Consider the following 72,089-nt stretch of genomic DNA (forward strand, 5'->3'; position numbering starts at 1 on the left):
TCACTTTTTTGATTTTATTGGTTCTCATATTAATTAGCAAACTAGTAAATACCTATTAGATTGTAGATTAGTTTTTGAGTATGTTTTCTTTTGTGTTAAGCATTGTATTTTGTGCTTTTCTCGTTTATAAGTCATAGTATTTTCTTTGTTTTAAATTCGTAAGTAAATTTTATTTTTTGTGTCTTTAGTCGATCAAACAAGAATCCATTCCGACCGCCAAGTAGAATTGACGTCCTATTGACTATCGGAGTATAGAAACTTTCAATATTCGCTGCTCCAATTGTGAGAATAACAAAAGTGGGTGTATACGAGTGTTGGTGTTTATTACTAATCTTGTTTGTTCATTGTGTAGGTACAAAGGTGATATAAGGAGAACATGTCTTCGATAACTAGGGATTAATATGACTACAACATAGGAGATTATGATTGTAGTGAGGGGTTTTATGGCTACAAAGTTGAGAAAGATTGTGGAGGTTATGAAAATAGCCATGATCAAAACTTGGATAGATTTGAGAGTTATGGTTTTGAGGGGAAAAATGAGGTGAATAAAGTGCCTAGTGCTTATGGTGAATTTAGAGATGATGTAGGACCTCGTGATGGATCTTATGATGACGTTGGGACATATGAGAAGTCTTACACTTTTTAATTTGAACCTAGATTTGGTATTAGGTATAACCCTTTCGTTCGCAAAGCTTATGAGAGCCATGATGACAGTAAACGTGAGAAATATGAAGATTTATATTCTCTACCTTGTAGTACTTCTTATCAAGGTTGATATAGTATGAATGGTTTTACTAGCTCTAGTGGAGGTTGCCTAACGAGAAGAAGAGGGTATGCATCTCCAAAATTGAGGGGTACTCGTGTGCTTTACAATATTGATCCAAGATGGAGAGTACACTCCGGAAAGGTGACCATTTATGGGATACCAAGCTGCCTCATAGTGTTAAATGATAGGTACTATAGTAACTACATCGTTCCATCCATGGTTGACTACTTAGGGTTGTTTCGTGAGCCTTTACTTGTTCCATACTTCTTGGATAGGTTTAAGGTTACTGAGAGAGTCAAGGTTGTCTTTTTCCAATTTGAATATCATGAGGAGGTGTGGTGCGATATTATTCCATTGACATACGGTCATGTATGCTTAGGTTCTGATTGGTTTGCACAACATAGAGTTTCAAATATGCAAAATTAGCCAAATGTTGTAAGAGATCGATGGGGAAATCACCTCGTGACATACAAGTTGCCTGAGCCGTAAAGAGAAGTCAATACTTACTCCAATCCTAATGCTTATGAGAGACAAAATATTTAGAGGAGTAAAGCTGTGCAAGGTGGTAATCCTAGAGTGGAAAAAGAAGAGGTTGTGTGGAGCGAAGTGAGGGGATTGCCACTAAACCAAGTTAACATTTTCTTCCTTTTATTTCTAAGGACATTTATGTAGGTACCGACATGGCAAGTGAAGGAGAGCAATGCTGAAGTGAAGTTTCTGCCCAAGATTGTGGAGGTCCTTCGCAACACGGCAAAGGAGAGTCGACTCAAGAACTTCAAGGTAAAATAGCTAACTTTTACACTTTTGTGCATGTGAATGATAATTGTGTGGCTAGTAGCCCATTGAGTGTGAGTAGTAGCTTACTTAATTGTGAGTTTAATGATTCTTTGACTTTTGTTGATGATGTACATGTTGTAAGTGTGGATACACTAGTTGATCCTATTGATGACCAAATTGACTCTTTTTGTAAGATCAATTTATGTCCACCTAGTGTTAAGCCTATATGTTGAATGGAAGTACATCGTCTTGTGTAATTGGTGTTGATAAACCTATTTGTGAAAATTGTCCACCACTTAAATATGTGTGTGATGTGATTAATCAAACTCAAGTGAGTGAAGTATTTGAAAAAGTTGGTCAACAAAAGGGAAGTGAACCCGAGAGCTATTCTTGGGACAATCTTGTGCTTGAAACAACTTTGAAACTTGATATTGATCTCTTAGAGAGTGAGGAACTTTCTGGTTCCAAATTGCCCGTGGGTTGGATCATGCACTCTTTAGGTATAATGTCTTGTTTGAAAATGATATAAACACTCCTAATGAGCCTAGTAGTGAAAAAGATGGTATAGCTTACCTTGGAGGCTATAGCCTATATGTTTACCCACTATGGTGTGACAACATTCCTCTTAAAGATAAAAATCTCTTCTTGGAAGATAAGAGTACTCTTAAGGAATGTGTAGTCTTGGAAGTTACTCCTTGTACTTTGTGTGACTTTATTGTTGAGAGTGCTCATGGTGGTGATTAGAAAACTAGCAGTGAGTAACACATAAGTGAACCTTAGTAGAAGTTGACATGAGTGATACTTTTCTCTACTCTCTATTTTCTTTTGATGATATGTATTTTATTATAGATAGTATGTTATTTAGTTTGGGTGTACACCACGGAAAAGAGGAGTGTTATCTAGACCCGTGTCTATGGCCACTCTTCCCGTTTGACCCCGGTTTCAAATATGGAATTGGTGATGTTGGTGCACCCAACTTATTTCTTGGTCTACATGACAAACAAGTGTTACTCTTGGTGAATCCCATAACCAAATCCTTCGTACATCTTTCATTGAGTTTTAAATATTTCATCCAAGGGATCCTTGGTTATATTACAAATATGTGCAACCTTGGCATGTTGAGATGATTTGTTATGCTAACCCTAACCCTCATGCCATGAGGAGTTTTTATTTGTTTGTGCTTTATTTGGTTTTGCAAGGTTTGGATTCGAGGTCGAATCCTTTTCAAGAAAGGGAGGATGATAGGGGATAAACGACCATCTTATCTTTTGATGACATCTTTAGAGGCCAACATATAGATGCTCAAGACTTGGTCATATCGAGGATACGAGAACATGCTCGGAGGATCCATTTTATCTTTTCTCATTAGTTGTTTAATGATGAAAATATGAGACCTTAAAAATCCTCTCTTTTGAGAGTAGACCACCTTAGTGTAGTTCTTAGTTAGGGATTGGACTAGCCATTGTAGCTTAGGGCTTGGAAAATCTAATATTGTTCTTTTCTTGGAAACGGTGGATCTTGAGGTGAGTTGATTCCCTTGGTGGTCACCGTAAGAACTTGGTGCTTGTTAACATATTTTGTAGAGGTTTTAGAGTTTAATCTACTCTTTAGTTGCTATATTATGTGTTCTCTTTGTGTCAAGTTACCTATTTTCTTTTTCATTTAAGTTTGTGTTTGTTGTTTCCATTTAGTGTCTTGTCGTTTGAACTATTTTATGAAGATTGTGGACTGTTTTGTGCTCATTTATATACCATTTGGTATCATGAACTGCCGTAAAGGCCCCAAAAATGTTGTTCACTGGATATCCACGACGGACAACTCGGAAGACTATCAGTAACCTTACGGATCGCCAACCTGACCATCACAAGACCCTGACAAATCAGCACTTGCTGGTTAAGGCTGACGGTTAGCCCGATGAACCATCGCATTATCGATGAACCATCACAATGACCGTCAACCCATATTTTTGATTGTTTTTAATCTGTTTGATCTATAAGCTAATTCCTTCCTTTTTTCAGGCATTACAACACACAAACTCCAATTGACTAGAGCTAGTGGATGTACACGAGGAAGAGTCAAACCATCCAGGAGTGAGTAGGCACCAGCCTTCAACACTCTGTAGAGAGACAAGACAATCGCTACACTCTTCCAGTGTGAAGAGGAGAGTAAAAGCAGCATTATCAGTATGAGTTCAAGCCCTAACGAGAAAGGGGCCAACACAACTAACCCTAACCTTGTTGAGGTGGGAACTGGTCCTGTCGAGTGATACTAATGAGGCAAAGATTATTAAGAGCAAGGACCCTCAAATAAGGGAAGAAATTAAGTGAAAACTCAAGGGATCAAAGGATAAATTCCTTGACGTTTTGGAGTCAACAGCAAGCAGGGCAACCTAAAGGCAATTCGCCAAAGAATTCCAGATTGTACCAACTGAGCTACATGAGTATCCTGAACTGGAGCATCATTTTACTGAGTACTAGTTGGCCTGGATGAGCAAGCCACCTAGTTTATATCAACCGAATCTGGTAAGAGAATTCTTTGCCAATTATTTAGTACTGATAGAGAAGGATTGTCCCAAGGAGAAGAAGCTGTCAGACTTGCTAAATAGGGAGTCAATCCCAGTCCGAGGAGTTAACATCGATATCTCATCCTGAACAATCGACAGGATGCTGTTTAGGCCTGAATATGAAGCTCCAACTACTATACCTGATCTTGAGTTTAGGCTAACATCTATATCTACTCAAAGACCTTGGTTGGCTGGGCTGCTTACTGATGAGGGTAACCTCTCCTGGGCAACCAACCCACATGAGCGCATTGCTAAGTTTTCCCTTAGCTTCTGAGCTAAGTTCTAGTGGGATATTGTTTGTCTGAGGTTGATGATGACAGGTGAGGATGTAAATTTGGATAGTCACAGGGCTGTACTGATGGCTAGTTCAATTGTAGGGCTGAAGATTGATTTTGGCCAAATAATTATAGAAGAAATGTTCATGAGGGCTCATAAGGTGGCAAGTCGGAGCTGTGCAGGCAGGCAAATGTACACTTGATCCAAGGTATTGATAATGAGATCTGGGCAATACATAGATAAGATATTGAGAAGTCTAAGGATGAATCAAAGTTCAAAATGCGGGTCACTAAGCCTCCGGCTTATCAGACGCAGTTTGTACCAACCCCAAATTCTTTAAAAATTCCTTTAGGTATGTCGTTGCCCATCACTACTTATGTGCCACCTGATTATGTGCCACTAAGTATATCTGTAGGGACAGGGTCAGTGCCACCAATAGGTGGGGCAGCCTATGCAGAATACAGGTTGGCACAGGAGAACTTCACCAAGTTGGTAAAGTTGCAGAAGAAATTTCAGAAACAATTGGACAAATGGGCTTCATAGTTCAAACCTTTTGTTGATTAGATTGTAGCAGAAACAATCCATCCATTCTAAAACATTCAGCTGAGGATGGGTCACATGGAAGAACGTATTAACAAGAGGTTGGATGAAATGTCCATTACCGAACTAGCTAAGTTCATGGTGGAGTTAAGCAGGCACAAGCCGACATAGCAGAATTAAAGAACAGGTAGCCTCAGCAGCCCATTTTTAACTCGGCCGTAGTAATGAGTGATGAAGATGAAGGAATCATTGATTTGATAGGAAACCTATTGAAATATAAGGGAAAAAAGTTGATGAGAGTCCGAAAAGAAAAACTACTAAGAGAAGGAAGAGAGAACCAATGACGCTGGAAGAAAGAGAGATGTATGACATGAAGAAAGCTACAAAAAGGTCAAGAAGAGATGAAGAGAGAAGAAGTGAGAAAGTAGAAGATGAAGCTGCTAGTGTATCTACTAGTTTCGCCCCAGCTAGAGGGGCAGGTTCAAACCCAGTTCGAGATGTGATCCCTCCAATTCTGGAGGATGAGGTTCTGAGTACCCCCACCACCATGGGGGTCAACATTACAACAGGTAAGGAAACTGGATCCTCACCATATTTCACAGATGCCTCAGATGAATAAGAGGTCTTATAAGTATTTCCCCTCCTCTGTACTTAAATTTTATGCATTTGAGGACAAAATATGTATTTTTTGTAGGTGGGGGTGTACTGTACCACAGGGGTTTTTGTTGCCGATATTCTTTCCTCTCGTGTGCTATTTAGGAGAACCAACATGTTTAGGATTGCATTTTCTTTTCTTAGGTTCTGATGTAAATATCTATTTGTTAATGCTTATTTATAAAGGGTCTTTTATTTTTATCATCTTGTTGTATATATGGATAATGGATGATGCTGACATAAAGCTATGGACATGTATGTATGATTATTTACTCTAGTCATTTAGCATATGTGAGCAACCTTTAGTGATTCTGTTATTGGCATTAACATATAAGATGTGCATGATCATGTGACAAAAATTCTAAAAGCAGTAGAATGAGTTTGACTCAGTTGCTTGTGTATGCGAGTATTTGTGTAGTTCTTGCATAGTGTAATACCTAGAACTTACCTTGTTCATTGATTTTGTTTTGTGGTTGAGGGAATAAGATGTAATAGCAGGCCTCCTTATATTTTCAGTCCACTTAGCCAATGTAATTAACCCCACCAAAAAGATTTTTCCATTTTTGAACCCTTCTTTGAGCTTGTAGTAATTTTTCTTCATCACCAATAACTCTAATTAACTCTCTTTAGGTTGTTAACACCTAACTCTAGCCCTGGTTCAATATTGGACATTGTGTACCTAAACTTAGGTAAAATACCTAAGACTAATGTCAAAATGCTAGCTGTCTAATAGAAAGTTGATTTAGAACTTAGTTTAAAGCATCTGGCCCTGGTCTATTCAAGACATTATGCACCTTGACTAACTGCGTCAGTATAAGATAGGTAAGTGAGCTAGTAATGGCCATGGTGGGTAGAATTCAAGGGTAAAAGAGAGTTAAAACCCAGTGTTGAGTCACTTTTCCCTAAATCCTTCCTTAGTTGGCCTGAAACCTTATTACAAGCCTAGAAAAGACCTGCTTAATCTTGGAAAATCAACTACAAAGGGGGCGTTAGATGATAAGAGAAAGCCTATGGGTATGTGAACTATGCTCGTAACTTTTTTGTTGAGTGTGAGAGTTTAGATTGTGTCCACAAAATATAATGAGTGGTGGACTTCATTGCTGTGAGGGAAACTTGAGTTTCACTTAGTTTTGCTAGTCTCTCTAGGATATGATGCCCATGATTGTGTGTGTGCTGATATTGAATAAATACCAATTGTAGATCCTAGTGTGTTGAAACCATATGAGTAAATTGACAAGTGAATGGTTATGTTAAGTCTAGTTCATTATGTGATTGTCTATCATAGTATTATCCATGTATGGAATTTGGTGCTGAGTTTCTTAAGGATAAACAATTGCCTTAAGTTGAGGGAGTTGATGTTTTGGCTTTTGACGAAACATTTTGCATCTTTTTCTTAGGATAATTGTACATATTTAAGCAACTAATGTTGTATTTAATATTGGATTTGAGTTTTTTTAGGGTAAGGAGTTAGCTGAAGGAAAAATCTAGAAAAATAGTAGAAAAAGGTCACTGACGATCCAATTGGTGGATCGTCAGATATGCGACGGACCTCTGGAGTGACCGTTAGAGCTAAATAGAATGCTCCAAGTGAATAACTCATGTGACGGTTAAGTGGCGGACCATCAATCTTTCAACGGACTGCTAACTTAGCCGTCAGGCTTAACCAAAACTCAGGCTTCTAGAAGATCCAATGACGGACCACGCAACAGACCGTTAGTCCAGCAATGGTCCACCAGCATGACTGTCAGCCCTAAATAGAACCTGATATTCCTAGACCATCAGTGACAGCCCATGCGATGGATAACTAGTCTTCTGACGGGCCACCGTCCTGATCGTCAACTTAGACGTGATTTTTTTGATTTTGAATTTTAAATCCTCTGTACCTGGGAACATATAAATACCCAGTTTTAGGTTTTATTTCATATCTTTTATCATATTTTTCTAATTGTGAATATCATTGTAAGTAGTATTCTCTGAGAAATAGCTTGAATTGTGGATCTAAGCATATTATTCATATTTTCTTTTGAAGATTCAAGAACAAATCTTAGATTTCTTGTAAGTTTTTTTGAAACAATTTATGAGAAATACAATGACTCTTTCTTGTTCTTCTATGGAAATGTGTGGCTAAGCTCCCATAACTAGGGTTATGGGAGCCTTGATGTGAAAAACTGATTGGGGTTGTGAAAATATTTGATTTCCATGATTAACTAAAGTTGTATAAACCCTTCTTCATAATCATGGCCTTTCTCGGTTACAAACTTTAAGGGTGAGCCCAAGAACATCGCTTGTTCGAATAGAAAAATGCTTGTTGGGAAAAAAGTAGTTTACGTGGAATCTAGAGGCTTTAACCTTTGGGTTAAGGGTTAATGCCTTAACGGGATTAACCCACATAAGATAAAAGTTGGATAAGTTAATGTATTCTTTAAGTTTGAGAGAATTGAAGAATAATCTACTCATTTAGGTTGAAAAAATGGGCAAGTCGTAGGATTCAATAACTCCTGCAATTTTAGTAATTAATTGGAAATTCAAAATAATTCACAACCCTAGCTGCTTGAACATCTTGATAACCATAACTCTAGTTTGTCTATTCCCATTGAATTACTATTTGAAATAAGAATCACTGTTTGGAACAATCTCTATCACAAACAAAGAGATAATACTTACAAACTTAAACTCCCTTTTTATTGGAACCTTCAATCAAAAATCTAGTAACAACCATAATACTTATTAAAAATAGTAATCCCTATGGGATTTGACCCTAACCTAGTTGGGTTATATATTTGACAACAACCGCTTACTCTCTTGTAAGAGAGGTGTAATTTGGGCATATCAATGCTCTTGCCACTTGCTAGGATTTTGAGGCATCCTCGATGTTGTTACTAGTATGCTTAAACACTTTTCTCGTAATGTATACTATCTACTTAATCTCGAGTATTCTCTCTCTTATGTGACCCTTTATATGGCAATTTATTTAGGTTTTGATCCTAAGTATATTTTGGATTCTTTTTCTGTGTCTACCCTGATGGGTGACTCCATTATGGCTAGAAGGGTCTATAGGGGTTATGTGATGTCGGTCGATGGTAGAAAGACCTTGGTGGATCTGATACAGTTATACATTTTAAAATTTGACGTGATTTTGGGGATGGATTGGTTGCATTCGTGCTATGTGTCTCTTGATTGTCACACCCAAAGGGTCAGTTTCTATTTCCCAAATGAGTCGATAATCGTATGGGAATGTAGTTCCCTGGTTCTTAAGGAAAGGTTCATCTCATATCTTAGAGCCCAAAAATTAGTTTCCAAATGGTGCCTCTATCACTTAGTGCATGTTCAGGATTCTAGAGCCGAAGGTCCTTCTTTGCAGACTGTCCCTGTGGTCTATGAATTTCTTAAGTTGTTCCCTGATGATCTTCCGGTATACCTCTCGATAGGAAAATTGATTTTGGGATTGATCTTTTTTTGAACAATCGTCCTACTTTTATCCCCTCTTACAATGGCTCAGGACGAGTTGAAGGAACTCAAGAAGCACTTGAAAGATCTTCTTGACAAGGGTTTTATCTGCCCTAGTGTATTTTTATGGGGTGCTCCTGTGCTCTTCGTGTGTAAAAAGGATTGTTCCCTTCAAATGTATATTGATTACCACCAATTGAATAAAGTAATCGTGAAGAATAAGTATCCACCTTCAAGGATTGATGATCTCTTTGATCAGATTTAAGGTACTAAGTTTTTTTCCCAAATTGATCTTTGGTCTGGGTACCATCACTTGAAGATTAGGGAGGTGGATATCCCTAAGATTGCCTTTTGAACACAGTATGTTCATTTTTGAGTTTTTGGTGATGTCCTTTTGTTTGACTAATGCCTTAACTGCATTTAAGGATCTTATGAATCGGGTTTTTTAATTAGTTCTTGGACTTGTTTATCATTGACTTTTTTGATGATATTTTGGTGTATTCTAAGAGTGAGACGGATCATGCCGATCATCTTCGCCTTGTGTTACAGACCTTAAAGGATCAACATTTGTATGCAAAGATTTCTAAGTGTGAGTTTTAGTTGAATGCTTAGACTTATTTGGGTTTTGTTTTTTCTAGTAAAGGGATCACGGAGGATCCACAAAAGGTTACGGTGGTTAAGAAGTGACCTACACCCATGACTCCACCCAATGTTTGGAGCTTCTTAGATTTAGCCGGCTACTATAGAAGTTTGTAGAGATTTTCGCTTCTATTATAACCCCATTGACTAAGTGACTCAGAAGAAGGTGAAATTCTTGTGAGGGTAGTTTCAAGAAGCTAATGATAAGTTGACTTCGACTCTGGTCTTGACTCTACCTGAGGGCTCTGATGGTTTGTTGTCTATTTTGATACATCCCGAATAGTTCTAGGTTGTGTGTTGATGTAGTATGGCAAGGTGGTTTCTTATTCTTCTAGGATGTTGAAAGTTCATGAGAAGAATTATCCTACCTATGACTTGAAATTTTTAGCTGTGTTATTTGCAATAAAGATTTGGCGGCATTATTTGTATGGAGTCCATGTTGATATTTATTTTGATCATAAGAGCCTACAATATGTGTTCACATAGAAGGAGTTAAATCTTAGGCAAAGGAGATGGCTTGAGTTTGTAAAGGACTATGACATTAGCGTCCACTATTATCTAGGTAAAGTTAACGTGGTTGCTAATGCTCTTAGCAAGTTGTCCATGGGAAGCCTGTCTCATGTGGATGAGGAGAAGCAGGATTTGGTGAAGGATATTCACCATTTGGATAATCTTGGAGTTCATCTTTTAGATTCTAAGGATATGGTGTGGTTGTTCAAGAGGTGGCAAAGTCATACTTGGTGTTGAAGTGAAGGAGAAACAAATGTTGGATCCTATTCTAATGCAAATTAAGAATGATGTAGGTGAGCAGAAGGTGATGATTTTTGAGATTGGTGGTGATGGTATCTTGAGGTACCGAGGTAGATTATGTGTTCCTGATGTTGATAGGTTGTGAGGTAGAGTTTTTGTCAAAGCTCATGAGTATCGTTAGACTGTTCATCCTGGTTCGATGAAAATGTATCATGATCTCAAAGAGATTTACTGGTGGAATAATATTATAACATCTTGTATTTTGCTTGATATAGCCTTTTGATATATATAATGTATGAGAATTGTTATGCAAGTATTAATGGTATAAATAGAATTATAGATACTGCCCGTACAGTTTAATGTGATGCGACTAAGTTAACGTTAAGATAACTATTTAAACTTGGAATCGTAAGCTAGTATTTGAATCTAAAGTTTAAAGTGACCAAGTGTATATAAGTTGAAGGTTAGATTAAAGGGATTAGGAGCTGAAAATGGAGCAAAATATTGAGGTGCTTGCTTAACTTATTTAAGCTAGTAGGTGAGTCACCTACTTAAGTTGTTTGGACCAAATTAATGGACCCATGACTATGGATCAGATTTGGGTCTATGCTAATATACTCATTTGGGCCAAATTAAACAAAAGAGAAAGAAAATGGATAAGTGCCCCAACACACCAATTTGCCAAGGCCCAAATATAATTGAGCCCAACAAGAAATTAAGCAAGTAGGTGCATCACCTACTTTGAAGTTTCAGCAGCTTGGACCCTTAAGTAGGTGCACCCTTAAGTAGGTGCATCACCTGCTTGGACCAATTTGACCAATTTTATGGTCCAAAATACAGATAAGGAGGTGGACAAGATAGGGCCTTTAAAAGGCCAAGTTGCTAGTCATTTTACTTCACTTTTAAGTCACAAAAAAGGAGTATATTTCAACAAATCTCTCTAAGAACAACAACCCTATTTTTCCTTCTAGGGTTTTTGAAGAAACCCTCACCTTTACAGCCCAAGGTAAGTGAAAAACACTTAAGGTTTTGTTTAATTATCTCATGGAAGATTAGGAAAACAAGTTATAAGTGTTTGACTATAAGTATATGGTTGATTATAGAATAAGATATTTGTTCACGTTTCCTTGTTATTGAGGAACTTTTTTTTTTCTTTGGTTAAAGTGTGAAGGAAAGTTCAAGCTCTTGAAGAGTTCAATTAAAAGAATAAGTTGCTGAATTGAGGTAAGGTGACTGCTCCATTTTGTTTTTCTTATATATGAATTTGAGAGGGGATTATGGATGTCTTGTTATTGAGAACTCAAGAGATGATAAGTTCAATAATTGATTGCTACAATAAAAGGGATTTGGGACTGTCTTGTGGACTGTTTTGTATGTATAAGTTATGGGCTGCCAGGTTGAAGTTGGATAAAGGTGTGATGAGTTTGTAATAAATTATAGAAGAAAGATGTGGTGATATATCTCCAAACTAATGTTTGCTGCCCAATCTATTTTGCATATTGTTTGGAATGTGTAATGAAGTCGAGGTGGTTTTGGTGAACCTTATAAGAACCTATATGGTATGTGGGTGTAATTGGAGGAAAAAAGGGGTTAAAATAACACCCTTGTTTGATAGATTAATAGTTGCTGCCCGATTACTGTTTTGGGTGAAATTAAGTACCTCAAATGTGTTGATGGTTACTAATACTAGTTTACCATATATTCTATTGTAGATAAGTAATCTAAAAGGCGGGAATTCAAGTCGGGTTATTTTCGGAGTCAAATAACCAGGTATGTAAGGCATACTCTATTTCACACTGTTTGGCATGAAATTGTACAATTGTTCCATCAAGCAAGTTTCCGAGGTTGTCCTATAATAAAGTGATACATAATGACAGCACATTACACTCCATGTATCCAATGACCTTGTTCCCACTCTCTAATGCATTAAAACACCTCAATACGTGCTTATTATTAAATCTGTGTGTCTATCTTCACTAGAAAATTTTAGAAGTTCCCCGTTTACTCAAATAAGACCCATGTATATTTTCTGCTTCTAAACACTTCATTTTATGTGCCAACAGCTCCCTACCTCATTGTTGTGGCATTAAGTATCCATTTATATTTCTCTTATTAGCAGATTATTGGTTCAAGGTACCATAATGTGATGACCACCAAAGTAACAATCTCATAGGCTAAATAAACTAAGTAATGCAAATCTGTAAAATGATGAGTGGTAGATCAGGGGCACTTGCCTAGCATGGGCCGATCTTGATACCTTTATTTATGGGTGGCAGCTCAGAGGCATAAGCCTAGCATGGGCCGATCCCAATCTTTATATGTAGGTGGAAGCTCAGGGGCATAGGCCTAGCATGGGCCAATCCTATTTTATCTATTTACCACTGATTAGCTAGTCATTTGCATTATATATGGCTTACAAAGATTATGAAGTAAGAAGGGTAAAAATGAATAAAGGAACGTAATATATGTAGTCCCACAAGTTTATATAAAGGTGGTCTACTAGTACTACTTATACACTTGTATCCGATTTTTATTGAGCTCGTGTACCATGTGTTTTTACTTTTAGCCTTACATATTCAGTACATATTTTCGTACTGACGTCCCTCACAGGGGACCTGCATTTCATGCTGCAGGAATAGGTACTTCAGCTCATACACCTCACTCGTAGGAGCGCAAGCTATTTCGTGCATATTAGTGAGCTCCAGGTTAATTTGGGGATTTCCGATTTTGTTCCATATGTTTTGGTATTGTGCAGTAGCTTAAAAGTAGGACGGGAGGGGGAGGGGGGTTTGTCCTGACCCTAACTAAGTCTATGTATCTTTTACAGGCTTTGTAGACTAATGTAAAGTTATGGTAGTGTCCTGATTTTAGACATGGCGGCCCCATCGGCCAAGTGTTGTCATATCAGTTTGTGCGTGCATGTGTAGTTATTTTCATCGATACATAATATCATTCTGTCAGGACATTTGGTTGTCACAGTTACATGCATAGGAAGTACAAAGTTATGAATTGGTTCTCTCGGGCCTTTACGGCTATGGGTGCCTGTCCGTCCCAACAGGATTTGAGACATGAAAAATATGAAGTGGTATGTGGCTAATTTTGTGGCTAAGTGCATAGTGTGTTAGCAAGTAAAGGTAGAGCCCTTGAGGCCCGGTGGGTCTACTCAAGAGATTGAACTGGCTGTGTGGAAATATGAGATAATTAATATGGATTTTATTACTGGTCTTCCACGATCTCTCTAGCAATTTGATTCAATTTGGGTCATCGTGGATAGGATGACTAAGTTTTCTCACTTTTTACCAGTGAGGTCTAATTTCTCTCATGTGGATTTTGCCAAGTTGTTGATCGAGAAGATCGTGAAGTTGCATGGTACTCTAGTTTCCATCATATTTGATCGAGGTACTTAGTTCTCATCCCACTTTTGGGATGTCATTCCAGGGAGGTTTGGGTTCTAAGGTGGCCCTTAGTATCACTTTCCACCTGCAGACGGATGGGCAAGCGAAAAGGACAATTCAGGTCTAGGTAGATATGCTTCGAGCTTGTGTTTTTTATTTTAGGGGTTGTTGGTTGACCACCTGCCTCTCATAGAATTTTCCTACAACAATAGTTATCACTCCAGCATTGGTATGGCTCCATTTGAGCCTAATATGGTAGGAGTTGTCGATCTCCAATTAGTGGTTTGAGGTTGGTGAAGATAAGTTGTTTGGTCTTGATTTAGTTCACCAAGTCATGAAGAAGGTGATGGTGATTCAGGATAGACTTAAGGCCACCCAAAGTAGCCAAAAGTCCTACACAAATGTGAGACGAAGGGAGTTGGAGTTTAGTGTTGGTGATTGGGTGTTTCTGAATGTGTCCCCATGAAGGAAGTGATGTAGTTTAGTAAGAAAGGGAAGCTCAGTCTCCGTTATGTTGGTTTATACATGGTTTTGAAGCGGGTTGGTAATATAGCCTATGAATTGGAGTTGCCCTCTAGTTTGAGCTCTATTCATTTGGTGTTTTATTTTTCAATGTTGAGAAAGTACGTGAGTGATCCTTCAACAGTTGTTCGTTTGGAGGAGGTGGGTATTTCAGATTCTTTGTCTTATGAGGAAGTCCTGGTTGAAATTTGTGATTAGTTAGTCCGTTGGTTGCGAACCAAGGATGTGGCATTAGTAAAGGTTCTTTAGAGAAACCAAAATATTGAAGAAGCTACGTGGGAAGCCGAGGAGTACATGAAGTCCAAGTATCCATTCTTGTTTCCCATTTTTGATAATTGTTCTTGAGGTATGAATATTCCTTAACATCTTTGTGTTTTTTAACTTTGTTAAAGGAAATGGTGATTTCCTTGGCATCTTTGTTTTTAGTCTTTGTTAAGGGTAAGAGTAGTGGTATGTGGATGTCCAATCGTGCTAATAAATTCATTATCTTATCGTTCGAGGATGAATAATCTTGGGGAGGGGGGAGAATTAACGCTCGGATTTTTGGTCCTTGAATTTTTCTGAGTTTTGAGGTCACTACCTTGACTACGACTATACCCTATGAGTCATTGGGTAACTTTACAAGTGGTACCAGTCAAGTCATAGGGCCAACAATTTTTAGGGGTCTTTGAGACAATCTTGGTTATGACTTGTCGTGAAGAGTCGTAAGGAGTAGCTATGAATCAATGGTTGACCCGTAGTCAATAACGACACTTTTTCAGCTTTTAAGTTAAGGGCATTTTGGATATTTCCCCTCTTACCCAAATTGAAACCCACGTCTTATAACCCCTTTTGGGTGTCATTAGCACTCAGAAACAAATCAAAGTAACTTCTCAAACACTCCAAAAGGATCTTTAAATTCCCTCGAACAAGTCAAGCTAGGGTTTCATCAAGTTGGTCATCTAAGGGATCAAGGGTCGATTTCTCTCCAAATTTCTTGGTATTAAGGCATGTTATTCTTCCCTCATTGTCAATTTGTTAAAAGCATATGTTTTAAAGTATTGTTCATGAGTATTCATGTTGGTTTTATGGCAAGGGTTGAAGGTTTTTTATGCTTGTTTCTGAGCAATGTTTTCCCATGATTTATGTATGATTAATCATGCTTTAATTATGGTTTTTAACTTGATTCAAGCATGACGAGCACAAAGAGTGCATGGTCTTGTAGAAGTTTCAAGTTTCAGATTTTTTTCAAGTGATTGAAGACCTTTTAGAAGCCTTTTCAAAACCTTGTCCAAGTGAAGAAAGGAAGAGGGTTCCCACACTCAAGAGACACCTCAAGTGAAGGTTAATGAAGACATTTTACACTCCAAAATGACACTCAAGAGGCGCCTCCTTTAAGCTCTCATTAAGGGCATTTTTGTCATTTGGCATGTAATAGTATAAATAGACCATTTCTTCACTCTTTTCATTAGACTTTGATGAATTGAAATTGAGTATTACTCTTTGTGTAGTTTATTTTCTTAGTATAGGGCCTGGATAAGCCATCTTAGTGTAGGTCTTGGAAAAGATATCAAAAAACTTGAGAGTTTAATACAATTGATGGATTTCATTTGTGTTGACATTTGGCAAGAAAGGTGTGATTGAGGAAGTGTGAGTCCTTTGGTCCACCTAAGAGGAAGGTTTGAGCTTCTATTGGTGAGGTGTGATTGATGGTTTGATACACCATCTTTTGTTAATCACTTGGTAGGAGTAAAGGTCTTTCTATTATCTTTACATTTTATGCATTCTTCTTCATCTCCCTTTCTTCTAGTTGCTGTTTTTTAATTCCTCTTGTGTCCATTTTCGTGTTTATCCTTGCTTTAGTCTATCATTTGGTATCAAAGCCATGTATTAGAGTTGTTCCCACAACTCAAAGTCTTGGATCTAAGAAAATCTCAACAAAAAGAGTGTAGAAAATCGAAAATCTCACAAAAAAAATTGTAAACCCGTTTTTGTTTTTTGACAGATTTTTAAATCTTAGATCTACATGTTTTTATTGTGTTTTGTTGGTTTCTTGTGTTAGATTCTTGTTCTCTAACACCTAGGGAGTCTAGATCTACACTTGGAACAAGATTTGGTTGAGTTTGAGCTAAGAACCTCCATGGATATGGTGTTTTTGAAGCATTTAAGCTAGATCCGAAATTGGGCTTGTGATTTGGACGAATTTTGTGGCTGATTTTTACATGTTTGAGTTCACCTTGGCCTAAGGAACCTAGATCTACAAAAAATCCAGATTTGGAGTTCATTTGGTTAGGGGTCAAACTTTGGTCAACTCTTAAATATTCATCTTGTTCTTCCATGTTCATCAAGTCTTGCTAAAGAAGAATATTCAAAGAGTGTGTTTGATCCAAAAAAGGAGAAGAAAGGGAGTGTACTTGGTGTTTGTGAAAGAATATTCCTTGGCATATTCATTGTTATCCAAAAGAAAGAAGAGACAAAGGGAATAATCAAGTACAATTGAAAGTACAAGGGGGGACCAATCCATTTTGAATTCATTTGAAGCTCCCAAAAGAGCTCCAAACCTTCAATTTTCCCTCCCAAACAAAAATTCTTCTTCTCAAGGGTGTTCTAGGCTGATACTTGAAAATTTTGGGTGAAAATTTTTGAAAACTCAACGTCCAATCATTAAATGCCACATCATCATAGTTCAACGGTCAATTTAAGTTCTTAGATAGATTCCTAGTTTCTATTTTTTTATTCTAGTTTCTTATAAGTTAATTCTATCCCTAATTCATAACCTAGTAAGTACCTACTAGTTTGGTAATTAGATTAGAGTCCATTCATTTCGTGTCTTCGATTTTTGTGTGCTTTTCTCTTTTTAAAGTCGTAGTATTTTGTTGGTTCAAGTTTGTGCATCACTTTATTTGAGTCATTTCAAACAAAGATTGATTCCGAACTAAATCTTGTCACTACTCAAGTAACTTGCCAAGTATTGTCAATTATTCAACACTTGTGACGCCAAGTGTGAGGTGAGGTTGAGTGAGAGTGTGGTGAGGCTTTTGAACTAACTTGTTTGCTCGTTTTGTAGGTTGTGTTTCTTTCTATTTTTTTGTTCTTTTAGGTACATTTGCCATGGAATCTGAAGGTACTACTTCCTAACTTTTGGGAAATGATGCTATTGGAGCCTTGATGGCTTGGTTTGAGGCCTATGCAGGAGAAATGAAGAGTGATAATGATGCCTTGATGAGGGAAAGAAAGAATGATAATGATCCCTTGAGAAGTAATATGGATTCTATGAGGAGTGAAATGGTATCCTTGACGGGTGGTATGATTAGAATGAAAGCGAGGGTTGATAGATTATATCCACCAAAGCCTCTACAAAATTTAAACCACCAAGTCCCAAATCCACTTTACCAAGGACACTACACTCCACAAAATCCCATGCCACAAATCTAAATACATCACCAATGTAATCCAATGCCTCCTCCCAAAGATCCACTAAACAAAAATCACCCTATACAACTAAGAGAAGAGATGGTGATAGAATGTGAGTGTGATGAGGTCGGTTTTCAAGATGGAGAGAAGCTTGATATTGAGATACAAAAAGAGTGTGAAGAAAAGAAGGAAAGGGAAAAGGAAACCATGGGTAGTGAAGTAGAAAAGGGAAATAAATGCTTGATTGTGGATCTTGTCCACAAAGAACCCTTGTTACTTCCTAACCCAAAAGTTAAAATTTTGCCTAGTATTTTCTCTTTTCATGTGCAGGTTCAAGACCCTAGTAGTCCCAAGGAGAAGCCCAAGGAGGTTCCTTTCAAGTCTTTGATCGAAAGTCCCAATTTTGGGATAAATGATGAAGAAGTGAGTCCAAAGAAAAGCTTGACATATTCCCTTGTAATGTGGAGCATGAAGGCTGTCATGATACAAAACCAAGCGAAGAACACACTTCCCATGATCTACAAGGTAACAAAGCTATCTTCTACACCCCTAGAAACTTGAATTGTTATGATGTGGCTAGTAGTGGCCAAAGTGGTGTAGTTTCAGATTTGCTTAGTAAAGAAGTGTATGAATCTTCCTTTTGTGATACTCTTGGTGTTGTTAGGTTGCATAAGGACCAAACTCTTATTGTGAGTACGCAAGCACTAGTTGATCCTTTAGATGACAAAATCAATTCTTTTCGTAAGAATGATTTGTGTCCATATAGTGCTAGCACTTATAACTTGAATAAGGTTCCATTACCAAGTGGCAAGAATATTTACACACTAGTTGACCCTTTTGAAAACCAAGGTGAGTCTACATTAGTATGTGAGTTACCAACAACTAGTGAGGGTGCGCAAAATAATCAATCGGGTGAAGTTGACTTTGAATTGCTTGAATATGTAGGAAACCCAAGTTGTGATTGTTCTTGTGAACATGTTTTTGTGTGTGATCCCTTTTCTGTTCATGGTGATTTATATCTATGTGGGGATTACTCTCTTAAAATATAAAGTGGTGCATACTTAGAAATTTCATCTATTTTTTCTTTATGTGTTTCCTATGTTGAGCATCCTAGTGGTTATGAACTTTGAACTAGTGAGTACTTATATAAGGGTACCATAATTGAAGTTGATTTGTGTGACACCTTTCTCTACTCTTTATTTGCCTTTAATGATGTGTATGCTATTGTAGTGAGTATGTCTTTTAGATTGGGCGAAGCTTATGGGGAAAAAGAGTGTTGTCTAGATCCATGTCTAAGGCCACTCTTTCTATTTGACCCTGGTGCCAAGTATGGATATGATGATGCTGGCCCACCCAACTTGTTGCTTGGTCTACATGACAAGCAAAGTATTATTCTTGAAAACCCGAGGGTAAATATGTCATTGTCGTCTTGGGATAATGCTTCTAAATGTGCATCCTTTCTTAACACACTTGTGCTTGAATTGAATGAATCCCAACTTGTGGATGCCAAATTGATGTTTAACTTGAAAGAAGGAAGCCATATATGTTTAAATGACTTGATTACAACTTTATATGCTAAACCTATTGAATCAATTGGCATTCTTATATATGATAACACCTTGGATGATGCCTTTACACTTGATGCCTTTCTATACTACCTCTTTGCTTATGATGATATCCATGAAAGTCATGTATTTGTTTTATGTAGGGTAGGAAATTTATTTGTTGGTTCATTTGGAGTTACAATTCTATATGTCTTTGATGGACCTTTGTAGTTTCCTTACGTCTTGATGCTTGCCTTAGCCGTATCCTTTGTGATGTTTGTGGTAAGTGTTTCATGATCATAACTAAGGATAGTTTGTTGTATTTACAAAGTTTACCTCCTTGGAGTTTTTGTTTGAACTTGTGTTTTGAAAACCATGACATTAACCTTGTTCATAGTGACATTGTGTATGGAATTGTTGTGTGTAATGTCTTGGATAATTGTGAGTTGGATCCCTAAATAAAAGGGATGATTAGTCTCAGCTTATGCCCTTGGTTACTTTGACCCTTTGATCTCGGTGCATTCTTGAAGTATAGGAGGGATAGCCTCGAATTATGTCCATTCATTTTTGATATTGATCCTATTCACTTTCTTTGTGCTATTTATGCCAAGTCTTTCATGTAAAAAACAAAGGACCCATGGATGTATGTCAAGTGTGAGCAACCTAGGCTTAGCTATATAACTTGTGGTACTAATGCTAACCCTCCTCCCTTGAGGATTATGTTCTTGTTTTCCCTCTCTTTGGTTTTACAAGGCGTGAATTTGAGAACAAATTCCTTTCAAGATGGAGAGGATGATACAAGAATGAAGAGCACAAAGAGTACACGGTCTTGTAGAAAGTTAAAGTTTCAGATTTTTTTTCAAGTAATTAAAGACCTTTTTGAAGCCATTTCAAAACCTTGTCAAAGCGAAGAAAGGAAGAGGGTTCCCACACTCAAGAGGCACCTCAAGTGAATGTTAATGAAGACATTTTACACTCCAAAATAACACTTAAGAGGAGCCTTCTTTAAACTCTCATTAAGGGCATTTTTGTCATTAGGCATGTAATAGTATAAATAGACAATTTCTACACTCTTTTCATTAGACTTTGATGAATTGAAATTGAGTATTACTCTTTGTAAGACCCAGCAAAATTCTCTCATAGTTTGAGCCTTAGAGCGTGTTCAGTGAAGTGTTAATCTGACCCTAAAAGGTTGAGAAGTGTCTTCTGAAGTGAGAAGTATTTTAAACCACGCAAAATTTCACTAATATCGAATTTTTGTCATATAGATAATTGAATAAGCTTTCTGTCAATTCCAAATTCACCCAAATCCAACACTTGGGCAAAGAGTTAGAGCTATTTTAATGAGACAGTGTGCCACCTTGCACTTTAGCGTGTCACGGATCCAGCAAAATTGGCAATCGTCAAAATCCAGTGAACCTCCACGATTATGGCGAATCGCGCCAAGGCTTAATTTCAGAGTTGTCAATTTCCAGTGCACCAACACGATTCCACCGTGTTGCGGTGCCTTTCCAGTTCGCAACCAAGGTGACAAAGCGATTTCCACCGCGTCGAGCCATCAAGCAGTTTTTCGATTATCTAATTTCCAGTGAGCTGGCGCGATTATGGTGCATCGCGCCAGCATGTAAAATCAAGATTTTTTAGTTTAATTCCAAGGGTAAAAAGGGTCTTTTCCCAACCCCTATATATACTCCTTAACACGGGATTAGGCCTTATTTCACCTAAAATAGCATTGTTTTCTCTTAATTCTCTTCAAGAACAAGAGCTAGGGTTCCTAAATCAAGACCCCAATCATCAAGATCCTTCCGTTAACTTTTCAGAATCTCTCCAAGGGATTTCAAGAAAGAGTTTCTCTAAGGTATGTAGATGTTGATTCTTGGGTCCCTTTCATCCAAGAAGCTCAAGAGCCCTTTTCCAAAAATTCAAAGATTTTAGGTTTATGAGTTTTCATGATTCATGTGAGTTGAAATTGTTGTTCATGCTATTATTAAGTTTTGATTCATGGTTGTTTGTAAGGTTTTCAAGCTTTAACCCTAGTATTTGATACCCATGTGATGTTCATGACAAACCCTTTTCAAGTTGCTTGTTAAGTGATATGTTCATATCAATTAAGTGAAATTGTTGAATAAGCAAAGCATGCTCCCCATATGCTTGATAAAATGCTTATGTGAATTAATTAGAGCCATTACAGCATGTTGACTAGAAATCCCCAATTGTGTGTAAGCCCATGTATGCCAAGTGTTTATTGAAAAGTCTTAGTGAATGAATTGTGGCATGATAGCATGAAATTCCCCAATTATGTGCTCTTTGATACACGCTAAGACTTTAATACATGCTAAGTGTTTGATGAATGAATTGTAACATAATAGTATGAAGTTTGCCAATTATGTGTTCTCTGGTACATGCCAAGACTTAAATATGTGTGAAGTGCTTGATGAAAGGTCTTGTTGAATGGAGTATGATCCAATAGCATGTCCCCCTATGTTATTACATGTTTAGGATTCCTAAATGCTTGAAATGATTCCTTTGTGATTGTGATGGTGAATGATTGTCCATGATCTTGATTATTCAAGAATGGTTATGGTTTAATTTTATGTTATCGGGTCCTGGGGTTATTTATACCTAATAATTTAGCTGTTGTCTAGATCCTGTGTCAGTTTTCACGATAATTCCAATCGAGCCATAATTCTCAAAACTCAGCGAGTTGTAGAACTCTAAATTCTCAGACATATACAGAACTTAAAAAATCTTAGTAATCTCGATAATCATCGTATTCTCTGTATTGCTAGTAATCTAGCCTCAGTTTTCTACCTAGCTCAGATCTAGTAGTATTCAAGTGTTCAGTTCTGACCTCTGTAGTAATCGAGTACTCTATTCAAAGCTCAATGTCGTTTAGTCAGATAACGAGATTCAGTAGTATTCCGTTAGATATGGAACACAGTGAATTCATCTTAACTCAGTCAGATCATTTAAGAAACATGATCAGTATCAGATTTAGTTTAGTTTTTGTTCAGTTAAGAATCAGTTCAGAGTCTTTCAGTTAGGAGTAAAAGCTAGCACCGAGCGAGGGTAGGGATGAAGGCTCCCCGTTAGAAATGCAGAGTCGTTAAGAGCAATCCCTAAACTTTAGAACTGTGTAGCCAGCGTAGGATGCAGGAGTCACCCGTCAGGAAAGGCTGGTCACCCGTCAGATAGGCTTGACTATTATATTGACTTAGGCTTGACTTTCTGCGAGGGTCACCCGTCAGATAGGCTTGACCGGAGAGCTCTTTACTCGTGGCACAGTATTGACACCCTTTCAGCTGGGGTAATAGGTTGTACCCTACCAGTTGAGATTCAGGGCATGTTGGTTAAGTGACTACTTCCCACAGTTACAGTTTCAGTATCAATCTTCAGAAATTAGGACTGTCAAATATAATCATCATCTATCTCAGTGAGGAACTCAGATAGTTCCATTGATTCATGACTACCTATCAGATAGGATTGGTCCTATATAAAGTTATTCAGTATCATATCTAAAGATCACCCATTAGATAGGCTTGTTCTTAGTCTCAGATTCAGTTGACTATTCTTGTTATTAGATCTAGAGATCACCCGTCAGATTGGCTTAATCTCAGTCTCAGATTCAATTGAGTATTCTTGTTATCAGATCTAGATATCATCCGTCAGATAGGCTTGATCTCAGTCTCATAGTTAGTTGAGTATTCTTGTTATCAGATCTAGATATTACCTGTCAGATAGGCTTTATCTCAGTCTTAGATTCAGTTGAGTATTCTTGTTATCAGATTTAGAGATCACCTATCAGATAGGCTTGATCTCAGTCTCAGATTTAGTTTAGTATTTTTGTTATCAGATCTAGAGATCATCCTTCAGATAGGCTTGATCTCAGTCTCAGATTTAGTTGAGTATTCTTGTTATCAGATCTAGAGATCACCCGTTAGATAGGCTTGATCTCAGTCTCAGATTCAGTTGAGTATTCTTATTATCAGATCTAGAGATCACCTGTCAGATAGGCTTGATCTCAGTCTCAGATTCAGTTGAGTATTCTTGTTGTCAGATTCGGACATGATCATTTCTAATCATTGATAGTAGATTCTGCAATCATTCATTAGAGAGGTTTAATCTTCGATGAAGTCAGTCGAGAGTAGAAAGCTCAGCTATCAGTCATTGATATGAGTAGATTTAGTTATTCAGTATCTCAGGAAATAGTAATGTGTTTAGATGACAGTAAAGCAGTATCCGAGTTTCAGTACTTTGAGTTGCAATGTTTTCAGTTATGGTTTGTGTATTTATGCATCCGTCCTCATTCAGTATTCTCATGATTATTCAGTTAAGTAATTGTTCATGCATAATCCTTTGCATTTTTCCTTACCTCATCTTCATACTCGGTACATCCCCATATTGACGCATTTGTGCTATGGTGTTTTATTTGACACCATAGGTTCAAAGGCACGAGATCCAGAGTACCCTTAGCAGTTCAATCCTAGTCACCAGCAGTAGACATAGCAGTGAGTCCTCTTCAGTCGAGGATGATCCTTATTTTTTTATTATCGTATCAGACTTGGTTTATTTTCAGTAGACAGAGTTAGTTGGAGTCCTATAGAATCCATAGTTTAGATAGATTAGAGGCTTTTTGGATAGATGTATCAGTATTCAGTTTTAAATTTTAAGTATTTTTAGATGTTTTGATCCTTATGGCTAATTTTTACATTTATTGTCTATATTATGCAGTGTTCAGGTACAACTATCAGTAGAGGGTTGGCTTATGGTCCTTCGAGATCATGAGCATCGTGTGACATTCTAGTTCCAAAAAAATTGGGTCGTTAAAAACTTTGTATCAGAGCCTAAGGTCCAATAGTTTCCTAGGGAGTCTGAAAAGTCGCATCTAGTAGAGTCTTATGCATGGGTGTGTTGCACACCACATTTATATACAAGAGGCTATAAGATGTTTTTAGGAGCAGTTTCCCTTCTTTCAGTATTCATGTCATGTGAGTGAGCATGAGCTCGAGTTGATCCTCAATCTAATACCCCTCTTTCTTCCATTTATAAAGTATGCCTCCTCATAGAGAGTATGTCCATCGGATTGATGACCAGTCCCCTCTGCCAGTAGATCCTGAGAATGAGAGTGTGTCATATACCGAGTTTTGGGCAGATTTTTAGGTGCTAGCCCAAGCTGTTTCTAATAGTTAGAGTAACTGTTAGGCTGTGTCCCTATCTCAATAAGATGAGGGTTCAGCCACAGCCAGAATTAGAGATTTCATGAGAATGAGCCCACCAGAATTCTTTGGGGCAGTAGCAAGTGAGGACCCACGTCTTTATCTAGAGGAGGTGGGGAACATTACCTAGATTATGAATATTTTTGAGGAGGAGAGTATAAATTTAGCATCCTATAGGCTGAAGGATATTGTACATGATTGGGTAGTGATGTGGAAGAAGGATAGATGGGAGAATGCAGCTCCCGTGACTTGGCAAGAGTTTCAGGGTGCCTTCTTAGATAAGTTTTTCCCACTAGGATGAGAGAGGCTAAGGTATAGGAGTTCATGAACCTAAGGCAAGGCTCCATGACAGTGAAAGAGTATTTTCTTAAGTTTAACTAGTTAGATAAGTATGCCCCTGATTTGATAGCTGACCCTAGAGCGAGTATGATTAAGTTTGTGACTGGTGTATCCGGGTTAGTGTTGGAAGAATGTAGGGATGCTATGCTCAATAGAGATATGGACCTTGCTAGGCTAATTATGCATGCATAGAAGATTGAGGCATATAAGGTGAAAGAAAGAGAGAGAGTGAGTAAGAGAGCCAGAACAGGTAGTCATAGTTTCTCTCAGGCAAGGGCCCCAGATGGTAGCCATCCTCAGCATAGCCAGAGATTTTCAGTCCCAGCTCCATTCTCATCTAGTGTACTCGCACCAAAGTTTTGGGATGTCAGTTATGATGGGGCGCCATACCCAAAGCCCAGAGTAGTGCTAGTGGTGTTCGTATATATCCGCTTTATAGATATTGTGGCAAGAGACACCTAGGCATGTGTAGAGCCGACAGTGATGTGTGCTTTGGGTGTGGTAGGACAGGCCATAAAATGAGAGAGTTTAGAGTTCTAGCTCAGAGAGGTAGAAAGTTTCGTCAGTAGGGTGCCCCTTCCGGTGCCAGTAGTGGTCAGCATCAGAACAGACTTTATCTGCTTCAGACCCACCATGATCAGGAAAGGTTCCCTGATATAGATTAAAGTATGTTTTGAGTCCTTTATATTTATGATATGTATTGATAGATCCTTTTCTGCCATTTTGAGGTTATATGTCAGCATGTGTCATGCATTAGTTTTAGATCTCAGTCGCTCAATCATGACCCAGTTCGTAGGTGCCCTGTGCACTGCCCCAGTATTTCAGTGAAGTGTGTTTAGAGGGATGTAGAGTCCCAAGTAGGAGATACCCCATGATATTGCAATTCTTTCATGTCCTTAGACTCATTTAGTTGCTTATTTAGACTCTCCTTACGAAATTAACATCAGTTATTATTGCATAGCCAGTCATGCTTTTGAGAGTCAGTTTAGTCAGACATTCATGCATTAGATATGCAAGTTCAGTTGAAAGAGTTTAGTTTTTCAGTGTATTCAGTCATGCATTCATCAGAACAACTCAGTTACGCATCCATACATCAGATATGGATGTCTATTATGAGAATTCAGCTTATGAGTAGCTTGAGCTGAGTATTCCATGCATCAGATATACATGTCCAGTATGAGAGTTTAGAATATTAGTAGTTCCAGTTGCATAGTCATGTTTCAGATGATCCCGTTCCTTGAGTAAGTTTAGTTGATCAGTATTCTTAGCTTATCAAGAGATATTCGAGGATGAATGTTTTCAAGGGGGAGATATTGTAAGACCCCACAAAATTCTCTCGTAGTCTGAGATTTAAAGCGTGTTCAGTGAAGTGTTAATCCAGCCATAAAAGGTTGAGAAGTGTCTTCCCAAGTGAGAAGTATTTTAAACCATGTAGAATTTCCCTACTAGCGACTTTTTGTTATGTAGAGAATTGAATAAGCTGTATCGCGATACCAAATTCTCCCAAATCCGACACTCGGGCAAAGAGTTAGAGCTATTTTAGTGAGATAGTGATAGCCTAAAGAAAGGCTAAAACACGAAATTGACACTAGATATGCAAAAATCAGCAAGCACACAAAGAGAAAACAACACTTAGAAAGGAGATGAAGAAGAAAGATTGCATAAATGTAATGATAGTAGAGTGACCCTTACTTCCGCTAGATGATTAACAAAAGGAGATGTATCAAATCTCCAATCACACCTCACAAATGAAAGTTCAAACCACTCTCTTAGGTAGACACAAAGGGAGTCACGTTCCCTAAGCACCAACCTTTCTTGCCAATTTGTCAACACAAGTGAAATCCGTTACTTAGTGTAAACCCTAATTTCAGATTCACTCTCTAAGAGAGGAAGAAAATTACAACTAAAGAGTATCTCTCAATAATTTCATCAAAGTCTCATGAAAAGAGAAGCAAAATGGTCTATTTATACTATTACATGCCAAATGACAAAACTACCCTTAATGAGCTAAGGGAATTGGGCATCTCTTGAGTGTTTCCTTGGAGTACAAAATGTCTTCATTAACCTTCACTTGAGGCGTCTATTGAGTGCATAAGTTCCCCTCCTTCCTTCTCTTGACCAAGGCTTCAAAATACTCTGAAAAGTCTTCAATTTCTTGCTGTAGATGATGATTGTGCTTGTATCATCCTCTCCATCTTGAAGGAATTGTCCTCAAATTCAGATCTTGCAAAAACCAAAGAGAGAGCAAAACAAACATAAAATCCTCTTGGTAGAAGGGTTAGTATTAGTACCACACTTATATCATCAACCCATGGTTGCTCACACTTGGCATACATCTACCTATCCTTGGTTTTTGACATAAAAAGCTTAGCATAAAGGATACCAAAGACATGAATAGCATCAAGATAAAAAATAAGTGAGCATGACCAGCAACTATAACCTTCATATCTCAAGAGTATTCCATAGTCAAATGGGAGTAGAAGACAAGGGGTTAATCCGACGTGACCCACTCCTTTAACTAGGCTACCAAACTCACAATCATCATCATTAAAGAAAGGAAACCAGCCACCAAACTTACTATGTCTACATAATACCAATTCAAAATTAACATGGTTATCATCGTAGGCAAAGAGGTAGTATAGGAAGGAATCAAGTGTGAAAACATCATACCGAGGGGGTACACTTTTAAAATACAACCTGCAATCCCTTATTTTGTCCATGTGACATTTAGTATATGCATCATAAAGGATAGGGTTAAGGTAAACATCAAGAGACAATAAGCTCAAGCTGAAAAAATCCCTTCCCCACCCCACTAGTACACCGAAATCAAATGGGTGAAGTGGCCAAGGGAATAAACCGAGTCTACTCATTCCATTTACTAGGGTATCACACTTACCCAAAGAATTATCAAAGAAGGAAACATGTACTTCTACACTAGATGTACCCAAAATCACATCACAACTTTTTAAACTCAAGAGAGTGTAGAATGTACCCAAGTTACCTAGAGTTTGGTCCTTATGCAACCCAACAACACCAAGAGTATCACAAAAGGAAGATTCACACACTTTTTTACTAAGAAAATCCAAAACTACACCACTTTGGCCACTACTAGCCACATAACGAATGACATTTTAAGTTCAAGGTGTAGAAGATAGCTTTGTTACCTTGTAGGCCATGGGAAGTGTGTTCTTCACTTGGGTTTGCATTATGGCAGACTTCATTCTCCACATTACAAGGGATTATGTCAAGGTTTCCCTTTGGACTAACTTATTCATCACCTATCCCAAAATTGGGACTTTCGGCCAAGGGCTTGAAGGGAACTTTCTTGGGCTTCTCCTTAGGACTTCTAGAGTCTTGAACCTGCACATGAGAAGAGAAAATACTAGGTAAAATTCTAGAATTTGGGGGTTAGTGAATAACAAGGGTATTTTGTGGACAAGATCCACAATCAAGCATTTTTTTCCCTTTCCATCTTCACTACCCATGGTTTCCCCTTCCTTTTCCCTTCTTTCTTCACATTCTTCATGTACCTCACCACTTATTTTCTCTACATCTTGAGTCTTGGTCTCACTCTCTTTAGTTTTTAACTTGTGGAGAGGAGTCATTGCATTTTGTAAAGTATAGGATCTTTAGACTTGAGGTGTTTGGAATTGTGAAGGTGGCCTTTGGTCAAGTAAGTTTGGAACTTGGGGGTTGAATTTTGTGGAGATTTTGGTGGACACAGTCTAAAAACCCTTGCTTTAATTCTAATCATGTCACCCCTTATTGCATCTATATCACCCTTCATATCTCTTTTCAAGGCATCATGACTATCTTCCATTCTTTGAGCAAAGTCTCGACCCAAGGCATCAATTCGAGCCATCAAGGCTCCAATAGCATCATTTCCCAATGGTTAGGAAGTAGTACCTTTGGGTTCCATGGAAAATGTACCTAAAAGTGCAAAAAACATCAAGCAAAACAACCTATAAAATGAGCAAACAAGTTAGTTCAAAAAGGCCTCACCACACTCTCACTCGGATCTTACCTCACACTTGGTCTCACAAGTGTTGAAAACTTGGCAATACTTGGCAAGTGAATGAGTGATGAATATGCTTTGGTCAGGAATCAATTTTTTTTCATATGACTCAAATAAAATGTTGCACGTACTTGAACCAACAAATTACTATGAATTAAAAATGAGAAAAGTACACAAAAATTGAAGACATTAAATAATCGGACTCTAATCTAATTACCAAACTAGTAGGTACTTATTGGTTTTCTAATTAGTGAAAGAACAACAAAATTGATACTATAAGCAAAAATTATAAACTAGGAAATCTAATTTAGAACTCAATTTGGTTGTTCACAAAAGTGATGATGTGGTAGCTTGTGATTGGGCATCACTTTTTCAAAATTTTTTAACTTCCAAATTCTTGTAGTTTTGACCAAGTATCTACTAAAGAGAGTGTTTGAATGAAATTTGGTGAAAAATGGAGGATTGGAGCCTTTTTTGTAAGTTCAAATGGATTTGAAATCAATGGTCCCCCCATTTGTACTTTCAATTGTACTTTGAATATTTCCTTTGTCTCTTCTTTTGGATGACTTGAATATTCTTGAAATATTCTTTTCACTCTCTTTCTTTATTTTTGGGGATCTAACACCCCATTTGAATATTCTTCTTCAACAAGCTATGAAGATGGTGAAGAACAATATGAATATTCAAGAGTTGACCGAAGTTTGACGACAAGGCAAATGAACTCTAATTTCAGTTTTTCTTTTGGATCTAGGTTCCTTGGGTCAAGGAAAACTCAAATAACATAAAACCAGACACAAGCACGCCACAAAATGATATGCACCATGAGATCCCACCTAAAAAAGCTTCAAACAAGGCACAACAATGGTGGATCTAGCTCAAAAACAACCAAATCTTGTTCCAAATGTAGATATAGACTCCCTAGGTGCTAGAGAACAAGAATCTAGCACTTGAAACCAACAAAACAATAGAAAAACGTGTAAATCTAAGATTTAAAAATCTACCCAAAAACGGGTTTACAATTTTTTTATGAGATTTTCAATTTTCTACACTCTTTTTTGTTGAGATTTTCTTAGATCCAAGACTTAGGGTTGTAGGAACAACCCTAAACAAGGATTTGATACCAAATGATAGCCTAAAGAAAGGCTAAAACACAAAATTTACACTAGATATGCAAAAATCGGCAAGAACACAAAGAGAAAACAACACTTAGAAAGGAGATGAAGAAGAAAGATTGCATAAATGTAAAGATAGTAAAGTGACCCTTACTTCTGCTAGATGATTAACAAAAGGATATATATTAAATCTCCAATCACACCTCACAAATGGAAGTTCAAACCACTCGCTTAGGTAGACACAAAGGGAGTCACCTTCCCCAAGCACCAACCTTTCTTGCCAATTTGTCAACACAAGTGAAATCCATCACTTAGTGTAACCCTAATTTCAGATTCTATCTCTAAAAGAGGAATAAAATTACAACTAAAGAGTATCTCTCAATAATTTTATCAAAGTCTAATGAATAGAGAAGCAAAATGGTCTATTTATACTATTACTTGCCAAAACTACCCTTAATGAGCTAAGGGAATTGGGTGCCTCTTGAGTATTTACTTGGAGTACAAAATGTCTTCATTAACCTTCACTTGAGGTTCCTCTTGAGTGCATAAGTTCCCCTCCTTCCTTCTCTTGACCAAGGCTTCAAAATACTCCAAAAAGTCTTCAATTTCTTGCCAATTCTGAAGCCTTAACCCTTAGACATACCTTGTGCTCTTGATGCTCATTGTGCTTGTATCAGACATTGTGCCACCTAGCACTTTAGCGCATCACGAATCCAGCCAAAATGACAATCGTCAAAATCCAGTGAACCTCCGTGATATGGCGTATCGTGCTAAGGCTTAATTTCAGAGTTGTTAATTTCTAGTGCACCAACACAATTCCACCATATCGCAGTGCCTTTCCAATTCACAACCAAGGTGGCGTGATTTTCACCGCATCGCGCCATCAAGCAGTTTCCTAGTTGTCTAATTTCAAATGAGTTGGCTCGATTATGATACGTCGTGCTTGTATGTAAAATCAGGATTTTTCAGTTTAATTCCAAGGGTGAAAAGGGTATTTTCCCAACCCCTATATATACTCCTTAACACGGGATTTAGGCTTATTTCACTCAAAATATCATTGTTTTCTCTCAATTCTCTTCAAGAGCAAGAGCTAGGGTTCCTAAATCAAGACCCCAATCATCAAGATCCCTCCATTAACTTTTCAAGAATCTCTCCAAGGGCTTTCAAGAAAGTGTTTCTCTAAGGTATGTAGATGTTAATTCTTGGGTCCCTTTCATCCAAGAAGCTCAAGAACCTTTTTCCAAAAATTCAAAGATTTTATATTTATGAGTTTCCATGGTTTATGTGAGTTGAAATTGATGTTCATGCTATTATTAAGTTTTGATTCATGGTTTTTTGCAAGGTTTTCAAACTTTAACCCTAGTATGTGATACCCATGTGATGTTCATGACAAACCCACTTTAAGTTGCTTGTTAAGTGATGTGTTCATGTCAATTAAGTTTAGAAATTATTGAATAAGCAAAGCATGTTCCCCATATGCTTGATAAAATGCTTATGTGAATGAATTAGAGCCATTATAGCATGTTGAATAGAAATCCCCAATTGTGTATAATCCCATGCATTCCAAGTGTTTTGTTGAAATGCCTTAGTGAATGAATTGTGGCATGACAACATGAAATTCCCCAATTATGTGCTCTTTGATACATGCTCAGACTTTAACACCTGCTAAGTGTTTAATGAATGAATTGTAACATGATAGCATGAAGTTCCCCAATTATGTGTTCTCCGGTACATGCCAAGACTTAAATATGTGTGAAGTGCTTAATGTAAGGCCTTGTTGAATAGAGTATGATCCAATAGCATGTTCCCCTATGTTATTACATATTTAGGATTCCTAAATGCTTGAAGTGATGCCTTAGTGATCGTGATGGTGAATGATTGTCCATAGTCTTTATTATTCAAGAATGGTTATGTTTTACTTTTATGTTATCGAGTCCTGGGGGTATTTATACCCGACAATTTAGCTACTGTCTAGAGCCCGTGTGTGAGTTATAGAACTCTGTATTCTCAGATAGATACAGAACTTAAGAAATCTCAGTAATAACTTTAATCGCCATAATCTCAGTATTGCTAGTAATCTAGCCTCAGTTCTGTACCCAGCTTAGATCTAGTAGTATTCAAGTGTTTAGTTCTGACCTTTGTAGTAATTGAGTATGCTATTCAAAGCTCAATATCATTCAGTCAGATAATGAGATTCAGTAGTATTCCATCAGATATGAACTAAGTGAATTTAGCTTAACTCAGTCAGATTATTCGAGAAACATGTTCAGTATTAGATTTAGCTTAGATTGTGTTCAGTTAAGAATCATTTTAGAGTCTTTCAGTTGGGAGTAGGAGCTATCACCGAGCGAGGGCAGGGATGGCAGCTCCCTATCAGAGAGGCAGAGTCATTAGGAGCAATCCCTAAACTCCAAAACTGTGTAGCCAGCGCAGGATATATGAGTCACCCGTCAGGAAAGGCTGGTCACCCATCAGATAGGCTTGACTATTATATTACCTTAGGCTTGACTTCCTGCGAGGGTCACCCATCAGATAGGCTTGACCAGAGAGGTCTTTACCAGTGGCATGGTATTGACACCCTTTCAGTGAGGTTACAGGTTGGACCCCACCAGTTGAGATTCGGGGCATGTCGATTAAGTGACTACTTACCACATTTACAGTTTGAGTATTAATCTTTAGAAATCAAGATTTTTAGATACAATTATCTATCTTAACAAGGAACTCAGATAGTTCCATTGATTTATAGGCCACTCGTCAGACAGGCTTGGTCTTATATAAAGTTATTCAGTATCAGATCTGGAGATAACCCGTCAGGTAGGCTTGATCTTTGTCTCAGATTTAGTTAATTATTCATGTTATCAGATCTAGAGATCACACGTTAGATAGGCTTGATCTCAGTCTCAGATTTAGTTGAGTATTCTTATTATCAGATCTAGAGATCACGCGTTAGATAGGTTTGATCTCAGTCTTAGATTCAATTGAGTATTCTTGTTATAAGATCTAGAGATCACCGGTCAGATAGGTTTGATCTCAGTCTTAGATTTAGTTGAGTATTCTTATTATAAGATCTAGAGATTACCCATCATATAGCTTGATCTCAATCTCAGATTTAGTTGAGTATTCTTGTTATCAGATCTAGAGATCACCCGTCAGATAGGCTTGATCTCATTCTTAGATTCAGTTAAGTATTCTTGTTATCAAATCTGGAGATCACCCATCAGATAGGCTTGATCTCAGTCTTAGATTCAGTTTAGTATTCTTGTTTTCAGATTCAGATATCATAATTTCTTATCATTGATAGTAGATTCCGAAATCATCTGTTAGAAAGGTTTGATCTTTAATGTAGTTAGTCGAGAGTAGAAAACTCAGCTTTTGATACAAGCATGAAGAGCATAAAAGAGTACAAGGTATTGTCAAAGGTTCAAACTTTGGAATTGGCAAGTGTTTGGAGCCTTTTAAAGCCTTGGCAAGTTGAAGGAAGAGAAGGGAACCATTACACTCAAGAGGCACCTTACTTGAAAGACAAGATGGACCTTGCACACTATAATTTGAAACTTAAGAGGCGTCCATTGTTAGGGCTATTATGATTCTTTAAGACTTTCTATTTACACTCCAAAGGAGCACCCTTCATTAAGGGTATTTTAGTCTTTGTTTTGTAATAGTATAAATAGGCAGCTTAGCTTTTATTTTCCTTAGTTTTGACATAATGAATTGAGTGAATTTTTATATTGTAATATTAGTATTAGCTTTTAGTATTCTCCTTCTCCTTAAGAGAGAGAAATCGAATTAGGGTTAGCACAATTGATGGATTTCACTTATGTTGACAAATTGGCAAGAAAGGTTGGTTTTGAGAAGTGTGAATTCCCTTGGTCCACCTAAGAGGAAGGTTTGAGATTCTATTGGTAAGGTGTGATTGATGGTTTGATACACCATCTTTTGTTAATCACTTGGTAAAAGTAAGGGTCTTTCTATCTATCTTTACGTTTATGCAATCTCCTTCTTCATTCACTTTCTTTTGTGTTGTTTTTGCTTGCTGATTACTGCATCTTGTGTGTCCATTTTGTGAATTCCTAGTATTCTCTTGTATCAGCTTTCAGTCACTGATATAAGTAGATTCAGTTATTCAGTATCTCAGGCATTAGTAGTTAGTTCAGATGACAGTAAAGCAGTATTCGAGTTTCAGTACTTTGAGTTGCAATGTTTTCAGTTATGGTTTATGCATTCATGTATTTTTCCTCATTCAATATTCTCATGATTATTCATTTAAGTAATTGTTCATGCATAAGACCTTGCATTTAGCCTTACCTCATCTTCATACTCGGTACATTCCCATACTGACGCATTTGCGCTATGATGTTTTATTTGACACTAGGCTCAAAGGCACGAGATCCAGAGTACCCTTAGCAGCTTAGTCCCAGTCAGCAGCATTAGACATAACAGTGAGTCCTCTTTCAGTCGAGGATGATCCTTATTTTTTATTATCGTATCAGACCTAGTTATTTTCAGTAGATAAAGTTAGTTGGGGATATGTCCCATCAATTCCATAGTTTAGACAAATTAGAGAGTTTTTGGACAGATGTATCAGTATTTAGTTTTATATTTTGAGTATTTTTAGATGTTTTGAACCTTATGGACAGTTTTTGTATTTATTATCTATATTATGCAGTGTTCAGGTACAGATATTAGTAGAGGGTTGGCTTGTGGTCCTTCGGGATCATGAGTACCATGTGACGTTCTGATTCTAGAAAAATTGGGTTATTTCACTCTTAGTGTAGTTTCTTTCCTTAGTGTAGGGCTTGGAGAAGCCATCTTAGTGTAGGTCTTGGAAAAGACATCAAAAAACTTGAGAGTTTAATACAATTGATGGATTTCATTTGTGTTGAACATTTGGCAAGAAAGGTATGATTGAGGAAGTATGAGTCCTTTGGTCCACCTAAGAGGAAGGTTTGAGCTTCTATTGGTGAGGTGTAATTGATGGTTTGATACACCTTGGTGAGGTCTAATTGATGGTTTGATACACTATCTTTTGTTAATCATTTGGTAAGAGTGAAGGTCTTTCTATGATCTTCACATTTTATACATTCTTCTTCTCTCTCTTTCTTCTAGTTGCTATTTTTTTGTTCCTTGTGTGTCCATTTTCGTGTTTAGCCTTCCTTTAGGCAATCAGAACTTGTGGGTGCATAGGTATGGTGAATGAACTAGGGAATTGTGATTTTCCCAAACTTTTGATTTTTGAAGTAGTTATGACCCCAACCCCATAATGTGAAATTGGTTTGTAATTATGAGAAATGTGGGAATTTCTAAAATTGAGCCAAGTCATGTAATTATTTTGGCATGTTGTTGTTACCTTACAAGTGTAGTTGATATGTCGATACCAAAAATGTATGCCTAAATGTGCGTTGTCGTTCAACGAATTGGATTGTGTGATAAATGTTTTAATTGGGCTTTAATGTGGGTTGTGTAGCTGAGTCATGAAAGTGAAGGTCCGAGTGATCAATACTAAAAATTGCATTTGCCAATGTAGGGATCAAACTGACCAGGGAGGTTCGAGTCCCCCGTATTATTATTACATGATTATGGAGGTTTGAGTCCCCCATAAATCATCACATGATCGGGTGCTTAAGTCACTTTGGTATATGATTAAGAGGTTTGAGTCCCCCTTGCATATATATGAGATTATTCTCTGATTCATGTGGCTACATGCATTGGAGCCTGACTAGGGGCTGAGAGATGGGGCCCATATAGCCCGTGGGTACATATTATGACGGTTGAGCTACACAATCTAGGCTAAAGTTTTAAAGTGCATGTTAAGCCTTGTTCTCTATCCCGACATGTAATATATATTTATATGCATTTGATTATGTACATTAGGTTTGAATGATTTTGAACTGATTGACCTTGTCATTATGTTATCCTTATTCATGAGTTTCATGCTAGTGCTCCAACAGCTAAAAATCTTCGAACACTGTATCCCCATGCAATGTAGGAATAGATCATACTTCTACTCCTCCTGCTCAGTGATTAGGATTCGGTGTCAGCTCGTGAGTTGACATTGAAGTGGTGAGATTCTATACATCAGAAGTCTACCTTTTATGTTTTTGTCTCTAATGTCTCAGACTGTTATGATTATAGTCAGGGGCATGTCCCGACACTCTATTGATATTCATTTTTGATTCTTTATTTAGAAAGCTTTGTTTGGACCAAATACCAAATACGTAACCCGATCCTATGCGTACCCCCACCACCCTACGTTCGGACGGTTCAGTCAACATACAACAACATAAGGCATGGTCATCATCTATATCTATGCAATCATCTCATATCGACTGATAGCCATAAGTACATATTGGTGATAGGCGATGCGCATGTAATAATGAATGCAAGGTACCTAATTAATAAATTATCCACCGGCCTTGGACGGTATTAATATCATCATAACATCCTTTGGCTTGACGGGTATCATCACATCATCATACTATCCTCCGGCCTTTCCGGGCATCATCACATCATCATAATATCCTCCGGCCTTGCTAGGCATCACCACATCATCATAATATCCTCCGGCCTTGTCGGGCATCATCACATCATCATAATATCCAAATCAATATTAATAATAGAGAAAAATCCCCACGAGGGCTAAAGTAAAGTTCAAGGCCTACAAGGGCTAAAGTAAAGAACAAGTCCTACCAGGGCTAAATTAATTAAACATGAAAAGAGAAACAAGGTAGATTATATTTCCATAATTCATCGCTCATCATTAATATCACATTATCAATGCGCATATATATATATATATATATATATATATATATATATAATTTGTGCTCAGACTCAAGCCATAGCTAAAAGAGTGTAAGGTCATAAATCCATTGCCAAGAGTGATCTTTGGGATTAAATCATTAGAAAGTATAGAAATGGTCAGAATCTTTCATGACCGGAGTAATTAGTAGTATCAAATCATAGACTGGAAATTTTCTCGACCAGATCTTTAAAACATAATTAGTATCCTTTTTTACATATAAGTTATTCATTAAATGGGCAGTTATTATTATGAAGAAATCCATTAATAAGGTAGAAAGTGGGCTTTAACCCTTAGTAAGAGACAATCATAATAATATTATAGTCTAATTAGAATTGTATCAACCATCGATGTAATGATCATGAATGTACCACATCTATGCATTCCATCAATACTATTCAAACAATGGAATCATAAATATCATACCGCTTCTTCCTCTATACCATACTGGAGAGATGTGTATATAAGCTTATATATATACTCATAAACTACAACCGCATCCTTTACAAGGATAATTACTTCCCAGAGTCAAACCAATATCATAATATGGCCCTTGGCCTAATAATGTGTTTGGAATAATAATAACATCATAATCACAGCCTTAGACTCACATACATATCAAAAATCATATCAATAGTCATATAAATAAATCATCTCATATCTACAGGCCATAGCGTATCCATGAGGCAAATATCTCTATGAGCTATGAAGCTTCTCTATACTTATATCACAGATAGGAGACATATCACATCTAAGAGGTATAATGCATCAACAAAGTATAACGCATAAGTATGAGGTTTTTTACATCTATAAGGCATCTCATATCTGTAGGTCATATATCATAACTATGAGGAATATCATTTCTCTAGGACAATTATCATATCTAAGAGGAATATCATCTCAATAGGCCCAATATCGTCTTTAAGAGGAAACAACATCTCAAAAGGCTTAATATCTTCTCCATAAGCCATTAGTCACTATCTGGGGAAACAATACATCATTATCCATCAATTCACCAAGCAAATCCCATAAATAAGGTTCACTAGTCTCAACTAGGCCTAACATCAGCAACTAAGTCCACAATTACTAACACGTCTTGGACTAAGTGGGATGGGTAAACCTAATTCTAATCCTCAATTTCCACATTTAGGCAATCTACACCCAAAACTAGGTTAAGGTATCTAGTTCAACTTTTAGATGTCTACTAAGTCATAATCAATCCTAAGATAGAAACTTCGTCTCGAAACAAGGGCATTTAAGTTAACTCTACCCAAACTACGATCCCAAAATCACCACACTAGCCCCATAAGCATGAATTTGAAGGATTCTTACCTTGAAGCCAAAGATATTCGCTATAATAGATGATAATCAAGCTCTTAAGTCACCCGCACAACTCAATTTTGAGTTTCATACCTATTTAAGGTTCTTGGCTCTCAAGGGTGAGGAGAAAATACCTAAATATTGGGGTGTATTTATAGATGCTCAGGCAAGGAGATGTCAAGATCACCATAAATGGGCCACAATTGCACAAGGACGATCACCATAGGGCTCACTGCAATTGTGCTATCCTATGTCATCACAGATGAAAGCTAAATCTTGGAATTTTTCCAAGTTTTAGCCAATGCCTCGGGACTCTTCTGGAATTCAATTTTTGCAAATGAACTATGTAAACACACTATGTTAGATGTTTTAAATGCATTAACGAAGTCAAATTTTTAATTCAAGGTCGTTTCAACCAAATGTGGCTCCCACACCCATATTTCCAAATTTCCAACTTCCCGACCAATAGGTTGATATGAACTTTGTGCATTGGGACGCAAACCAAAGGTATACCTAGCCTAAAATTGATATTTTGGAGCTGGTGATGCATTCAAAATTTGCATCCAAGACTGTATTACTGAAGTTCATGCCGGTGGCCATTTGGAACCACCAAAGACTTCCAAACAGGGGATTGGTTCTAAAAACCAAATGAACTGCCCAGTGACCAAGCCGTCAGTCCTAGTAAGTCATAAATGACTTGGGGAAGCTATGGAGAAGCCCTAATAGAGAAGATAAGTGAAAATATGAAAAATGACCAAAGGGTCATTACAATATCCACTACTAAAAGGACTTTCATCCTTGAAAGTCAATGGATAGAAAGAATCTAAAAATCTTAAAAGGATGAGGTACTGGGCCCGCATTCTCTAAGCACAACTTTCTTGATAACTTCAATGAAGAGAGAACATTCAAGGGATTTTGCCACAGGCATCCCTTTTTCAACCAACATCTCTTACATTATTTCCAAAACTTAAAACTTAACTCCAACCACCAGCTGGCCTTCAATGGAACCAAAATGGTTGATGCAGGCAAAAATCTGAACCATAACACATTGAAACTATCTAGATAACCGCACAAATAAATCAAAGGCTCATCCAAGCCAAAACTAATTGCAAAGTTATGAGTCATATCACTGACTCCTAAATCCAAATATAACTTTCTTTTACCAATCCATACCTGCTATTCTCTCTAAACCAGAAGGAAAATCACCTGAGTCATAGTCGCACAATCTCACCATAGAGAACTCAAACAACTGAAATTGATATGCTAAAAGTCCATATAGCCAACATAAGAATAATCCTTTATGGCACTATCTGGCACCCAAATGGAGATAATCAAGGAATATAATCTTTGCTAACGCTACAACCAGTCCGAATAATAATCAAACTGAAATCCAAAAGATCAAGGCATAACTACTCATCACTGAACAATCTGCCCAGGATGTCCCATCAATCGACAATCTTAAAGGCATAATGAATCCAACTCAAGAATTCTACTCCCACTAAGCATATCATCTAAAATTTCCAAAGAAAACTAGAAACTCGAGGACAAAGTTAAAAGAAACAATACTGGTTCCATGGGTTATCTTTTGAACACACATCGACTATAATCCATCCGAAGTCGAAAGACCAAATAGGAAACTACAGAGTAGGCTCAACTAGCCTATAAATAAAATCTAAATTGAAATAAGTCTAAATCGAAGGCTGCACGCAATCTCTACAGCTCCAAGATGGAATCTCAACACCAAGGTTGAATCGCTCAATCTCAACTTCAAACCAAATATGAAGATGGGTAGGCATTCATGCTCCAAATTAATCATAACTTCCAAATCATCATTCTAACGTATCAAGTCAAACTAAACCACTGCGTCTAGACCAAGGTCAAATACTTATATCGATCATAGCCGCGGGAGGGCATGAACTATCAAAACATAGCCGAAGAACAAAATCACAATAGAGGATAATCACAGGTTGAAATACAAAAATTTTATTCCATAATCGCGGGAGGGCATGAACTATCAAAACATACTCAAAAACTCCTTAAGGCTGCAAACCACACGAGTGATGGCAAAACTTTAGCAACTCAAAAAAATGCAACTCATGTTGGAGTAACCAGTTCAATACTCTATCTTGGCAAGAATAGTCGAAGGCACATATCATCAAAAAACAACGCTTCACCAAGCCTCATAAAGCTGTACAAACTTTGAAATGGGGATTTCCCAATTACACCCATGTATCACATCATCGAGGAAGAAATATACCAATCTTAAAATCAAGGTCAAAGTCAAGACCACCACCAGAAAACCAACAACTTAACTTGAAGAACTTCCAATTTTCCAACTCAAAAAGCGATCACAGGAAAGACCACCTGCCTCTAACTTTCCAAGTCCACTTAAGACAAAACCATACAACATCAAGAAAGGAGCATCTAATCTCGACACTACTAACAAGGGCAACCCATCATAAGGGAACAAACCCAATAATTCTAAAAAATAAATCTAGGATATCTTAATCTTAAAACCACTATCGGGCTAAAATAATCACAAATGAAGAACACACCCAAAATTGGTCAATCTTACAAATAGGCTAAATAGGAAGGGATTACCAACACATAAGCCTTCATAATTCAGGAGGCAAGTTTAAGAATCTCAAACTCAATAACGAGCAATATAACAAAATTGCCAACTCTAGAGTCATATAGAACCATAAAAGGTCAACTTACCTTTGACACCACAATACATCCCTAAATCACTCTAACACAACTAACAAAAAAGGAAAAACAATCAACCTGCTGCACTATGGAAAAGAAATTATCAAATTGGGCTGTATCTATTCAAGCCACCAAATAATAATCACAAGGAATGAAATTCTAACTAGATAACACTAGTCTATACAGCTACATAGTAAGGATCATTTACATCAAGTAATAATATCAACAATATCAATAACCTCAAGAAGTGGTAGCAATAGTAACAATAATATCATAAATAGGCGGTACCAAAATACACATCAATATTATTTACCATTCAAGGGCCACAATAAGGCTAACGTGCCAAGATAAATAGGACTCAAACCTAAAAGCTATGCCCATAGGGAGAAAATATCAACATAGATCTACTCCGTCCACTACTAAAAAAAAATAAACCACAAAGTAGTAACATAATCATGAATTCAATCATAAGGCACATAATAACCAATATCAGCTCATCAAGGGACATAATCATCAATGGGTATGAAAACCCTAATAAACATAATAAAAGATAAATGCAGGAAATAAAAGCACACCTATCATGGTGAAATCTGTAATCATATGCCTAACGAGTATAGGGAATATAAATCTAAATGGGTCCAAACTAAAACCAACTGACTAAGTCACCAACTGAGTTGCCAAGCGCACTATCTCTAATTAAATATGCTAAAACATCAAAGAGGGCTAATCTAAATAATCTGAAAGACTTGCAATCCCACGTGGACATTCTTTAGACTGGTAGCCAATCTCTATGCAACCATAGCAAACTCTGAAGCACCAATAATGGAGAGAACATAACTAAGCTTAAATGATTGGCTAACAGATGCTAATATTAAACTCTAGTACCATATCCATTCTTCTAGCAAACATAGCCTATCTAAAAAACTTTGGGCTGGTGGGGAATGCATGCTAACTCTATTTAATCAACTAACTCATAGCCGAGGCACTCTATGAACTAGTTTCTCATCAAAACAACACCATAACAAGATCCTAGAATACTTCACGATACTTCCTCTCATAATCTAGAATGGTCGTCATGGCCCAAAGAACTATACCAAAACTCTCCAAGGTCTGATGAGAACTCTGCCCACTATGATATCATGGCTAATCTGAGAACCACACATGGTCTCAAATACTACCTCTATAGGGATGATAGGCTGCGTGAGAAGTTGAAGTCTATCGAAAGAATCCTTACTCCTGAATAAAATACCAATAGCACTATACTAATAGCTGGTCTTCTTGCCACCACTTCCATAAGTTTCAATACACGTGCTCTATATGGTCCTTTCATTATTAAACTCTCGAGGAAAAGAAGACTTAGCTGCCATTAAGTGCTCCAATGCCAAATATGGTGGAGTACAAAACCTCTAATAAATCCATACACCATGCCCGAATCAAAAGAGTATAGCAAGGAATATATATGGCCCAATCGAGAAATCTAATCTATTACTCATAAACTAGTCAAGAACCCTGATGAACACCAATAGACCCAAATTTGGTATGAGAATTGTTTGATGAATTGAATGTTATCCATGGTTGAGAGGGATCTATAACATGACTCAAATCCCCAATGCTGAACCTCAAAGGGTTCAAGTAGCCATGATCTTAACTGAAGACTAAGCTAGCCTAAAATTCTTTGGCTTCTGCTAAAGATTTTCAATATCCATCTCTGACTCTCTAATTTGACGTTGCACTGAAACTCTAGAAATATGGGCTGAAGTTTCATCTGCATCTATTGATAATGTCACCCATCTTGCATTATTCATTAGGGATTGAATAAAGTTAAATAATATATTTAAGGTTCATAGCAGTGCAGACACACGATAAGGAGTCAAGAAATGAATTTCCTAAATATCCCTGAAGCCTCTTAAAGATAGGTTACAGATGTCTTTGCACTGATCTGCAGGACTCTACTAACACTTTGCTCTTGTACTAATACAACAGTGAAACCTAGGCTCTAATACCAATTTGTCATGACCAATCTAAACCCTTAGTCTAGAATGGCTAATAATGGACTACCAAATATATAAAGAAAGAATGGTAGAATAGATGAAATAAAGAAATAATTACATAATATAACCCCAAAACCTAGTGGTATCTATACAAGAGCCACTAATAATACAAGAGTACAAAGTGAAGTTTAACTGAATACACTGATATAAATTATCTCTGAATACAACATAAAGACTAGTCTAATAGATAAGAGAGATAAGCAATACTCCAAATGTTAGGATCTCACTCTAAGTCTCTAAACTATGTGCTTCGCATGACGTACACATCAATGGTGATAACTCGTACTATGATCAGTAGGCTGTAGAAATGTAGTATGAGTACCAAACAAATAGTACACAGTAGGCAATTGCCAACTGTGCTCCAAAGATAAAGTAGATATATACAACATATAAACAGTATAGATACTACACCCAAGAGTCTATAAATCATATAAGAAACCAATGAAATAATTAGGAACCACCATTCTATTCATGTCCAAAAGTCTAACATAATAAGACTAAGGAAGTCCCAAGGATGAACTATCCTTTACTGGCCATATTTGTGAATATCAACACCATATCATATATCCTTGACCACTATACAAACAAAGGGCGACAGAAGAATATATACAGTAATATACAAGGCCAAAGAATGAATATACAATATGAACAATTGAAGAAAGGGATATAAGTAGTACCATAGCAACATATAGTTAGATATAAATATATACATATAGATATAAGGTTAACTTAAAGCAAAACCTAAATTAACATGTCCTTATTTTTTGGATTTGCTATAATATTATAAGGATTTAATACTATAACACTTAGGGTTTCTAATTAATATGGCTAGACATGAAATAATCACGCATAATAATGCAATTATAAGATAGAAGAGGCCAGAAATATACCTCAAATATCAATATCAAATCATTGACCAATCTGTCATAAACTACCAATAATAATGATTATAACAATGATAACAACAATATCAATAACAACGCGTGCTGTATTTTGTTTTGATGCTATATCTTGTACTATTGAGGACCCTTAGTCCAATGGAATTTCTACCCTAATCATCACTCATCTATGAAAGAAAAAAGATATTTCTCTATCAAGCAGTTTTTACGAACATAGAAAGGAAATGGATGCTTCTCTATTTACCACTAGACCATATAGATTTAATAGACAATATTATGGATGGTGGATAAACAGGATGTTTGACTTCATTATATGTAATACCCAAAAAAAAATCCAAACTAATATTAGTGCCATGATTCAAGCTCATGCATGATAGATACATCATGATTATTTTATAGTTTTATGATTAATTTAGATGTATATTAAGGCTTCAAATAACTTCCATCTATCAGACGAATTAAAATATTCCTTATCGATTGAATTCTTGAGAAGGATATTGCTATAGTCAACTTTAAATGAGAATATCTCTCATTATACCATGAATTTTTGTGCTCATAACCCACCAAAAGATAGATAATTTAATTATCTTTCAAAATATACCAATTTTGCCAAAATATGATATCGGAGCAAAAAGTTATACCTATTTACTCTAGCATGTTAGCCTGGAAATCGAGTGACGACCTGTCTTACAGCTTATCATATTTTTGACAACCTGTCTGATGGCTTATCATGTTTCTGATGACCTGTCTGATGGGTTATCATATTTTTGATGACTTATCAGCTAACGTCATCAGCCTTAGGTAGAAACCCATCATTTCAGGTCCTAGGTGATAACCTGGGCTGACAGGCTATCACAGATCTGATAGCTTATGAGCCTTGGTCATCAACTAATAGTTTCAGCAATTGAGAAGTGATTTCATAGGGATATTTTGGTATTTTTTCCTAACTCTAAACAAGGTATTAAATCCCTAAAAACGTATTATCCCATTATTTTCTCATTTTACGCAAGAATAAGAACATTCTATCCCAAAAGGGGTTAAACCCTAGTCAAGAAAAATCAAGAACAAGCCTACGGATATCTTTAAGAACCTTTTAGAAACATTAGATCTCTTTCAAGATCAAGCTTTAAGGTATGCATAGTGTTCATTCATGGATCCCTTTCATCCATGAAGTTCAATAATCCACTTTTAACTTATATATCATGATGTTTATGTTATGGATTGATGATGACCATGATTATGTTGTTGTATGATTCCCAAGATGGAATCTTTATGTGATTTTATGAAACTATGTTGTCATGTGAGTTGAAAACTATGAATTTAGTTGGTGCTTATGGGTTACTTTGATGATTATGCCTAAGACCTAGTTTGTGCATGCAAGGTGTTGTATAAAATGCCAAAGAGAATAGAAATGATGTTCCATAGCTTAATTGTGACTAATTGATAAATACATGCTAGCCACTTATGTTCAAAGTGACTTCCATGCTATTGTTGTGTATTGATATTAGTAGATGGAATTCTCATGAGGTAAGATGGATGAATTTATGACATGATTATATGCATTCCTACCCATGCATAATATTGTGATAATTAAGTACTTCATGGAATCCCCTTGTATGTACAAGCTTATACATATCAAATGTTTGATGAAGTGCTTCAATATATGAATTATGAATTGTGTTCATTGGTCATGTGTTCTAGTAAGCCATGCTATGTTAATTTCTTTCCATCAAGTCCTGAGGGTACTTGTACCCGGCAATTTAGCTGTGTGCCTAGAGTCATGTCATATTTTCACGATACTCTCAGTCAAGCTATGATACATAGAACTCAGTTAGTCATATGACTCAGGATATCTCAAAAATCTCAGTAATCTCAGTGATTTCAGTATTCCCAATAAATCTCAGTAACTATAGTACTCTCAGTCAATCCTCAAAACTCAGTATATTTATCAGTCAACGGAGCTCAGTAAATTGAATTTAGCTCTGCTAGACAATACCATTAGTATCAGTTTAATTTAGTTAATCAGTTCATCTCAATTATTCAGTTCAGAGTCTTTCAGATAAGAGTAGGATTCAGCACCGAGTGAGTCTAGGGATGGGGACTCACCCGCTAGATATGACTGAGATCCCTAGAAGCAATCCTAAAGTTCCAGAACTATGTATCCAACGTAGGTACGAGATATCACCTGTTAGATAGGATTGACATACTCAGGGATCACTCGTTAGCACATTTAAATGTATAAGACTGATCCCAGGGGTCACCCGCTAGATTAGAACTGACTCCACTGTAGTTGTCTTTACCTGTGGTGCGGTACTAACACCCTTCCAACTGGGGTTACAGGTTAGACCCCAGTTAGCATAGTATAGGGCATGTTGGTTAGATGAATACATCCCACAATTTTAGTTATGAAATCAGGACTGTTAGATACAGTCAACTCAGTCTCAACAATAGAACTTAGATAGTTCCTCAGATTTTAGGACTATCACATACAGTCAATCCTTATCATTATAAATAACTTTGGGATCACCCATTAGATAGGACTGATCTCAACTATGGTCAATCAGTATCAGCATAATCAGATTATGGGATCACCCGCTAGGTAGGACTGATCTTAGACTAAGTCTAATTATCTTTATTATTAGTATCATCATATTTAGAGATTACCCACTAGATAGGACTGATCTTAGATTCAGTTACTCTAGTATGGAACTCAGCTAGTTCCATCAGATTTAGGACTTTTAGATATAGTCACTCATGTTATTAGTTATATCAATTATTAGAACTCATATTATCGGTATTCAGCTTCAAAACTATTATGTATAGTCAACCAGACCAGTTCTTCATAATCAGAACTGTTAGACACAACTATTCATGTATCAGTAACATAGTATCAGTCCCTTGGAATTCAGTAATATAGTATTATTCTTTCTTACTCATCAGTGACTCAGATGTCAATATCAACAAACTCAGTAGTCAGAACTCGGTATTCAGTCCTATCACGATGTCATTTATAATTATGTATGCATGCATACATTCTCACATTCATGTTAGTCAGTTAAATAGTATTGTTTATGCATATGAACCTATTGCATTCAGCCTACCTCACTTGCATACTAGTACATTCAAAGTACTGACGCATTTATGGTATGGTGTCTTATACCATAGGCTCAGAAGCATGAGATCCAGAGCATCAGTAGCATTCCAGGTTTCAGCCGACAGAGTTAGCAGTGAGTCCTCATTATTTGAGGATGATATTATTTGATTATGTTACTATTTTAGTTTTCAATTTATTTTAGTAAATGGAGTTAGTTGGGGACATGTCCCATTAACTTTTTTTTCAGACAGTTTAGATGCTTTTCAGACTATAGCGTGTCAGATAGTTATTTCAGATTTGATTTGGTATTGTTACCATATTTTTAGTTATGTATTAGTATTGAACCTTATGGCTTTTTTAGTTTATGTTTCTACATTTTATATTCTTTTATACAGTATACAGGTACAGATATTAGTCATGGGTTAGCTTGTGGTCCTTCGGGGTCAAGAACACCGTGTAGCATTCCAGTTCAGAATATCAGGGATTTATAAACTTTGTATCAGAGCCTAAGGTTCAATAGTGTCCTAGGAAGTCCGAAAGTTGCAACTAGTAGAGTTTTGTACATGGGTGTATTATGCACCATACTTATGTGCAGGAGGCTATGAGATGTTTTAGGAATAGTTTCCCTTCTTTCATGTCTCAGATCGTGCTATAGAAAGGTCCTCTAAGAAACTTATGTAGATTTTTATCATGCTCTACTCATGTTAACTCCACCTTACTTTCAAGGTACCAGAAATAGTAAAGCTCAAGTCCTAGAGATAGGGCTTTCTCAGACAGTCCCTACAGTTAATTATGGGATTGGTCACAAACTCAAAGTATCCCATCAGTCCAGTTCTATCCCAAAGTTGTACAGATTTTATTCATGAATATAAGAACTCATTCTTCAACCCAAATTTAGATATGCCATCAGATCCCTTCTCAGAATCCTATGATAGCATAGACCTAGAGTTAGAAGCATGAACCCAGGAGTTTGGTAGTAGTAGAGTTGGGATAATATCATCCAAATTAAGTAGATTATGTATTAATGGGGATAGTTGTACCAAAGTAAATTAGTAGGCTTGAACAGTACAAGCAAGAAATTAAGACTATTGATTTAAAATTAAGTGTGTAGAGGTGGATGTGAATTAGGAAATGCGATATTAGTAGCATATGAGGAAATAGTAGCAGAAAATATGTTTAGTAAGGCAAACATATGTCGAATAGAGTGTGAATGTATATTTGGATCCTTGACTTATGTTAGTCCCCATCGCGTACTATGAGAACTCATTTGCCATCTCAGTTACAATTCCAGTATTCAGTACCCAGTAATTAGTGTTCAGTTCCAGAATTTAGTATTTCAGTCAGTATGAACCTTAGTTATCAGCATTCAGTTATCATACCTAGTATTCAGTCCCAGTAACAATCTTAGTTATATTTTTAGTTATAATGTCAACTTCAATCCAGTGATCAGATCAAAAAATCAGTTTAGTTCCAGACTTGCTTGACCCATGCTATAGCTATAGTTACTCAGTTAGTAGTATTTTTGTACCTCAGTCAACAGGATGTTTCCAAATCATACTATACTCCTAGCCTTGCATTCTTGAGGTGATATAGTTTTGCTTCTTCATGCTAGTTACCTCATGTTATCTAGTCAATTATTACCTCCTATGCATAATATTTACAGTCGGACTAAGTACAAACCAGTCTCACATGCCCAATATTCAGCTATTAGTTATTCAGTTAATCAGATAAGTTAGTATATTTGTGCAGTCGTGCTCAGCATCTCATAAATCTTTTAGTAGTATCAGTTGCAGTAAATGAAGCTTAGTTACTTCATCTTAGGTGATGCATCAAGCCTCAAGTCTCAGATCTTAGATAATCAGTCATGATTCAGTTCCTAGATGTCTTATGAATCAGCGCAGTTTCCCTCAGTAGCTCAGCTAAGATAGTATTCCTAGAAGGATCTAGTGTCCCAAGGAGGATATATGCTATGATCCCCTGAGCTATATAACATAAGTATCTTATTCTCTTTTCAAGTAATAAATCCATTTTGGAGTAGGGTACACTTATAAGTTGACCCTCAAGTCTGAATCTAAGTCATGAGCCATGTATTCAAGGGCTTGGATCAGCTCACGAAATTCAGTTTATGTATCATATTTCATCCTCAGTCATGTTCACAGGTTCCTGTTCATGCATACTTCTAGCATAATCATGGGGTCATTAGTACTTTTAAATTTACATAACAGTTCCTCTTGAACTTATTCAGTTCCATGTTCAAATTACCATTACAGACTTAGTATTCAGTTCATGCTCAATTCCCCATTATAGACTTGGTACTAAGTACCCTTGCATATTTAGCCATGCATATATATCAGTTCAGGTATATAATTATGCATCAGGCATACATTATCACCACAAGAAATTTAGTTCATCAAAATATTCAATCATGTATTCATGAGTCAATTATCCATGCATCAGATATGCATGAATTCAGCTTATCAATCAGTATCAGATGTGCATATTCAGTATGTTATATTCAGCTCCTCAGTCATGTCAGTCATGAAATCATGTTTTGGTAGTGTATGTATTGTACGTACTTCAGTTGATCTTTTCTTCTATCTCAGTCAGTCTCATTCGAGGACGAATATCCCCAAGGGGGAGATATTGTAATACCCTTAAAAAAATCCAAACCAATATTAGCGCCATGCTTCAAAATCATGCATGGTAAATCATGGTTATTTTATAGTTTTTTGATTAATTTAGATGTATATTAAGGCTTCAAATAACTCCCAGCTATCAAATGAATCAAAACATTCCTTACCGATTGAATTCTTGAGAAGGATATTGCTATAGTCAACTTCAAATGAGCATATCTCTTTTTATACTATGAATTTTTTTGATCATGACCTACAAATAGATAGATAATTTAATTATCTTTCCTACAATACCAATTTCACCAAAATTTGATATCGGAGAAAAATATTATACCCATTTTACTCGAGCATGTCAGCTTGGAAACTGAGTGACGACCTGTCTGACGGCTTATCACATTTCTGAAGACCTGTCTGATGGCTTATCATATTTCAAATGACCTATCTAATGGCTTATCATATTTCTAATGACTTATCAGCTAATGTCATCAGCCTTAGGCAGAAACCCATTAATTTTAGGTCCTAGGTGACGACCTGGGCTGACAGGCTATCACAGATCTGATGGCTTATCAGCCGATAGTTTTAGTAATTGAGAAGTGATTTCATAGGGGTATTTTGATATTTTTCCCTTACTCTAAACATAGTATTAAAGCCATGAAAAGGCTATTATCCCTTTATTTTCTCATTCTCCTCAAGAATAAGAACATTCTATCCTAAAAGAGGTTAAACCCTAGTCAAGAAAAATCAAGAACAAGCCTAAGGATTTCTTTATGAACCTTCAAGAAACATTAGATCTCTTTCAAGATCAAGCTTTAAGGATGCATAGTGTTCATTCATGGATCTCTTTCATCCATGAGGTATAAGAATCTACTTTTAACTTATATATCATGATGTTTATGTTATGGATTGATGATGACCATGATTATGTTGTATGATTCCAAAGATGGAATCTTAATGTGATTTTATGAAACTATGTTTTCATGTGAGTTGAAAACTATGAATTTAGTTGGTGATTATGGGTTACTTTGATGATTATTCCTAAGCCCATGTTTGTGCATGCAAGGTGTTTTATAAAATGCCTAAGAGAATAGAAATCATGTTCCATAGCTTATTGTGACTAATTGATAAATACATGCTATCCACTTATGTTCAAAGTGACTTCCATGCTATTGTTGTGCATTGATATTAGTAGATGGAATTTTCATAAGGATAGATGATGAATTTATAACATGAATATATGCATTCCTACCCATGTATAATATTGTGATAATCAAGTACTTCATGAAATCCCCAAGTATGTACGAGCTTATGCATATCACATGTTTGATGAAGTGCTTCAGTATATGAATTATGAATTTTGTTCATTGGTCATGTGTTCAAGTAAGCCATGCTATGTCAGTTTCTTTCCATCGAGTCCTAGGGGTACTTGTACCCGACAATTTAGCTGTGTGCCTAGAGTCATGTTATGCTTTCACGATACTCTTAGTCTAGTCATGATCCATAGAACTCAGTCAGTCATGTGACTCAGGAAATCTCAGAAATCTCAGTATTTCAGTATTCCTAGTAAATCTCAGTAACTATAGTACTCTAAGTCAGTTCTCAGAACTAGTATATTCCGTCAGTCAACGGAACTCAGTAAATACAGTTTAAATCTGCTAGACAATATCACTAGTATCAGTTTAGTTCAGTTAATCAGTTAATCTCAGTTAATTAGTTCAGAGTCTTTAAGATCGGAGTAGGATTCAGCATTGAGCGAGCCTAGGGATGGGGAATCACCCGCTAGATAGGACTGAGATTCGTAGAAGCAATCCCTAAGTTCTAGAACTACGTAGCCAGCATTGGTACGAGATATCACTGGTTAGATAGGACTAGCATATCAGGGATCACCCGTTAGTATATTTAAATGTATAGGACTACTCCCAAGGGTCACCCGCTAGATTAGGACTGACTCCACAACAATTGTCTTTACCCGTGGCCCAGTACTGACACCCTTCCAATTGGGGTTATAGGTTGGACCCCAGTTAGTATAGTATGGGGTATGTCGGTTAGATGAATACATCCCATAGTTTCAGTTACGAAATCAGGACTGTCAAATACAGTTAACTCAGTCTCAGTAAAAGAACTCCGATAGTTTCTTAAATTTTAGGACTGTTAGATATAGTCAATCCTTATCATTATAAATAGACTTTAGGATCACCCATTAGACAGGACTGATCTCAACTATGATTAGTCAGTATCAGCATAATCAGATTTAGAGATCACCCGCTAGGTAGGACTGATCTCAAACTAAGTCAAACCATCTTTATTATTAGTATTATTAGATTTAGAGATCACTCGCTATATAGGACTGATCTTAGATTCAGTTACTCAGATATAGTACAGAACTCAGCTAGTTCCATCAATTCAAGATTGTCAGATACAGTTACTCATGTTCTTAGTTATGCCAGTTATCAAAACTTATGTTATTAGTATTCAGCTTCATAACTGTTATGTACAGTCATCCAGACCAGTTCTTCATAATCAGAACTATTAGATATAGTTATTCATGTATCAGTAACATAGTATTAGTCCCTCAGTATTCAGTAATATAGTATCATTCTTTCTCACTCATTAGTGACTTAGATGTCAATATAATAAACTCAGTAGTCAGAACTCGGTATTCAGTCTTATTATGATGTCAGTTACAGTTACATATGCATGCATGTATTCTCATATTCATGTTAGTTAGTCAAATAGTATTGTTTATGCATATAAACCTTATTACATTCATCCTACCTTACTTGCGTACCATTACATTTAAAGTACTAATGTATTTGCGCTATGGTGTCTTATACCATAGGTTTAGAAACATGAGATCCAGAGTGTCAGTAGAATTCCAGGTTTCAGCCGACAAAGTTAGCAGTGAGTCCTCATCATTCGAGGATGATATTATTTGATTATATTACTATTTTAGTTTTTAGTTTATTTCAGTAGATGGAGTTAGTTGGGGAAATGTCCCGTCAACTCCTTATTCAGACAGTTTAGAGGCTTTTAGACTATAGCATGTCAGATAGTTATTTTAGATTTGTTTTGGTATTGTATACCATATTTTTAGTTATGTATTAGTATTGAACCTTATGGATTTTCAGTTCATGTTTCCGCATTTTACAGTTTTTTATACAGTATACAAGTACAGATATTAGTCATAGGTTAGCTTATGGTCCTTTGGGGTCAAGAGCACCATTTAGCATTTCGGTTTAGAAAATTGGGGTGTTACATTATGGCTAAGGATAGTGAGCTGATGGACATAATTCTTGATAGTCCTTATGTTCCTGTTGAAGAAGTCAAAGAAGGAGAGATAACTAGAATAGTTGTTAAAAGCAGGAGAGAGTATGATGATGAAGACAGAAAAAATTGAGAAAAATTACAAGGACAAGAAATTTCTAGTTTGTGGTATAGGTCCTGAGAATACAATAGGATTTCTACATGTGAAAATGCTAAAGAAATCTGGGACTGCTTGAAAATTACTCATGAGGGAACTACAAAAATAAAGGATTCAAAAATTGACATGCTATATACGCAGTATGAAACCTTCACCATGAAAGAAGGAGAGACAATACAAGACATTCATACAAGATTCATTTCTATCACTAATGAGTTACACTGCTTAGGAGAATTGATTCCATTGTATAAGCAAGTTTGGAAGATTCTTACGGTTCTGCCAAAATCCTGGGAAAGCAAAGTATATGCTATTACTGAGGTAAAGAACCTAAAAACCCATACTATGGGTAAGAGTATTTGAAATTTAAAGACACATAAACTCAAAAAGTAACAAAAACAAGAGAAGAACGAAGAAAAAAGGGAAAAATCTCTGGAGCTAAAAGCATTAAAATTAGACTCTAATGAAGAAGTTACTGATATTGTCTATTTGGGAAAAAAATAGTTAGAGCTATGAAAAAAGTACCCAGTTTTAAAAAGCGAAAGTAGCAACAAAAGGAGAGGCACTATGGAGGTTTGTCACAAATGTGAAACTCCTGAGCATTTCATTAAGGATTGTCCAGTGCACAAAATAGACTATCTAGAATATCTCAAGACTGAAGGTGACAAAGGAGGGAATAGGGACCAGGTCCCTATAAAATTAAGTAGAAGGGTTGCAGCAGATTTTACAGTTAAGTTAGCCCTAGCTGTTCGGGGAGGGGGGTTTCCTCCAGTGAATCTAAACTAAATGGGAGGCATGTAGATGTCTATATGCTGGCAGTGGAGGATGATAAAGTAACCTTTGATTCCTTGTTTGATTTTATGGAAAATACTGAAGAGAAAGAAGAAAATGAGGTAACATTTTCTGACCTTAAAGAAACCTTAGAAAACTATTTTGCTAGAAAAATAAAAAAGCTTGCAAAGGTGCTGATTAATTCTATCTGTGAAATGATTGAGAAAAAAATTTCTCTAGAAAAAAAGTGGAAAGTCAATAGCTTGAGTTAATTGCTTTAACTCTCCAAATATCTGAAATGGAGGAGCAGTCTACTAAGTTAAAATTTCAAAATCTGAATTTAGTAAGTCAACTGGAGAAAAGAGATGATACTTGTGATAAAGAAAAGAATAATGCTCTAGAAGAAAAAATATAAGATCAGGAGCTTGAGTTGATAGCTTTGACTCTCCAGATATCTTAAACTGAGAAACAAGTTGATAAGTTGAAATCTAAAAATCTAAGGTTCGTGAGTCAACTTGAGAAAATAGATGATTCAAATAGTAAAAGGAAGAGAGAAGCCTTAAAGTTTCAGATTGAAATTTAAGAGAAACTGAAGGTTTCTGAAAGGAATCTCATGACTATACTCCATAAGAATGAGGATTTAGAGAGGGACCTGGTCTGTTTAAGGAAAGAACTCAAAAAATCCCTACAACGGACTAAATCCTCTCAGATTCTTTCTAACTTAACTAATCTAGGAGTTAATAATCGCAAAGGTCTTGGGTAACAGTACAAAACTCAATTACTTGGGTCTAATGGAAAGGCTATTCAAGATGTCAAGGACAAGCTCCACAAGTCTTTATGTATTCACCGTGAAAGAGATGGACATATCAAGGAAGACCATCAAGTTGGCTCAGAGAAAGAATGATCAATGTTAGACATATCCAACAAGGGAGTATATATCCTAAAGGTTTAAGACCTTTGAAAAATATGAAGAAGCTCACATTACTTAGATGGAAAAAGAAGGATTTAATCACACCTCTGTCCTTCTATTGGGAACTCAAACTCAAATAGGTTCCCAAATCTAACAAATGATTTTGATTGCCAGAGGGAGAAATGGTTTGTAGTAGAACTATCCTCTTGATATGTAATTGTTCAAAGCTATGAATGAAAGATCTGGTTGTATTCTCTCTCTCAAGACACTCCAATATGGAGGTGTCTTATGTAAAAAAATGGTAAAAAGGATCAAGAAAAGCTGCATGTATGATCTATTCCTAAAACAGGAAATATGTTGATGAAGATAAGGGTCAAGGATAGATTTGATATAAGAGAGAAGTATTAACAGTTATGGTGATCCAAGATCTTACTTACAAACATCAGCTCAAGCAGAAGAACCTCATGAAATGTCTAGTTAAGATTTCACAGGGACCTAGTCCCAGTGGAATTTTTCTCAGAGAGTCAAACTAAAAGCTCATATCTTTTAGCTCCCTTGGATATTCTAATTTTATATTAGAAGACAAGAGTGAAAACAAGAGGCTAAGTCAGAAATTTTTTGGATTTCTCAGCATTCGTATCTCAAAAGTAAGCTGAAAAGGAGAAAACAATTCTAAAAGATGTTGGCTAGTTCAAAGTAATATAGAAGGAATCTTGGATATTTAAAGGATGCTATGTTTGGGACCTAGTCCTTAGACCTTTTTTAGAATATTTTTTGGGTATGACGTGGTGTATTGAAACTAACAAGCTGAGGATAAAAGTTTAAAGTAGGGAGTGATTTAATTGACTTGACTTGACGTGTGAATCGGTGTCTCTTCTCAAAATATGGCTATGTTTAGGACTCAAGTATCCTTGGTAAAATAGATTTATGTTAGTCTAACTTAGTATCATACCCTTGCAGGCATACACCCTTAGGAACAACTTTGGAGAAGAAAAATGTGACATCCATAAAATCAAGGATTCACTAAAAGAAAGAGAGGGACCTAGTCCTATCTCTCTGGTTAGTATCATGAATATGCATTTTTGTCTATTCTAAATGATAAAGCCACATTCTCTCTCTCTTTCCATGTTAGGAAAACATTGTCGTATTCTAAAAAAATAATGAGTCATCCCTAAATTGAAATTAATCACATCCAACTCCATTAAAACCCCCTTTTCTATGATTAATCTTTCCTTTATATCTAAGATCATCCATTCCTTCTCTTATCAAAATGAAAAATCCAGTCATAAATAGTTCCTATGGAAAGGATCTACAAGTGGCTAAAAATTTCTCATTTTCTTGTATTTTAAAAGAAACTGAGTATAACATTAACAAAAGCCCTTTCTCAAATCCTTTTTAAAAACATTCTTCATCTCTCACTCTTCTGAAGCCAAACTTCTTCTTCACTCAAATTGCTAATAAAGAATCATCCTTGAGCCATTAAAACTTTTCTAATAATGATGCCTGGGTGGATGAAAACCTCATCGTCCTATCAAATATCCCAGGAAAGGGTATATTTTCTCCATAAAACCAAAATGTTAGTAAAACACTAACATATTTAGGAGAAAAGTTTGAAAGTTTTACTGAAAAGAAGGAGACTTCTGAGGGACATGGTCCTAGGAAGAGAAAAGTAGCTAAAAAGAATCTGTGATAACCTATACTAGAAGGAAAAATAGGGAGATATGCGAGGTTGTCTAAATAAGTGAGAAATAGGTTCTTGAAGAATCAAAAGGTATTAAATAGAATGATTTTTGACACAAGTGTGTTAACAGAACCCAGAATATTTGAGTTAGTTGAGCTGGTAAAAAATTAATGCTAGATGCATCTCATAAAATGACTTATTCCCATAGTCTTTTATGAGGTGGTTAGGGAATTCTATTCCATATTGGATTTTTTTGAAGTTAAGATAAAGATGACAGTAGTAGTTGGAGGAAAGAAGTTGAATATTAATGTTTCTTTACTTTGAAGAATTCTGGATGTTCCTATCTGTGGTGTGAGGACTGTCTCAAAGCAACAAACATCCATAGAATTTATGGAAACAACATCAAAGGTTAAAGGAAAATCAGTGGCTGCAATGAGTTGCAATTGGTCTTTGATTTTGTAAACAATGAAGTTTTTCCTAGATCACAATAACCTGGCTCTACTCCTTCAAACCATCCTTCTAAGTCCCTTCCCTGTTTAACCTTTCTTAATTCTTGTGGTTTTTTCTCTAGAACATTTAAATTATGCACTGCAATGACATATGAATGAATCTCTCTTTGTGAGTTGTATGTATTTTCTCTTTCTATTAAAGATGTTCTTCATGTTAGTGTTGCCCCAGTGGCCATGAGTTAACTAACCTGTGCTTATCTTTACTCCTGGTTTATTGTTTTCACTTTTTAGTGATGCCAAAAGAGGGAATACTAACTTTATGTGTTAAGGACCTGATGTGTGTGCTTAAGGAATATGTACTGATGATGTTAGGGAGCAGGTACCAAGTGAAACACATATGTGATGATATGTTTGAGTCTGGAGGCATAGTGATAGGGGAAAGTATGCAAAACCACAAAATGATCAATGATGAAAAGGGTAAGTAATTGAATCTTCATAGCAATTGACAACAAGAGACCAGGTCCCTAACTTGTGGAAGCATGGTGTTGCTTCATAGGGTGGACATTCATCTTCAATATGGTATCACACTGATTAAATGTGATAAATGTGTATTAATGCTCAAAACTCTGCGGCTAGTTTGTCATCATCAAAAAGGGGGAAAATTATTGTATCTTGTTTTAATGATGAGAATATGACTACAAGGGACCAGGTCCCTAGATGTTCAAGGCAACAGTACAACTGACCCGCATCTACACAATTTTGACCTCTTGTGTAACAAACTACGCAGGTGCTTCTTGTACTATTGAGGACACCTGGTCCCATGACATTTCAACAATAATCATCACTCATCTATAAAAGGAAAATGATGTTTCTCTATCAAGTAGTTTTTGGAAAGACGAAAATCTAAAGAGTGAAAGATTGGCGAAAACTCAATTTCAACATTGCTCAAGTTCTTATTTCTTGTGTACCAAAATAACAAATGTTCTTGAGTCCAGTTTGAGTCTGTAACTGAATTACTCATTCTATAGGAGTAATGATTTTTATTTTTTTACTTTGAGAGTGCTTTAGGTAGAGTTGCCGAAGCTTCAAACTGTTTACAGTTAACCAATGTTGAGGAGTCTTGGCAGAGTTGTCAAGTTGAGATTATAGTAGAGTTACTACAAGTAGGAGGAGCCTCGAGTTATGTTCAAGTTTGACTCTGTAATCAAGAGGTTGATTATATTGAACTTTTGGTTTCTTTTGAGGGCAAGCTGTGGTTTTGCTTTCCTTAAGCAAGGAGGTTTCCACGTTAAATGTTGTGTTATTTATATTTCCTACACTATGTTGCGTTCTTTGTTGGTTACTATGTTTTTGTCTGTGACTTATTTCGAGTGACCTGGTCCCTTATGTGTGGTGCAACCCTTAAGGTTTCAACAATGCGGGTAATTGATTTTTCTGGACAACCAAATACCTAGCCGAGCCTATGCGTACCCACACCGTCCCAGGCTCAGAAGGTTTAATAAATATACAATAACATAGTGCATAGTCATCGTCTATATATATACAACTGTACTATGCCAGCTGATAGACATAGATGCATACTGGTGATAGGCAATGCACATGCAAGAATGAATACAAGGTACACAATCAATATAATCATCCTTTGGCATTGACAGGTATCAATATCATCATCATAGCATTCACCGGCCTTAACGGGTATCATCACATCATCATAATATCCTTCGATATTGCCAGGTATAATCACATTATCATAATTTCTTTGTCCTTGTTGGGCATCATTAAATTATCATAATATTCTCTGGCCTTGCTGGGCATCATCGCATCATCATAATACCCAAATCGATATCAATAATAGAGAGAGAGACCCACGAGGGCTAAAGTAAAGAGCAAGCCACACGAGGGCTAAAGTAAATTTCATGCCCCATGAGGGCTAAAGTAAAGAACAAGCCCTATGTGGGCTATATTAAATAATCATGAAAAGAGAAAAAAGGTAGATTATATTTCTATGATTCACCGCTCATCAGAAATATGACATTATCCGTAAGCATATATATATAATAGGTGCACGGACTTGAGCCGTGGATAAAAGAGTGTAAGTTCTTTAATCCATTGTTCGGAGTGATCTTTGGGACTAAATCATTATGAAGTGTAGAAAGGGTCAGAATCTTTCACGATCAGAGTAATTAGTAGTATCAAACCATAGATCAAAAATTATCTCGATTAAGTCTTTAAAGTATAATTATTAACCTCTTTTACAGATAAATTATTCATAAAAAATGACAGTTATTATTACAAAGAAATCCATTATTAAGGTAGAAAGTGGGCTTTAACCCTTTGTTAAAGACAACCATAATAATATTATAGTCTTATCGAAATCGAATCAACCATCGATACAATGATTATGAATGTACCACATCTATACATGTTATCACCAGTATTCAAACATAAATATCAAGTTGCATCTTCTTCCATCCCATACCAAAGAGATGTGTTTATAAATAGACATACACACACACACACACACATATATATATATATATTCATAAACTACAAACATATTCTTTACAGGGATAATTACTTCCTAGATATCCAACCAATTTCATAATATAGCTCTTGGCCCAATAATGTATCCAAAATAATCATAACATCATAATCACGGCCTTAGGCCCACATATGTATCCAGAACTTATATAAGTAGTCATATATATAAATTATTTAATATATATAGGCCATAGCGTATCCACGAGGCATAACATCTCTATGAGCTATAAAGTTTCTCTATATTCATCTCACATACAAGAGGCATCTTACATCTAAGTGGTATAATGAATCAATGAAGCATAACTCTTAACTATGAGGCATTTTACATCTATAAAATATCTTATATCTATAGGTCATATATCATGACTATGAGGAATAGCACTTCTCTAGGCTAATTATCATATTAAGAGGAGTATCATCTCAATAGACCCAATATCATATCTAAGCAAAAATGATATCTCTAAATGCCCAATATCATGGCCATAAGCCATTAGTCACTATCCAATGAAACAATACACCATCATCTATCAATTCACCAAGCAAATCCCATAAATAAGCCTCACTAGTGTCGCTAGGCCTAAAATCTGCAACTAAGTCCACAATGACTAACACAAGTCTTGGCCTAAGTGGGCCGAGCAAACCCACTTCTAGTCCTTAACATTTAGATAATCTATGCCCTAAACTAGGTTATGGTATCTAGTTCAACTTCTAGATGTCAAGTAAGCCATAACCAATCCTAAGATCAAAACTTTATCTAGAAAGAAGGGCATTTAAGTCAACTCTGCCCAAACTATGGTTCCAATATCACCACAATAGCTTTATAGTATTAAATATAATAATCATGTTTCCAATGCTTAAATACACACCCCAAGAATAGAATTAATCATATCTAATCTATGAATTAATTCAATCAAGGTAGGAGCCATAGTATCCTAAAAGGGTATTAAGCATTTCAACTTACAGGTCAAAACCCTTATCTAATCTTCCAAACTTTAATAGTCAATACTAAATCATCCTATCTATAATCAAACTTAACATTCACATTCACATGTAATATATATTACACATTATATACGAAGAATAGTAGAGAAAAGCCTACCTCAAAGCCAAACCACAAAACCTTACATCAATCACCACACGTCCATCTTCACTTCACAATCCCTAAAATGCCATTACACTATCAAAATAGTAATTTACTCATCAATACGAGTGTAACGATACCCATAGTGTACCATTGTACTTCAAGTCCAAAAACAACACTGAAACCCCAAAGTAGGTCCCACTTATGGAAAATACATTTTTGTGGTCAACCCAACATTCATACATGAACAAGGAATCATAATCTTCAAGAAATGGGTGAAAACCAAGCAAACTTTGGGCTAAAATTAAGCCCTAAGTGTACTTAGGGTTTTGGGTTAAAACTAATAAATTCAATCATGAATTTGAAGTATTCTTACCTTGAATCCAAAGATATTTGTGATAATAGATAATAATCAAGATCCTAAGTCACCCACACACCTCAATTTTTAGTTATCATACCCATTTAGGGTTCTTACCTCTCAAGGGTGAGGAGAAAATACCCAAATTCATAGCATTGGGGTCTATTTATAGAACCCCCAGGGAAGGAGATACCGAGATCACTATCAATGGGCCACGATTACACATGGGTGATCGCTATAGGTCTAACAGTGATAGCGCTATCCTCTGTCATCACAGATGATAGTTGAAACTTGGATTTTTTTTAAGTTTTAACTAATGCCTCGGGACTTATTTTGAATCATATTTTCTCAAATAAAATACAATAAGTTCGATGTTTTGGATGTTCTGACATATTTGGATTTTCAATTCAAGGTCGTTTCAATCAAATGTGGGTCCCACACCCATATTTTTAAATTTTTAACTTTCTGACCAATAGGTCAAAATGAGCTTGGGTGCACTAGGACCCAAACCAAAGGTATACCTAGACTAAAATCAATATTCTTGAGTTGAAGGCATAGTCAAAATTTGTATTTCAGATCATTTTACTAAAGCTTTTACCCGGTGGCCATTTGGAACCAGTGAAGACTTCCAAACAGGAATTGGTTCTAAAACCAAACAAACTACCCTATAACTAAGGATAGGCTTGGGTTTGGGTCTTGACAAGTTTGGTATTAGAGCACGGTTCAAGGTCACTGGGTGTCCACAAATCAATATCGAGTAGAGTCCCTTTTATGGGTGTATAGACTGCCACACTTATAAGGGAAATGTTATGAGTCATTTAGGAATGTTTCCCTTTATTGTGTTCTATTTTGGTATATAGAGTCTAGTATTGTGTTATTTCTCAAATCTTGGCTCACTCGCATTTCAGATCATGCCTCTCCGAAGATCTGACGGTCGTAAAAACTCAACTGGAACTTCTATCCCACTTCAGGAAAATGTAAAGGGAATTTGCCCTACTTATAAAGTGCAGACTCGGTCTAGGTCCCTTCTCCTGAGTATACTGCTCAACATAGGGTTCCACTGGTTCCTAATGGTACTCCTCAGGCTTCCTAAGATGGTGATACTTATGCTCAGTCACCTTTGGGAAATATTTCAAATGCGGAGTTCCATCAGTCTATTCATATGCTTGTTCAGTTAGTGATGTCACAGTCTCATTGATTTGATCTTGTTGGTCCTGTTTCCTATTCATCTATAGTGACTAGGGTTGGCCAGTTTATAAGGTGGAATCCCCCAACCTTTATAGGCTCTAAGGTTGAGTAGGATCCTCAAGGGTTTATTAATGAGATGGAGAAGATTTTTGGGGTGATGCATACTATTGATTTAGAACGTGTGGAGTTTGATGCTTATCAAATAAAAGATAGGGCCTACCAATGGTGTGAGGAGTGGGAAGAGATTAGGGGTGGTGATACTAAGCTGATAATATGGGATAAGTTTTTAGGTACTTTTTTGATTACTTTTTTCCTTAGGGGTTGAGGAAGGCTAAGACCAAAGATTTTGTGAACTTAAAGTAGGATAAGAGGAGTGCTAAGGAGTATGCCATGAAGTTCCAGCAGTTGTCTCATTATGCTCTAAAGTTGGAGTCTAACATGAGGTCCGGAATGAAAAAGTTTGCTTCTAGTTTGTACTATGATTTGGTGTCAAAATGTAAGGCTGCGATGCTAAATAATGATATGGGTATATCCAGGCTGGTGTTTTATATGCAGAAGGTAGAGGATGAGAAAAAAAAGTAGGTGAAGATGGGAAAAAGGCAAAGCAAGAAATTCAGGTATGCAGAGCAGGGTGCAAGTCAGGAGAATACTGGGAGAAATTGTAGGAAGTGGACTAAGAAGATGAATTAGGGAAATTCTTATTCGTCAGCCAACGCTTCTTATCCTAGGCCTTCATGTGATCGTCATTTGTAGGATAACAGTGGTCCTATGACATAGAGTGCCCATTCTTAGGTTAGTGGAGCTCAATTAGCCTCATCCTATCCTCTTTTTCATTTTAATGGACAACTTCATTATTAGTATTATGAAGAGGAAAGGAAATTATGTTTTAATTGTGGTCAGCCTGGTAACCTACGATGGAATTTTCCTATACCTGACATTTCCACTAGAGCTAATAAAGTTTTGGTTGCCACTTGATTGGCTCCTGCACCTAAGGGCGCCACATCAGGTAGTAGTAATGGCCAAAATTACCTCTATGCAGTTGCAGTATCAGGAGTCCAAGGCATCCCCAAATATCGTTACTGGTATGTCACAACTCTTTTCCCATGATGATTATTGTTTGATTGATCTAGGTTCTACCTTATCTTATGTGACCCTTTATATGGTTGTACACTTTGATTTTGGTTCTGAAAATATTTTTGACCTCTTTTTTATTTTTCCTCTAGGGTGATTCTATTATTGCTAGAAAAATCTATAGAGGCTGTGTGGTATCCAATTTCCATAGGAAGACTGTAATACCCTATACTTCTACCTAGCTTGAAATCATCCTAAAAATGTCAAAGAATTCTTTAAAAGATGAATCCACTTTTATACATATGGAATTTTCAAGATTTCATATTTTATTGTGTGGGAAATAAAATAAGCTTTCCATCGATACCAAATTTGCCTAAATCCGATAACCGGGTAAAAAGTAATGGCAATTTAAATTTTCAGTCATAAAACACCATCATTTCAGCCAGTGGCGCATCGCGCTATAAGCTAAAATGATGTTTGTCAGTTTCCAATAAGATTCCGTGATTACACCGCATTGTGGAGGGCTCTTAAATCCCAATTGTCCCTTTTCCAATGAATATCAGTGATGTCTCTATGTCGCGCCAAACTTCCAGGTCGAAAATAAAGTGGCAACACGATAGCTCCGTATCGCGCCATCTCCTAATTTTCCAGTTGTCTCCAGAGACACGGCGCGGCCAACCTGCCAAATTGGGAAATTTTGACAAAAATTAAAAGACGCGTCCAGAGTTAAATGAGTCTTTTCCCATGATTTTATTCCACCCAGATGTGGGATTTAAGCTTTAAAAACATCCTTAGATACTCATTATTCACTTTTTCCCCAATATCAAGAGCATTTTCTCTCAAGAAAACAAAACCCTAGCCCTTGGGAATCAAGGTCAATCTCAAGAAATCCATCCAAGGACTCCAAGCCTTCAAGGTTTCCTTTCTCAGGGATGCATAGTTTTCATTCATGGATTCCTTTCATCCATAAATCCCAAGAATCAAGTTTTAAATTATGAATTATGATGTTCATGCTATGTGTTGATTATGTTCATGTGGTTGTTTTGTATGATTCCAAAGTTGGAATCTTTATATGTTTTTATGAGAATATGTTAGCATGTGAGTTGAACATAATGAATTTTAGTTGGTTATGGTATGTTAATTTGATGATTATATCATGCCCTAAGTCATGCACTCTAAGTGTTTGACAAAATTCCTAAGAGACTAGAAATTATGTAATATAGATCAATTGTGACTTAAGTAATGGATTCATGTTTTATCCTTGCGTTTAAATTACTCCCATACTATTGATGTGCAATGTAGATGTTTGTTGAAATGATCATGATGCTAGAATATGGAATTATGACATTGATTATATGCATTCCTACCATTTAGAAGATTATTATAACCATGTACATAATGAAATCCCCAACTTATTGTGTTATGGATTGTTGATGTTGGTCATGTATTCAAGAATGTCATGCCTTGTCAGTTTCCTTCTATCGAGTCCTGGGTGTACTTGTATCCGACAATTTAGCTGTGTGCCTAGAGCCAGTGTCTTGTTTTTAAGATACTCTCAGTGATAGCCTAAAGGACTATCTTACACAAAAATGGCTACTAAAATAACAAATTCCAGCAACCAAACAAAGAGAAAACAACACTTAGAAGGGAGATGAAGAAGAAGAATACTTGAAATTTAAAGATAGATAGAAAGACCCTTACTCCTAATAAGTGATTAGAACTAGAAGATGTTTCAAAATATTCAACGCACCTCACAAATAGTAGTTCAAACCTTCCTCTTAGGTGACCCAAAGGACTCACACTTCCTCAATCGTACCTTTCTTACCAATTGACCCAATACAAGTGAAAACCAAACTTCAATGTATTCAAGGTCCCAATTTTAGGTTCTAAGAGCTAAAACTATAGACTAAAGCTACAATTTATGAATAATATCCAATGTCATCCAACTCTCCTAAGAAAAGTGAAGAAATAGTCTATTTAAACTATTACATACCAAATGACAAAACTACCCTTAATGAGGGCTTAGACAGAGGCACCAATGGAGTGTTACTTTGAAGTATCAAATGTCTTTCTTGACCTTTACTTGAGGCGCCTATGGAATGAATAAGTTCCCCTTCTTCCTTCTCTTGATCAAGGCTTGAAAATACTCCAAAAAATCTTCAATTGATTGCCGATTCCGAAGCCTCGACCCTTAGACCATACTTTGTGCTTTTGATGCTCCTTGTGCTTGTATCATCCTCTCCATCTTGACAGAATTTGTCCTCAAATTTAGATCATGCAAAACCAAAGAGAGATCAAAACAAACACAAAATCCCCTTGGTGGGAGTGTTAGCATTAGTACCACACAAATATCATCAACCCATGGTTGCTCACACGTAACATACATCCACATATCCTTGTTTTTTAACATAAAAAGATTAGCATAAAGGGTACCAAAGACATGAATAGCCTCAATATCAAGAATAAGTGAGCTTGACCAGCAACTATAAGCTTCACATCTCAAGAGTATTCCGACCTCAAATAGGAGCAAATGATAAAGGTTTAAGTCAAGATGGCCCACTCCTTTCACTAGGTTACCAAGTTCACAATCATTCAAGGCATTATCCACCACTAGGACAAACACAAGGTCACTATGAACAATACTAATATAATGGATTTCATTACACAAGTTCAAAGGATCAAGTTTTATATCATGATCAACATTACAAGAATGAGCACCAACTTGAAGGCTTTCAATTCCACAATTCACATATTCAAGTAGTGGACTATACGTAGGAGCACATTGATCATGGTACAAATTAAGAGAGCTATTAAGAGGAGAATAATGCACCCCTATGTCAAGAAAACCCAAGACTAAACACTAGAGGGTACATCACAACATTTCAAGCTCAAAGAAGGGAAATGAATAGATTTAAGAGTAAGTTGATCATTGTTCATAATAAAAGAGCTACTAAGGAAAAGTGTATGCCCTTGTAAACCCAAAACTACTTCACAAGACACTAAATCACACCATTTTGAATTTAAGGGAGCGTAGAGATTAGTGAATTCACCTCAGTTAAGGCCTGGGCAGTCCACTTTTTTGGCGTTCTTGGTCAAAGGAGTCTTTAGTTCATTTCTCATGATTTTATGTGAAACTCTTTTTGGATACTTCTTGATTATCATTTCATCTAATACCTGCACATAAGAAGAATCAAAGCTAGGCAAAATGATAGCTTTTGGGTTAGGAAGTGACAAAGGTTCTTTGTGGACAAGATCCACAATCAAGCAATTTTTTTTCTTTTCTACTTCACTACCCGCGGTTTTGCTTTCCCTTTCCTTCCTTTCTTCATATTTTTATTGCACCTCAACATCAAGCTTTTCTCCATTTTGAGGATTGGTATCATTCTCTTTAGGTTCTAACTTGTGGAGAGAAGTCATTGGGTTTTGTGAAGTATAGGATCTTTGGACTTGAGGTGTTTGGACTTGTGAAGGTAGCCTTTGGTCAAGTGAGTTTGGAACTTGTTGGTTTGAATTTTGAGGAGATTTTGGTGGACCTAGTCTATTAACCCCCGCTTTAATTATAATCATGTCTCTCCTAAAAGCATCCCTACCATTCTTCATATCTATAATACAAGCATTATTATTTTCCACCACTTTTTAGGCAAGGGCATCACTAGCACTCTTCATTTCTCGGACCAAGGCATCAATCCGAGCCATCAAGGCTCCAATAGCATCGTTTCCCAAAGGTTGGGAAGTAGTACCTTCGGATTCCATGGATAATGTACCTAAAAAGTGCAAAAACCAGCAAGCAAGTAACCTACAAAACTAGCAAACAAGTTAGTTCAAAAGCCCCACTTCACTCACACTCAACCTCACCTCACACTTGGCTTCACAAGTGTTGGAGAATCGGCAATACTTGGCAATTTACTTGAGAGGTGAGATGCTTTGAATCAGAATTGCTCTTTGTTTGAAATGACTCAAATAAAGTGATGCACGAACTTGAACAAACAAAATACTATGACTTTAAAACGAGAAAAGAACATAAAAATCAAAGACACGAAATAAACGAAATCTAGACTAATTACCAACCTAGTAGGTACTTACTAGTTTGTTAATTAGTGATAGAATTAGCTTAAAAAACTAGAATAAAAAATTAGAAACTAGGACATCTAATTTTAGAGTCGAATTTTGGTTGAGCACAAGTGATGATGTGGCACTACGTGGTTGGTTCACTTTTCAAAATTTCAAATTTCCCCAAACCTAATTTCGGTCAAACACCACTTTGGGATGAAGAGAGTTTTGGATTTTTGAGGGGAAAGTAAGAAATTTATGGTCCTTTCAAGTCTCAAATGGAAATGGAAATGCAATGGTCCTCCCTATGTACTTGCGAGTGTAATTTGTTGTTCCCTTGTCCCCTCCTCCTTTTGGAAGAATGGAATATTCTTTGAATATGCTTTTGGAACAACAACTTTTCCACTCTCTTTCTTCCCTTTTTTGGATCAAACAACACCCTTGAACATTCTTCTTCACTAAGATATGAAGATCATGGCTGAACAATATGAATATTCAAGTGTTGACCAAGTTTAACCACCATGCAAATAAGCTCCAAATCTGATTTTTTTTTATAGATCTGGGTTCCTTATGTCAAAAAAGCTCTAACCAACTAAAAATCAGCCGCCAACCATGCCTAAATCACCAAGACAAAATCAGATCTAGCTCAAAAAGCTTCAAAACTCCACTGCCATGGTGGATCTAAGCTCAAAATCAACCAAACTTTCTAATCTCAAACTCAATCAAACTCAATCTAAAAGTAGATCTTGACCCCTTAGGCACTAGAGAACAAGGATCTAGATCTAAGACTCTAAATTAGGATCTAACACAAGACAACACTAGACACCATTTTTTTTTGTATTTTCTCATTTTTTTTGACTCTTTTTGTGGAGATTTTCTTAATAAGAACACTAAAACCAAGGTTTAGGGATGTTGGAACAACCCTAAACAAGGCTTTAATACAAAATAATAGGATAAAGGACTATCTCACACGAAAATGGCTACTAAAATGATAAATTGCAGCAACCAAACAAAGAGAAAACAACACTTAGAAGAGAGATGAAAAAGAAAAATACTTGAAATTTAAAGATAGATAGAAAGACCCTTACTCCTATTAAGTGATTAACACTAGAAGATGTTTCAAAATATTCAACACACCTCACAAATAGTAGTTCAAACCTTTCTCTTAGGTGAACCAAAGGACTCACACTTCCTCAAGCGCACCTTTCTTGCCAATTGACCCAATACAAGTGAAAACCAAACTTCAATGTATTCAAGGTCCCAATTTCGGGTTCTAAGAGCTAAAACTAGGGACTAAAGCTACAATCCATGAATAATATATAATATCATCCAACTCTCCTGAGAAAAGTGAAGAAATGGTCTATTTATACTATTACATGACAAATGATAAAACTACCCTTAATGAGGGCTTAGATAAAGGCGCCTATGGAGTGTTACTTTGAAGTGTCAAATGTATTCCTTGACCTTCACTTGAGGTACCTATGGAATGCACAAGTTCCCCTCATTTATTCTCTTGATCAAGGCTTGAAAATACTCTAAAAAGTCTTCAATTGATTGCCAATTCTGAAGCCTCGACCGTTAGACCATACTTTATGCTTTTGATGCTCCTTGTGCTTGTATCACTCAGTCAATCCATGATAAGTAGAATTCAGTCAGTTATATGACTCAGGAAAGCTCAGTAAATTTAGTGTCTACAAGCCCAGTCCTACTCAGTAATGTCAGTAATCTCTGTAATCTCAATCAGTTGTCAAATCTCAGTTGTATTCCATCAATCAACGAAACCTAGTGAACTCAGTTCAGTTCAGTTAAACTGTACCATTAGTAATATATCAGTCATTCCTAGTGTGAACTAGGAAAATTAGTTCAGTGTCTATTCAGTTGGGAGTAGGATTCAGCACTGAATAAACCTAGGGATAAGGGCTCACTTGTTAGCCAATAGAGGGTGTGATCCTTAGTAGCAATCCCTGTGTTCCAGAACTATGTAACCAGCATAGGTTGAGATGTACCCCCACGGTTCTAGGGACTATACATCTCATTTGAGTTTTCCTTATAGGAGGGGTTGACGAAAGAGCTCCCTATTAGAGAGGGTTTACTCACAACTTATCTTTACTCGTGGCATGGTACTGACACCCTTCCAACTGGGGTTACAGTTTAGACCCCCCCAGTTCAGATTTGAGGCATGTTGATTAGTTGATTACCTCCCACAGTTTTAATTTCATATTCAATTTTTAGAATAGAACTTAGTTTAGACTATAGAAATCAGGACTATCAGATACAGTCGCTCAGCTCAGTACGGAACTCAGCTAGTTCCATCATATTTTAGGACTGTCAGATACAGTCACCCAGTTAATAGTATATTAATTATATGAAATTCATTTTATCAGTATTCAGTTTCAGGATTGTTAGATACAGTTAATCAGACCAGTTCTTCATAATAAAAATTATCCAAAATATTTATTCCTTTATTTGTAATATGACATCAGTTCCTCAATACTCTATGGACTCAGTTACTCAGTATCCCAGTATTAGTACTCAGATAATAGTATTCATGCATGTATTCTTACGTTCATGACATTCAGTCAGTTAATATTGTTCATGTATATGAACCCCATGCATTCAACCTACCTCACTTGCATACCAGTATATTCAATGTACTGACGTATTTGTACTATGGTATTTTATACCATACGTTTAGAAGCATGAGCTCCCAAGCATCCTTAGTAGATCAGACGTTCAGTAGCCAGACTAGTAGTGAGTCCTTATCATTCAAGGATAGCATGATTATTTTATTACTTTATTATTTTAGTAGTTTGAAGTTAGTTAGGGACATGTCCCATCAACTCCAGAGATTTTAAATAGTTAGAGGCTTTCAGACTACAACATATTTCAGACAGTTTATTTCAATTTTGGATATTGTTATACCCCATTACAGACATTGTTTTATCTTCAGTATTAGTTCAGTTTTGAACATTATGGACTTTAGCTTATATTTCGCATATTTATAGTATATGATTCAATGCTCAATTACAGATATTAGTGATGGGTTAGCTTGTGGTCCTTTGGGGTCATGAGCACCGTGTAACATTCCAAGTACCAGATTTGGGGCCTTAGAGACTTAGTATCAGAGCCTAAGGTTCAATAGTGTCCTAGGAAGTCTAAAAAGCCACATCTAGTAGAGTCTTGTACATGGGTTATTGTGCACCACACTTATGTGCAGGAGGCTATAAGATATTTTAGGAACAATTTCCCTTTTTTAAGTATTCAAGTCGTGCCAGTGAGCATAAGCTCAAATTTTTCTCTCTGTCTAATCCACTTCTCTCTTTTATTTATAGAATATGCCTCCCAAAAGGACTAACAAAAGAAGAATGGGAAACCAGTTTGCACCTCAGCCTGTTCAGGCAAATCCTATGGATGAGCATGTCTCTCATGCAAAACTTAGGTTTGCATTTACTACTCTAGCCAATTCAGTCACAACTCAAAATAAATGGCCAGCTGTTGTTCCGGCCAACCCATTGGCCAAATCTGTTGTAGCCAAGATTTAGGACTTATAAGAGTTCTTCAATCAAGTTCAGAAAGTCACAGATATCATAGGAGTGACTTCCAGTAAGAGTGCAGAGTTAGCCGCCTATCAGCTACAAGATGTAGCCCATACTTGGTTTAAATAGTAGAAGAAAGATAGGGGTACAGATGTAGAGACCATAGGATGGGAAGAGTTTGCTACAGCTTTGTTAAGACAGATTCTTTCCCCTAGAGCAAAAAGAAGCCAAAGTGTTAGAATTCATAAACCCCAAACAAGGTAACATGAGCGTAAAAGTATTCCCTCAAGTTTACTCAGTTAGCCAGGTACACTCTTCATGTAGTAACAGATAGTAGATCCAAAATTAGTAAGTTTATGTCTGGGATATCAGGTAGAGTGGTTAAGGAGTGCAGAAATATGATGTTGATTAAAGAGATGGACATATCTAGGCTTATAGTCCATGCTTAGCAGATTGAGGAGCAGAAACTTAAGAAGAAGGAGAGGGAAAAAAGAGAGCTAGGACTGGTAGTTTTTACTTTTCTCAGCCAGGGCCGTAGGGTTGTAACTGTTCTTAGCATAGATTGAAGTTTTCAGCCCTACTCCCATCTTCAGCTAGTACACCAACACCAAAGTTCAAAAATAACCATAGAGATAGAGTGCCAGGCTCCAAGGCCTAGGTTAGTAAGAGCAAGGTTTTTACTCATCCGCTTTGCGAAGAGTGTGGTAAGCATCATAAGGATGTGTGTAGATCAGGCAGTAATGAGTGTTTTGGATGTAGTAAGCCAGGTCACAAGGTTCGAGACTATCCTAAACTCGATCCATAAGTTAGTACAGTCGTCCTTCAACTCATTCTAGTCACCCAAATTAGCAGGGTGCCATTTTTAGTGACGGTAGTGGGCAACGCCCAAATAGACTCTATTTGCTTAAGTCCCGATAAGATCAAGAAAGTCCTCCTGAAATAGCCACTGGTATGTCACAGATCCCTCATTTACATGTTCATGCTTCTTCAGATTTAGGAGCTTTCTTTTTCTTTTATAACTCCTTGCATAACAGTCAAATGTTACGACCAGACCAAATATTAATAGGACCTCTCTCAGTCTCCATCAATGGGATCAGTCTATCATAGTCCAACAGACATACAGTAACTGTCCAGTTATGATATCTCAGAAAGCCAGGCCTTCAAGTTCTAGTAGTAATGCCAGTATGTGTAGAAAATAAATAAGGAAAGATGATTCCTGACCCATTCCTACCCTAGTGCAAAGTTTTATACTTTAACCTCCTAATACTTATGCATGCTTTACATTTCAGTCCCACGAATACCACTTATATCCATGCACTTTTAATTAATAGAGTATGTTTCAAGTTTCTTGTATAAGGAGTCCAAGTTCATCTAGTGTTGCAAATCATGTTCCACAAATTCAAAAATTTCAGACTCAGGTCATGCAACTCATGAATCATACACTCATGTTATGCTTTACATGATGCTCAACTCATATGACTCATGCTCAACTCCTAATGATCAGCCAAACTCAGACTATGTCATATATATACCCTCAGTTTAGATCCCTTGGTGAATCCATTGGGATGATGTTCTATCCCTTGAGTCT

This window comes from Capsicum annuum, chromosome 6 (assembly GCF_002878395.1).
Source record: "Capsicum annuum cultivar UCD-10X-F1 chromosome 6, UCD10Xv1.1, whole genome shotgun sequence".
Taxonomy (NCBI): Eukaryota; Viridiplantae; Streptophyta; class Magnoliopsida; order Solanales; family Solanaceae; genus Capsicum; species Capsicum annuum.